Genomic DNA, 72089 nt, shown 5'->3' on the forward strand with positions numbered 1-72089 from the left:
CATGGATATTATGACCTTTTGACAACTCAATAGTAGTTGTAGAATCTATTCTAGCAGCTTTAGAGATTGGACTTATATCTAATTCACATGGTAAAAGTTGATGGAGAATATTTGGCTCCTTGAGTGGAGAACAAGTCTCATTACATTCCTCATATGTGGTTAATTCTAACACAGAGCTCTCAAATACATCTTTTTTTACCACACAAGTATTATTAAGAATACTCTAAATTACTGAATCCTCTTCTTGCAGCTTTAGAAAAGATTGTCTATGTAACATCATAAGTTGTGCTATAGAGTTTAACTCTTCTTCTCCATCCCCTAAATCTGGCCATACAAATGTATTTAAATCTAGTTGTGGTTGTGTTGGAGGATATAGATCAAATTTCTTTGTTGCTTGACCATTAGATATGGTCATATTCCCTGACCTACAACTTATTTTTGCATCAGTTGTAGCTAACCATGGTCATCCTAAAATGACAGGGTAACCAGATAAGTTGACTTTTGGGGATAGAATCATGAAATCTATAGGGTACTCTAGAGAGTCTAGGGTTACTATTATGTCTTCTATCATCCCATCAAGAGTGACAGTAGAACTATCTGCAAGTTGCAAAATTGTTGGGGTAGCCCTTAATCCTTCTATATTCAACTTTTTCATAGTATCCTTAGTCATGACATTTATAGTAGCACCAAGATTAATTAAAGCATTTTTAACAGGCTTACCATTTATAATCACATTCACAACTGGACTTCCTGGATTAGAATATTTAGGAATGATCAATTTTCCTAACATAATGTTAGTCAATTTCCCTACAACATAAACTGTTGTTGGGTATTTTTTCTTCCTCCCAAGATTTTTTAGACAAGCTTCCCTGATGGCTTTGCCATAGATAGGAACATCTTTAATAGCTTGGAATAGGGGTATTTGGACTTGCATGCTCTTTAACTAATCAATAAAATCAAAAGCTTGTTTCTCTATTTGTGTAGGTTTAGTTTGTATGAGCTTCTCTGGAAAAGGAGGTTCAACTATCAGTTGAGCTTGAGTTGAGCTGGCGGCATTAGTTGGGTCAACCTCTTCAAAAATTATAGGTTTTGATGCTACATGAGTATCTGGTATTTCAGTTATAAGAGATGGTTTAGGCGCTAGTAGTGTTGTACTAGATCTCAAATGTATGTTTGCAACATTTAGAGCATAAGTAGGGTATTATTGAGCATCAACATAATACATTGGTTGTTGTGACTGCTTTGTGCAGGTAACTGAGTCTTCTTTTGAGGTCTAGGACTTGCAGGTGGTGGCATTAGTGTAGGTTGTTGGACTGGAGGTGGTAATTGTGGATTACCAGTATTTTGGTTAGGCCATTGTTGAGGTCCTCTACATTGATTTGTAGACTACCAATTCCCTTGAAGTGTTTGCCATTGGTTCTGCTAATTCTACCATTGATAATTATGTTGGTTTAGTAAGGAAGATTGGGGATTTTGAAGCCATTGAGGTTGTTGTGGATTATTTTTCCAAGCATTATTCCAATTAGGTTGACTATATTGTAAAGACCTTGGGTATTATAGTTTTTCCATTGATTACCATATATATTTGAATTTTGCAAATGGTCTTAAGGCATACCTTGACATTGGGCCCATGGCCGGTGTTGAGTAATAAATAATACTTTCTCATCCTCTCCATCTATTTTGATATACTTAGTTGGAAGATGCTGGTTTTCCATGCTAGTGACCAATTGCATTGACAATCTTTCTTCTGCTTCTGGCAGTGTGAGCTGTACTCAGCTAATTGTACCTCATCTTCTGCATGCTTCTTCTTTGCAGTCATTGTATCAAGATGTGTAGTGACATCATTTATGATGTCCTACTTGAAATCTGAAAGCATATTAGATATCTTGAGCTTTGAAATACCCTGACTGATTCCTTTAGTAGCTGTAGTCTGATGTCCTTTTCCTTTCTTCATTATTGACCTTGAGTAGTTAAGACATATTTTCTTAAGGTCATCCCAATAAGATTGATATACATCTCCACCATCCATCAAGTCTAATGCTTCTAGACAATTATCATTTACGCCTCTCAAGAAGATTAGCTTTTGTGAATCCTTGGACAACACATGCTGAGGGTTCTTCTGCAGTGTATACAAGAAACGTGAAACATAATCGTCCAATTATTCTTCCTCCTTTTGTGATATTCTAAAGATATCATCTCCTCTTGAATCATTTTCTTTGCAATACTCTTTGTATTTGTCTAGAAACGGAGTTTGCATTTCATCCCAAGTACCTGTTGCATTAGCTCCTAAGCCCATGAACTATCGTAAAGCTGACTCTTTTAGTGTTGTTGGAAACAACTTGAGCTTATGGGCATCAATTTTGTAGTCAAAGCTACGAAAGAGTGTGTCAAACTCAAAAAAGAAAGTATCAGGATTTTTAGTTGCAAGGGCATAAAACTTTGGAAGAACGTTTGGAGGTATATTTTTAAGATTAGCATTCGTTATTGGGCTTGGGAGAGGAAATGGAAAAGTAGGTTGTGCCATTATCAGAGGTATTTGATAGTAAGGTTGCTGCTGAAAAGGAACATTGGGTACTGGATTGTTAACAATTGGTGGATTTGGAGTAGTACTATCAAGGAAACTAGCTAAAATTTCAGCAAAAGGTTGACCACTTGTATCTAGAGGTTTTGCTCTTGAGGATGATTTTGTAAGAAAAACAGGGCTTGCATCCTTGAAAGGCAACTTGACTTCTTTTTCAATTTCATGGTTTAGATTCATAGACTCCCATGGAAGAAATCTCCCATAATCATCTCATTGTCTTCCTCTTCAATGCATGCAATTGAATTGGTGACTTGTTAATCAAGTGCACAATCTTGTGGTTTCTAACTAACACACTAATCTAAAAATAGAGGACTCATGAAGGTTCCTAGTTTGACACCATCCTTAGCAACGATGCCAAAAATGCAGAGCTTCCATAACAATCACACTGTTATTCCTCTCGAGGATACTATGTCTATTTTGAGAATTATCTCTTCCATCATGAACTAAACTTGAATTGTCAACCCAGGGATGTAGAACTTGAAATGGGTTAGCACAATATGTGCACTAAGTTCCTTTAAGTCTTACCATCTATGCTGCAAGAAAGTAAAATGCATGAAAAGAATCTATATTACTAATACATAACAATAAACATGCTTGGAATAACAACAAATAACTGTAGAAAACTTCAAAAAAGGAATTCTAAGCTAGTTAACAGCTCAAACATCCACTATGATCATTTTTCACAAGTGCTACAGGAACTTTCATAGTAGCTATGTTGCAGGACTAATAGACTAAATCTATCTTAAAATAGGAAACTGCAAGAAATGAGTCTACCCTACCTAAATCTATTCCACCTCCCAAGTTGGCCCCCTTGGTTGGCTTCAACTAACTAAAAACACAAGTATTCCAAAATCACTTTCTCATTAGAATTCTTCTTTTGCTACATGACTGAATAATTTGTAGAGAACAGAAAAGAGCAACTTTAGAATCCCACTGATTAACTAACTTCCCCCCTCCTTTCTTATATATAGAGGATTGGAATTTATTGCATAACATAAAACCATGAGCAAACATTGTCAGAAGAAAAAGGTGGAATGTCAACCATGACTTTAAAACATTGATTGAACAACAGAATAATAGTATGCAAATAATGTAACAAGTCAGGTCTCCTGGAAATAACTCTTCTCACAGCCTCGGCTTAACACTTAGAACTAACCTGCGCTTCTCATGCTACGATCGGTCTTCATTACTCCTTTAATATGGTGTTCATCACTCTTTGCACCACTTCTCCATTTCCTGAAAATTAGAAGCATTCAAACTCATATGCACAACGACATTTCTACTCTTATTCAAATATTAGAACATAGCTTAAAATATTTATATGAAATACTGCACTTTATATATAATATTAAGCAAGGTTTGTCATATCCATTATCCATAAGTTTAATAAGTTCTAGCTGCATTCAACATAAGACAAATATATTGGAAATGTTTTTCACAAGGCTCAAAGAGTAAGTTAAAACTATATTAAAACTATATCAAATTTGAGAGATTAATATGCTTCATCACACACTTCTAATGTGGGTTCGACATAGGGTCCACAAGCACTCCTAGCTCAACGACAGTCTGAGAGATGAACATCATTAATACCGTTTGACATGACCACATCTCCTTTCACGTGCACCAATCCATCAATATTAACAATGTCCTTATCTCCATAAGTACGACAACCTAGGTGGGCCCAACCAACATTATTACTCCAAGCGAGGATTCAAAACTTAGTTACACCAATAACAGTGAAACCACAACACCACTACACCACAAGGTAATCCCCTTTGAAAACCAAGAGTAAGAAAAGCTAGAAAATTTTGGTGGGAAATAATTTTATATTGACATGACAATTTTTTTAATAAGCATTGGCTGCCTATTTTCTGCCTCTAACATTTTTCAAACTTATTTCATTTTGCTCAACATAAAAAGAAAAAGATTCTCTATTATCCTTTTTTACGATTTTAATTTCCAATAAGAACAAGTAGTTACTTAAGTTTAATAAAAAACACTAAGGTATAAAATAGGAAAAAATTGACTATACTCCATATATGACTTTGAGAAAATAAATACCTATCAATATTTAATTCTTAACAAAGAAATATGACCTTAGAAAATAAAAATTAAAAACCCTCCATTTAAAAAAAATTAAATTAATTAAAAGTATTTTATAATATTTCAAAGGACTTTTAATTCCATACGCGATCGGAGAAAAAGAGTAAAATGCCCGAATTCATGTGGTTGTGAATTTTAACCCACTCCAACCGACTTTTTGGCATTTTGTTCAACCATTCGCACACTTCTTTCAATGTGATACGCCACCGTGTAAAGTGGAAATGGTAAATAAGAGTTTTGAGGCTAACAAGAAGAATATGAGGCTGACAATTATTGTGAAACTCAACAGTACATATCTTAGATTCAGGGAATCTATACACCTCCTCAAACTCATACTATTCAGATTCAACGTGCAACTTGTGATACGGAATTTTTTACACGCTTGAAATTTTTTTCTTCCTCACTCCATTGCGATTCTCCTGACCAAGGTAAGAGTAAGTAAGTTCCCATACTCGTGGATTTGAATGGATTCATTTTCTCTGTTAGTTTGTTGACCAAGAATGCGAGAATTTTGCTTTCTTTGGGTTTGTACTAAGCTTCCCAAAAAATTTGAATAACTACTTCATTGGATTCATCTTGTACTTTTGTGGTGTATTGTATTTGTGGAGTGCTGAAAGCATCTCCAAAATTGTGAATATTATACTTCACTAATTTTCTGTGTGTGTCTCTCTCTCGCTCTGCTGTATTGGGGAAGAAAACGAGAATTTTGCATTTGGGTTGCATTGTGTTCATGTTAACCGCTAGCCCGCCTTTGAGGATGACTGGAGCTTTGTCAGTGTTGAGTGCAATTGGAGATCGTCATGAAGTATACAGGAGTAGTATTATCACTGAGGCTAGATTGTACTCACATGGGTTTGGAAGAAAACAGCAGAATAAAGGGAAATCACAAAGAGTGCTTTTTGGGAGCTGGAATGTGAATGGGAGGGTGTTTAGAGGCACATGCTCATGGAGGCATCAAAAGCGCCACTCTCTGGTGGTGGTAGATGAATTTGCAGGGCAGTATGAAGAAAATTTTGCAGATGTTGGGAAGGTAAGCATTCAATTTTGTACTCTTAAAACTTAATCTAGTGAGCGATGATGAAACTCAGTACAAGTTACTTGGCTTGGGAATAGGCATTTTGGTATTTTGTTGAATGTTATGTGTTAGCATATAGACTCATACAAAAATTCACGTCTTTGGGTTTGATATACAGGTGTTTCTTCCACTGTTCTTGAATTCATTACAAATTTTTTAAGTGCTGTTTTTTCTCCAGTTTCCAAAATGTTGAGTGAGGTTATTGCATCCCTGTAAATATGAGTGAAATCAAATGTGCCCTGTAATAGTAGATTATGATTTCACCACATTTATAAATTCATAAACATGGTTCAGGCTCTAATATACCCCATGGCAAACTCGCCACAAATCTGATGAAGTAATGGTCCACTTTTGCTATGAAGGACTGAACGTGGTTGACATGCTTAGGAATGCCCCTGCCACCATTGCATCATAACCCCTGAGAAATTTTGTGTTTAGTTTTATTTCTATACTATATTATTTATGTACAACTGGAATCTTTCCATCCTAACCTTAACAAGTGTAGATATGCCTATCAGCAGATTCATTTTGTTGGGAAAACTGTTCTTGACAAGTGAAATTCCCTCCTCACCCGACCCTATTCTTACAATGCAGATATCCATCAGAACAATTTTTTTTTTCAAATCAGCTATAAGGCCTCTAAGAGATCAAAACATATGGTGGAAAGAAAATGGCCTTTTATAATAGAAGCTAATGTATCTAACTAAATTGGGGATATTGTTTGAGAAATATTTCTTTCAGATAAAAGAAAATGGTTCAAACATGTAGCCAACAAAAAATGATATTTTTTGGAATAGTGAATATCAGTTAGTTTTTGGCTTGGGTCAATCTGCTACTGGTAAAAGAGGCGGTCTTTTATTTTGAGAGAGTTGAGAAAATTAGAGGCACAAAGGCACCCTGCTCTGTGAGATGCCCAGTGCTAGGTGGCTGAGGACATGCCTTTTATGTCAGTGCTCTTAATGGAAGACTTTGTGGGTCCACATGATCCAGGACTTCCAAAAGCCTCTTATGAAACGCCTTCACGCTGGCCAGAAAACATACGTTAAGCATGAAGCATATATATGCATCATTATAAGGTCTATTAGTGTTGAATCAATTTAAAAAAAACTGTGAATTTGGACACAAGGCAACATAAATAAATTATCAGCTTTTCTTGTTGCATCCGCCAACATAAATTTCATTTTGCCTTCAACATCTTGCAAAATGCCTGCAAACATTGGATTTGTCATTCTCTTTGGAAGAATTCATGTTTGATGGATGACCTTCGATTTTGTTAGTAAGAGGGATATATTTTTGCTTGACGTGTTTCTCACCTAAGTTTAATTAGTTTTAGCTAAGCCACAGTTTTTCTCTTGCTTTTCTTTCTGATAGATAATAGGCTTGAACCTTCAATATTTTTATTATCATTCAAGGTGCAGGCACCAAGGGGAAAAGAATGGGGAAGAAAACCCCCGATATAGCCTAGGACGAAACATCCCACTACATGTGCCCCATTGTATTTAGCAAGGGAGAAAGCATTGTTAACCCCGAGGGTTGCTGTTGCATCAAAAGATCGACCTCTCAATGCCTGATACAACCACTTATCTTGTAGAAGACACAGGATGTTAAACCATTTTGCGAATCCAGCGAGGGACGTTGGCCCACTGCTAGCAATCCCCCTCCAAATGTTACTTGCTGGTGCCTGCAAGGATTTGAACTTCTGACCAAACTCTAATACCGCTTATTAACCTCTAGGGTTATCGTTGCACCAAAAGATCTACATATCAATGTCCGATACAACCACTTGACTTATAGAAGACACAAGAGGCTGTTAAACCACGTTGCAAATCCAGGAAGGGATGCTGGCCCACTGCCAACAGGAATACCTTCCATCACACCAATATATAAGTTATACAAAGATACAGAGAGGACTGTTATAATGACAACTGAACATAGCATATGCTTGGAATGAAGCTGGATACTCTACCATGACAGTCTCCATATCTGCAAAATTGCGTTACCATGTTTGCTTGTGTCTTATGTCAATAATCCATCTCCATAATGCTCAAGTCCCTGCATTTCTCAATCTTTTGTCTAGGATCACTTTATTGGTTCACATACTGAGTAAAATCTAAAGAGCTTAGCAAACAGGAATTCCATTTAGTTTGTGAATAGATATATATTGTCAGTTTCCTGTGTCTACTAACATGAATTTTGTAAGCAGAGATTTCCCCTTTTCATATCATTATGCTAATACCTTTATACAAGTGCTAGGTTGAATATCATTTTTCCAAAATACTTAATGTTAAATGTCATTTGCCTATGAAGAAAGATGTCTGCGAGAACCCACTTAGTGATGACATAATAATATTAACTGTAAAGAACTTAGAATCATGAAAGTCCTATATCTACCAAATTATAGTTGAAAAAGTTGAGAATCAGCCTGTCCATAATGTAATTGCCAGAAGAGTCAGAAATCTAATAATTAATTTTGGGCAGAACCTTTTAATGATATAAATCTCTGCAAATCATTAAAAATGAGATCAGCCTGCCACCACACAGACATATTTCTATTTCTTTGTGAGTATTTTAAAGAGAGGTCATGAAAACATTTATACGAAGCCTTACATCTGCTAATTAGGTGCCAGAAATCAAAACCATATACTGGATAACTGAACTCCTAAGAACTGAGATATAATCATAAACATCAGTAATCATACATAATTACTAAGAATAAATATAAACGACAGTAAACACCAAAACACCGTAATTGTTTACTTTTTTTTCTGTTTATTTCTTCTGGTATATATATTTGCATTAAGATATGAATACATACATACATACATACAACAGAAGAAAGAAAAGAGGAAAAGCAACAACAAAACAACACACTAGAAGCATAGAAGACAATGAGAGGAGTTCACAAAGGCAAGCTACCAGCCAAAAGGTCAGAAGGGACCATGAAGGGCAGGAGCCACTTGGAGGACAAGGAGCAACAACGACCAAAGCAGGAAACAAAAGGGAGGAAGCAAAGCCCACAAGAGGAAGATCGACATCACCGAGAGGAGAGGGAGGGAAAAGAAGAGGGATAGACCCAGAGAGCAGGGAAAGACGGAAACCTACACAAGGAAAGACAAAACAACAGAGCGCGGAGGAAAGAGAAAACACGATGCCGAACAAAGGGGGAACCAAAAGGACCGAGCTTGAGAGAGCCAAAGCCAAAGAGGACACCCAGTCAATGGAAAACCCAAAAGAGAGGGAACCAAAGACAGAAGGAAATAAACAACACAAACAAAATGATAAAGCTTTCATATATTATAAAGACTGAGTCCAGAGTCATATAGAAGCATAATAGACCAAACCACCATCACTACCATAATTGGAGTATAAAACTACATATATGCCAAAACTATCATAATAATTCAAACTACCTAAATCTAACCAAAGGTGAAGAATTACTGCCATTTAAACCACCATCAAGACCCAATACTGGTGGAAAATACTAGATGTAAACTAGATTTATGCCTATTCTATCTACACGAGTCAAAAAGCCTAGTCCCAATCAAGATGAGGTGGTTAAGTCCAACCTAGGTCTCCTTCTCAAAGTCTTCGTTGCTGCGGTCTACTTTGTCAACTTTCAGAAACCATTCTAGTCCTTTCCATTTTGGGCGAGTCTGAACATGCATAATACCTAGCAAGAAGTGCCAATTCCTTCTTACAGAGGGAAGTTGCTTTGCAAACCTTTGGAGATTGGGAATCACCAGAATAGGAAACACCTCTACCGCATGGTCTCTTATGCCATACTTGCTTTTGTTGGGAATGCATAGATTTTCATCTATGTTGTCAAGGACCGAATCTAACTCAGCCAAAAGTTGGTTTTCGAACAGACTCTGACATAATTCGGAAATTGCAGCTTTGCCTGTCCAAATGCAAAATGGTGGCTGCAAAAACTGCTATAATGTCCGTGTTGGTCTTAGGCCTGTCTGCTAACAGAGAGAATTCCTTTACCAACGATTTTCATGACATCTCTGATGATTAAACTATGTTTCACATTCATAATCAATTTCTGCCCTGGCTCTGAAATTTCACCCCAAAATGACATCTCCCTTGTCCCTGGTTTAATTTGAACAGGCATACCCATTGGGAGAAAGCGCTCACCACTATAGTATAAGGATAGTATGGGGAAGGATAAATAGAGATCAATATACACCCATAATCCATGTGGGATGCAAAAATAATAATGCATGCGGTTGTTTGAGTCTGAAATGGCTCAAGGTACAATCCACAACAGCTGTCATGTCATGATTACTGGGCATACAGAATGTTAACTTCTAATAAGTTTTAAAATGATTGACAGAAGTGGTGCCATCAAGAAGTGTCCTAACCTAGAGAACAGTAGAAGATCCTTGAAAACGAAAGGCAGACTTAAATAATAAAAGTTAAATGAGACAAAACAAGAAAATCCCAAGATGGAACAAAGATAAAAAAAGAGAAAGGAAGAGGGCTCATCCAGCTACATTGCTAATACCTATCAACAACTATAAATATGGGTATAAAAGATTTTATTTTCCTCTATACCCATATATATAATAATCAATAGATATAAGAAACATAACTTGCTGACAAAGAGAAGGAAAACAGGAGAACTGGAGGGAAACGAAAGTGACATAGAAGGTTAGAGAGACGGAGGACAAGAAGACAGGAAAGAGCCAGATAGGAAAACAACAATCAGGAATAACTAAGAGAGGCTAGAGATCTATAGAAGGATCAGCTTTGAAGAAGATATAATTACATGCCCAAATTGGCCAGACAATCGACACCTATTACTTTAGTCTACATCATTTGATTAGTATGTGGGTGTCATAATGTATCACATAGCACATTTCATAAGGTCACCTGGATACTTTTTTAATGCAGAGTTAGTTCTGATTGCTTGATAATACACTTGTTTATGCCATCGACCCCCTTGTTTGCTAGCTCATCGGCCTTTTTGTTACCTTCTCCAAGGATATGATTAAAGGTAGAGCAGGTAAATAAGGTGACATGGTTGCTGGAATGCGAGTGCGAGGGTGTTGAGAGGCACATGCTCATGCAGGCATAAAAAATGCTACTCTCTGGTGGTGGTAGATGAATTTGCAGGGCAGTATGAAGAAAAATTTGCAGATGTTGGGAAGGCAAGCCTTCAATTTTGTACCCTTAAATGTAAAACGTGATCTAGTGAGTGATGATGAAAATCAGTACAAGTTACTTCGCTTGGGAATAGGTATTTCGGTATTTTGTTGAACGCTGTGTGTTTACACAGATTCAAACAAAAATTCAGATCATGGTCTGATATACAGGTGTTGCTTCCTGTGCTCTTGGATTCATTACAAATCTTTTAACTGCTGTCTCTTCTCCAGTTTCCAAAATGTCGAGTGAGGTTATTGCATCCCTATAAATGAGTGAAATCAAATGTGCCCTGTAATGGTAGATTATGGTTTCACAAATCTATAGATTTGTAAACATGGTTCAGGCTCAAATATATACCATGGCAAACTCACCTCAATTCCGATGAAGTAATGTGCCAGTTTTGCTATGAAGGATTGAAGGTGGTTGACACTCTTAGGAATGCCCCTGCCACCATAAAGTTTATTTATATAATATATGATTCAAGTATGAAGTTTACTTTTATAATATATGATTCAGGTATGTACAACTGGAATCTTCCCGTCCTGACCAAGTGCAGATATACCTATCAGCAGATTCAGTTTGTTGGCAAAACTGTTCTTGACAAGTGAAATTCCCTCCTCACCCAACCATGTTCTTATAATGCAGATATCTATCAGAACAAATAACTTTTTCAAATCAGCTATGAGGCCTCTAAGGGATCAAAACATGCGCCAGAAAGAAAATGGCCTTTTTTTACATAAGTATCTAACTAAATTGGGGATATATCATATTGTTTGAGAAATTTTTCTTTCAGTTAAAAGCAAATGGTTCAAAAATGTAAGCCACCAAAAATTGATCTTTTTTGGAATAGTGAATATTAATTAGTTTTTGGCTTGGGTCAATCTGCTATTGGTAAAACAGGTGGTATTTTATTTTGGAGTTGAGGAAATTAGGGGCATAAAGACACCCTGCTCTTGTGAGATGCCCAACGCTAGGTGGCTGAGGCCATGCCCTTTATGTCAGTTGTCTAAATGGAAGACCTTGAGGGTCCTCATGATCGCTGACTTCCTCAAATCATTAAGTGGCAAAAGCTTCTTATGAAATACCTTCACTACGTGAAGCATATATATGCATCATTATAAAGTCCATATATGCATTGAGTCAATTGGAAAGTTGTGTATGTGAATACAAGGCAACATAAATAAAAATCTCTTCATTTCTCATTGCATTCGCCAACATAAATTTCAATTTCCCTTCAATGTCTTGCAGAATACCTGCAAACATGGAACTTGTCATTCTCTTTGGAAGGATTAATGTTTGATGGATGTGTTGGGAGGTCAGTGCCTCCATCCCTTCTAGGTTGGTGCCTCTTTCCAGCATAGACTGACAGATTTGTGACATATGCTTAACCGCCTCCTGTGGATCCTTGTCTCTGGCTGTTGTAATGTTTATTGACAGCTCGAGCTGTTGGTGTAATGGCAGCAGTGATTCCAACAAGTGGTATTAGAGCGTTGGGTTACGGGTTCAAATCCCTAGGGTTATGCTAAGGGGGTATTGTTGGGAGGTCGATGCCTCCATCCCCTCTAGGTTGGTGCCTCTTTCCAGCATAGACCGACGGATTTGTGACATATGCTTAATTGCCTCCCGAGGATCCTTGTCTCTGGCTGTTGTAATGTTTATTGACAGCTCGAGCTTTTGGTATAACTGCAGCAGTGATTCCAACAAAAGGCTTGGGCACTTGAATTTTGACAACTTGGTAAAAGTTAATAAGCATCAGAAAGTAAGAGGTATGCCATGTATAAGTAAGCCAAAGAATGTTATTTGTGAAGGGTGTCAACATAGTAAACAAACAAAGGCATCGTTTTCTTCAAAAAAATATTTTGCTTCTAAACCATTGCAATTAGTACATACTAATTTATGTGGTCCTTAGTACATACCAATTTATGTGGTCCTACAAAGACAATGTCGTTGAATAGTGAAAAGTATTTCATGCTTTTTATAGATGATTATACAAGAATGACATGGGTAACCTTCTTAAAGCATAAATCAAAGGCATTTAACAAGTTTAAGATTTTTTAGGAAAATAGTTGAAAATGAGTCAGAAATAAAGATTAAGTGCTTACGATCAGATGGCGGTGAGTTTACTTCAGATGAATTTGTTAATTATTGTCAAAAACATGGCATCAAAAGACAATATACAGCATCCAGGACACCTCAACAAAATGGAGTTGTTGAGAGAAAGAACCGAACAATGAAAGAAATGGCAAGGACTATGTTAGATGAATCTAAAGTACCAAATTGGTATTGGAAAGAAGCAGTTCACACATTAGTATACATTTTAAACAGGGCACAATTAAGGGTAAAAACTAAGTACACTCCTTATGAGTTATGGTATGGACATCCTGCTTTTGTTGAACATTTTAAATTTTTTGAAAGTAGATGTTTCATTGAGAATTCTGATGATAAAATAGGAAGCTTTGATTCAAGATGTGATGAGGGAATCTTTTTAGGATATTCTTCTCAAAGTAAAGCTTACAAATGTTTTAATAAAAGGTTGAGAAAGCTTGTTGAAAGTGTACATGTGAAAGTGGATGAAGTTGTGCAGGATAAAAAGGAAATAAGAATGGATAATGGTTTCCTACAAGACAATGATAAAGACTTGAAAGAAGCAAATGATAAAGTTGATGAATGTGATGAAGGTGAAGAAGAGATAAAAGATCAAATAGAAACACCAGAACCCACAGGTACAAAGGCTATAGGAACAAGATTGAAGAAGTATCATCTTCAAGAACAGATTATAGGGGATAAACATGTAGGTATTCAAACAAGAACAAGAAATACATCTAGTGAATGTGCTAATCTTTGTTTGTTATCTCAAATTGAACCTAAATCATATAAAGAAGCTAGTATGGATGAGTTTTGGGTTAATGCTATGAAAGAGGAACTAAGTCAAATTGTAAAGAATAAAACTTGGGAATTAGTGCCTAGACCTGAAGATAAAAATGTAATAGGTGCTAAATGGGTCTTTAGAAATAAACTTGATGAAAATGTAAAGATATCAAGGAAAAAGGCTAGATTGGTTTGTAAGGGTTATGCACAAATAGAAGGTGTGGACTTTGATGAAACTTTCGCACCAATTGCTACAATTGAAGCAATTAGAATCTTTCTTGCATATTCATCTTTCAAGGGCTTTAAAATGTACCAAATGGATGTTAAAACAACATTTTTTAATGGTTATCTTGATGAAGAGGTTTATATGGATCAACCCGAAGGATTTGAAAACAAAGACTATCCTAATCATGTTTATAGGCTGGAAAAGGCTCTTTATGGTTTGAAACAAGCTCCGAGGGCTTGGTATTCTAGGTTGGATCAGTATCTTATAAAAAATGGCTTCAAAAGAGGTGGTGTTGATAGTAACTTGTATATATATGGTACATGTGATGATGTTCTCATTGTTTTTGTTTATGTTGATGATATGGTATTTGGATCTAATGATGATGCTTGTAACATACCAATTTTCCTAATCGTGTTCAATCTAGAAATAAAATGATTTCCTATTTCACATGACTAAGATTTTCAACAACAATTTTAAATTGAAATAAAATCTAATGCTGATTTACCAAAATAATGAAACATTAACAATAGCTAACTAAATTTGCTGAAGTAATTATTAGACGTATTCATTTAACTACTTCTAGTTATTCATCTGAAAATAAATAGCATATATTGTTGAAAGGAAATACAATTTGAGATATTTGAAATCAATATGGTTATTTTTGACATACAGAGGCTAAAGAACCTAAGACATACTGATATTTGACTAAAGAGGCTGCAGAGGCTAAAGAGGCTAAAGAACCATTTGACATACAGAGGCTAAAGAACATATAGATTATTTTGTGAAGCTTCATTTATAGGTTGTCCAAGCCCTGGCTTTGGTGAGAGGAGAAGCATTGACATAGGCCTAACCTCCCAACCGCGGACCATTATTTATCCCCACATGTTCTAATTTAATAGAATGACCCTCTCTACCTCGAGGTCGGGCTTGGGATGTTCATTAATCCAACCATCACAGTATCCAGGTGGGTTGAGGTCCCAACAGTCATTCGACAAAATAACTGAAGCATCTGGACAACAACATAGATCACTTGTTCCGGAAAATATGCCTAATTCCACCCTAGCCAAGGATTTCAAATGTGGGTTTACAACTCGATCTCCACCACTCAGCTTGACAACTTACTACATGAGTGGAACACACGAGCTAATGCATTATTTACTCTTCTTTATTATTTAGTTCTGATATCATTTTTGTTTTGCAGATATCTCTACACCTCCTCACCATTTTCAGGCCATCAAGCCGGTGATTCCTTGGTGCCTTCAGATAAACTTCACTTAGATTCTTTACACCTTCTTCACCATATTTTGGCATTATGCCTGGTGAATTCCTTGGTGTTCGAGTTCAAATTAGTATATCAAATTGTAATTGATTTTATTAGAGATGATGGCTTTTAAAGGAAAAAGTTTAGAGAAATTACATATTTGGATATCTAAAAGAATACATCAGACTTGTGTACAATTCATTACAGTGTTAACACATAAGGCGGTTGGCAGAACAAATCTTTGAATGGGAAACGTCAGACTTTTATCACTATTATATACCACAATAAATATCTCTAAGAATACGGTAGGCTTCAATCATATATCATTGTCTTATATCACCAAAGGAGAACGATACATTTTGGCAATGAAAATAAAAATGGTAGACTGAGTACAGTTCGGGTCTTACGGCCAGCTTAAGATTGAACTCTGCAATCAATAATATCAAATGGAAACTTTTAAGACTACACAAGTTTAATTAGAATTCCTTACATGACTCTCTGTCACCAATATCAAAGAAGAGCCTTTACTTGATTAATTCTGCCTATCTTGCGTAGAGACCCGCGATGGAAGATAATGGTTTGATTCACGGCAAAAATATTACTAGAATAGGGTTCATTCACCACAATATAAGCTAACAGGGAACTCATATGTTCAGGGATAAAAGATGCCGATTGAGAGTGCATGAAGAATGCCAATAGTCTATAGAAGAATCCATAATATAGGAATGAGCTAGACCTTACGCCTACCTTCAGTTACAAGATTATATTTGAAAGTTATTCAAATCGGCTTAAAAGAAAAGAAAGAAAGGCGGGAAAAATGAGAAGTAAAAGAAGATGAAAGGTTTTAAATAATTAATATTATTTTATTAATGTTTCATTTTTTCAACTATGCTTATATGTACGTAATGGTAAGGTGGCATCGTTGGATTAATATTTTTAATGTAATGGTGTCACTTTATTATTATTTACATATGATCATATTTGAGAATATAAAATAATATTAAAATGATATTAATATTTGATAATTCTTAAAGGTAAGAACTTATGTTTATTTTACATTGTTTTATTATAGCGTTTCACTTTAAAGCTCATGCGGTTCCACCATGAAATATGTTGTCAAGTCCTAGTAACCTTGACAAGATGGTTTTAGGTCAAACTTGTCAATTCTGATGACTGAGCTTATTCGACCATCCCCTTCTAATGACCTCGTTTCGCAATGCTTCCCCTCTCTCTTCAGTCTTCATCTTGTAAACATTCAAAACAACATTCTCGCCAAGACATCAATTCAAGATTTATAAATTGCTAATTCAAAATCATCAAGTAACCGTTAGGGTTTTTATCAATGTCAAAATAACTAACTTTACATGCTCATCATAAATGTTCAACGGCTATAATTGATTGACTCAATTTCACATGATCCCGAATAGATCGATACAACGGCTATAATTAACTAACTCACTTTCACATGAACATGAAAGAATGAACAACGACTATAATTAACTAACTCACTTTCACATGTTATAGCAACGACTGTAATTAACTAACTCACTTTCACGTGTTATAGCAATGACTATAATTAACTAATTCAATTTTACATGAACATGAAGAAATAATTTGGTTTAACTGCTATAATCAGTTTAAAATTTTAGGGCAAAATTTGGGATGTAACTTATCCATCCCCTTAGATTTTTCATCATCCACGATGAAAGTAATATCAAATTGTACTTAATCAGTTAAAATAAAAGAAATAAAATATTCAGTTTTCAACTTCTGAGAAAAGGTAGGGATATCTCTAAAAAATATAATGATAATCTTCCTAGGTGGCATTATCTTCTGTATACTGGTCCCACTAGACCTTGCATTGTGTCACTTCTCAATTTCGTAAGCGTAGCTTACGTACCTTGAGTATTCTGAGCGGTTTTACCTCTACCACTCCTAGCTCTCACACCTGCAACAATTTCCAATCAATCATATGCTCATGGTGACTAACAAACTTTTTAAGGTAAGACACATGGAAGACGTTATGCATCCTAGCAAGGGCTAGTGATAAAGCAATCCTGTAAGCCACTGGGTTGACAACCTCCAAAACCTCATAAGGTCCTACATATCTGGGGGCTAATTTTGCATTCTTGCCAAACTTGATAGTACTCTTCTGAGGCTTAACTCTTAATAACACCTTGTCCCCTACTATGAATTCTCAATGTGTTCTTTTAGCATCAGCATAACTTTTTTGTCTGTCGTTTGCTTCCTTCAATCTCTGATGGATCTGAAGTACTTGCTCTTCATCTCCTGAAGCATTTCAGGCCCGACAATGACCCTGTCTTCTAATCGATTCCAACTTACTGGAGTTTTGCACTTATGGCCATACAAGGCCTCAAATGGAGCCATTTTAATTGAGGACTGGTATGAATTATTATATGCAAATTTGACCAATGGTAAGTATGTTTCCATTGATACTGTCGATCCATGCAATATACTCTTAGGAGATCCTCTAATACTTGATTTACTCGCTTGGTTTGACCATTTGTCTCAGGATGATAGGCTGAACTTATATTCAATTTGGTGCCTAAAGCAGTAAATAATGTTTGCCAAAATCTGGAAGTTATCATAGCATCCCTATCTAAAATAATTTTCTCTGGTACCCCGTGTAACCTGAAAATTTCTTTTATGAACTTATGAGCTATCCCAGGTGCTCCATCGGATAAATTCTTTGGTATGAAATGTGCAACCTTAGTCAATCTGTCAACTATGACTAAAATAGTGTTGTGCCAATTTCTAGTCATAGGTAACCCTTGTACAAAATCCATGGATATTACCTGCTACTTCCACTCAGGTACCTCATTTGGATGTAACAAACCTGCTGGATACCGATCTTCTGCCTTCACTCTCTGACATTCTAAACAACTTGCCACAAACTCGATTATTTCCCTTTTCATTCCCTTCCAGAAATATAAAGGTTTTATATCAGATAACATCTTTGTTACCCCTAGATGTCCTAAGTATGGGGCAAGTTATATTCACCTAAAATTAGTCTTCGTAGTTTAGGATGATTTGGCACATAGATTCTATGGCGATATCTCAACAATCCATCTTCTTCTAGACTAAACTCTAAATACTTGGGATCTTGCGGATCTCTAATAAGTGTCATGCTGATTTTTGTATAAAACTCATTATGCTCTAAATGTTGTAAAATTTGGTATCTTAATCTGAATTTTACCATAGTCATTGCCGAGATGTGTCTTCTCTAGCTTAGGGCATCAACCACCTTGTTTTCCTTTCCTTTAATGTAGCTTATGTCGAACTCATAATTTGCTAAAAACTCCAACCATCTCCTTTTTCTAGCATTAAGATTTTGCTGGGTAAAAATATATTTTAAACTCTGATGGTCAGATCTAAGTTCAAATGGTTTTCCAATTAAATAATGTCTCCACATTTTTAAAGCATGTACTATGGCTGCTAATTCAAGGTCATGAGGTGCATAATTTTGTTTGTAATTTTTCAGCTTCCTAGACTCATAAGCAATGCCTTGTTCTTCCTGCATTAATACACCCCCTAAACCTTCACCTAAAGCATCAATGATTACCACAAACTGTTTCTGCGGATCGAGTACCCTTAAGATAGGTGCAATAGTCAGTTTTTCTTTTAGAAACTCAAAAGCTGATTGACATTTTTCTGTCTAAACAAATTTCTTTCCTTTCCTCTGGAGTGAAGTGATTGGATAGGCTATCCTTGAGAAGTTTCTGACAAATTTTCTGTAGAATCCAGCTAATCCCATGAAGCTTCTGACTTCAGATACGTTTCTAGGTATGGGCCACTCTTTAATTGCTTTAATCTTAGATGGATCTATTGCTATACCTTGTGCTGAAATAATATGCCCTAGGTACTGAGTTTCCTTTTGGTAAAAGACACACTTTGATAATTTCCCATATAACTTGTTCTCTAAGTCTTTGTAAAACTATCTCTAAGTGTCTTCGGTGCTCCTCTTCATTCTTGGAGTATATTAAAATGTCGTCTATGAAGACCAATACAAATTTGTCCAAACAATCCTGAAATATACTATTCATTAAGTTCATGAAGGTTGTGGGGGCATTAGTTAATCCAAACAGCAATACTGTAAACTCATAATGTCCATATCTAGTTCTGAAAGCAGTTTTATGTATATCCTCATCCTTAATTCGCAATTGATGGTATCCTGATCTTAGATCAATTTTTGAAAATACAGTTGCGCCCTTCATTTGGTCAAAAAGGTCATCTATCCTTGGCAATGGGTACCGATTTTTGATGGTGACTTTATTAAGCATCCTATAATCTATACATAATGTCATGGTTCCATCCTTCTTTCTTACAAATAACACTAGGGCTCCCCATGGTGAGACACTAGGTCAAATCATCTTCTTATCCAACATATCCTACAGTTGAATCTGCAACTCCATTAATTATGTGGTTGTTATTCTATATGGGGCCCTGGATATGGGCTCCGCTCCTGGTATCAAGTCTATGGTAAAATCAAATGCTCGAGAAGGAGGTAATCCAAGAAGCTCCTTAGGAAACACATCTTGATAATTCTTCAAATAGGGATATTTTTCTTCAAAAGATTCTTTTAATTTTTGTTTGATTTCTCCATCTTCATAAATATAATCATCCCCATATGCGGTTTCCCTCATATTTTCAACTCTAACTACGAATATTTCACAACCTTTCCTTCCATATCTCTTAAGTTACATCGCAGAAATTTGTTGTGCTCTAATTTCATGTTTGATCCTTGAAATACTTGTGGGTCTACCTTGATCATCCACATAGTTGACAGTTTTGGCAAGACAATCTACGTTAGCCTTATGTTCACTAAGCCAATTAATTCCAATGATAATATCATAAGACCCTAGCGGAGCTACATATAAATTCAATTCTGTGGAGAAATTCGGAAAATCAACTTGAGCTTCAAACAGACATTGCTTTACCTTGGCCCTTGATTGGTTTGCATACTCGACTGTCCATGGTTTTTCCATGAAACTAGATCTTTTCAGAAATCTACTTAGCAGCCTAGGTGATATAAAACATTCAATTGCTCCAATATCAATTAATATAGACACAGGGTTTCTGTAGATCTGACTCAGTGTTTCAATGGGGCCTATCTACTGTTTCGCTTGCCTATTATCCAAGGTTGCATGAATTCTTTGCTGAAAAACTTGCTGCTACTATGGCACAGGTGGGCGTTGTGACTGGTATTCCTTGCTGCTTGCTGCTCCTGTGGAAAAGGTGGGCGCTGTGACTGGTTGTGGTTAGCGTACTGCTTCTTAAAGTGATTTTCTCCGCAGATAAAACACCCTCCCGATGGTCCTCTTTTCTCATTATTTCTGTCATTTTTGTTCACATGAAAATTTTCTTTGATGTCTCTTGTTCCATTGCCTTTATTCTCAGGTTTGCTATTCTTATAATCCTTAAATTGTTTTCTCGATGGTCCGAATTCATTGCCTTCTGACTTCCATGTAGTCTTTCTCTTATTGTCCCGAATGGAATCATCCTTCCTAGTCTTATGTTCTTGTCGAACAGCCTTTTCCAAAGCCTCTTCCATAGTTTGAGGTGCAAGGACATCTACAGCTCCCCCTATCTTGTTATTCAATCCCATGATAAACTTTCTTACCTACAGGTTGGTGTCTTACTGGTATGGCGGTACGTATTTAAGTAACTGAGTAAACTTCTCCCAATATTTATGTACTGACAAATCCCCTTGTTTTAAGTTCTGGAAGTCCAAGAGTTTCTGATCATAGAAAGTTTGGGGCAGCCAACGTGTCCTAAATATGTCTACGAACTTTTCCCAGGTGATGTTAGTAGATCTAATGTTTTGTTCTACCTTGGTGTTTCCCCACCAAGTTGCAGCTTCTCTGGTGAAATGATATATACCCCATACTTCCTTTGAGGTATCTAAGAAGTTTCTAATTTCAAAGTATTGTTCCATTTCAGTCAGCCATGCTTTAGGTTCATCTCCGGACTCAGAACCAGAGAACTTAGGTGGTTTAATTTTCTTTATATTTGCTGATAAATCAACTACTATTTCCTTCTTCTTTTGCTTATCTGATTTTTTAGGAGAGGGGGTTTTATTATGTTTAGAGACTTTTGTCTCGACCTTGAGTGTGGTATGCACCTCTTCATGATGTTGCCCCATCTGGGCTGCCATTTCACTCATTCTCCTTTCCATGATTTCTAGTTTTAATTGCGTCTCTTGCAAAATTTGGAGTAACAATTTGTTGGAGGATTGGGGGTTCTCACGAACTATCTCTTGGTTTTCTACATTTCTAATGTTATTCATTTTTGTGTTTCAGGTCTCTCACTTGTTAGTTTACAATTCTGTTAATGTGCGAAAAGAAAAATCTACAAGCACATAATTCTCAGCTAAGAATTCTATTTTACACAATTTAGTTTCATTGCTCGACTAAGCAAAATTTTATTTCCATTGTTCAAAATTTCACTTTCATTGTTCAACTAAACAATCTCATTTACAGAATTCATTTCCATTGCTCGACTAAGCAATCTTTATTTACAAAATTCTTTTCCATTGCTCGACTAAGCAATTTTTATTTACAAGATTCATTTCCATTGCTCAACTAAGCAATATTTATTTACAAAATTCATTCCCATTGCTCGACTAAGCAATCTTTATTTACAAAATTATTTTCCATTGTTTGACTAAGCAATCTTTAATTACAAAATTTTCCTCTATTGAGGAAGTCTACATTCACACAGTATCTTTATTTTTTCTTTGCAGCATCTAGTTCAGACTGGTACATGTCTCATACCATCCAAGATCTATGAAAATGGAAAAGGGGACTGCTCTGTTGAGTGTTCCAGTTCTGTATCAGTTTGTTCCTATATGCAACCTTCTTGGCAGGAGTCCATCTGACTCTCTCCTTCTTCATTCGTTGAATTGCTTGGCTTAGGGTTTCAATAGCTTGAGGTTCAGAACAACAGGAGTAATCAAACTTAGTCATGTTCTTAATAAGATAAGGAAAAATAGGATGCCAAGTTTTCTTGCGAGGTGTTTGACGTACTAACATCCTGTAGTCATTTCAGATTTCTATTAAGTTTTTAAGAAGGTGATGTGCCCTAGGCTCAGTGTTGAACCCAGTGCTCTAATACCATATGTAAAATACCAATTTTCGTAATCGTATTCAATCTAGAAATACACTGATTTCCTATTTCACATGACTGAGATTTTCAACAACAGTTTTAAACTGAAATAAAATATAATGCTGATTTACCAAAATAATGAAATGTTAACAACAGCTAACTAAATCTGCTGAAGTAATTATCAGACGTATTCATTTAACTACTTCTAGTTATTCACCCGAAAATAAATAGCAGATATTCTTGAAAGGAAATACAATTTGAGATATTTGAAATCAATTAACTTCTTTAATGAAATAACTAATTATAAAGTAAAATGACTTTCATCCATAAAAGAAATAGCTAACATACAGAGGCTAAAGAACATACAGATTATTTTGTGAAGCTTCATTTATAGGTTGTTCAAGCCTTGGCTTTGGTGAGAGGAGAAGCATTGACACAGGCTTAACCTCCCAATTGCGGACCATTACTTATCCCCACATGCTCTAATTTAATAGAACAACCCTCCCTACCCCGAGGTCGGGCTTGGGATGTTCATTAATCTAGCTATCAGAGTATCCAGGTGGGTTGAGGTCCCAATAGTTATTCAACAAAATACCTGAAGCGTCTGGACAACAACATAGATCACTTGTTTTGACAAATCTACCTAATTCCACCCTGGCCAAGGATTTCAAATGTGGGTTTACAACCCGATCTCCACCACTCGGCTTGACAACTTTCTACATGAGTGGAACACACATGAGCTAATGCATTATTTATTCTTCTTTATTATTTAGTTCTGATATCATTCTTGTTTTGCAGATATCTCTACACCTCCTCACCGTTTTCAGGCCATCAAGCCGGTGATTCCTTGGTGCCTTCAGATAAACTTCACTTAGATTCTTTACACCTTCTTCACCATATTCTGGCATTACGCCTGGTGAATTCCCTGGTGTTCGGGTTCAAATTATTATATTAGATTGGAATTGATTTTATCTGAGATGATGTCTTTTAAAGGAAAAAGTTTAGAGAAATTACATATTTATATATCTAAAAGAATACATTAGACTTCTGTACAATTCATTACAGTGTTAACACATAAGGCAGTCGGTAGAACAAATCTTTGAATGGGAAATGTCAGAATTTTATCACTATTATATACCACAACAGATATCTCTAAGAATGCGATAAGCTTCAAGCATATATCGTTGTCTTATATCACCAAAGGAGAATGATACATTTTGGCAATGAAAATAAAAACAGTAGACTGAGTACAGTTCAGGTCTTACGGCCAGCTTAAGATTGAACTCTGCAATCAATAATATCAAATGGAAACTTTTAAGACTACACAAGTTTAATTAGAATTCCTTACATGACTCTCTGTCACCAATATCGAAGAAGAGCCTTTACTTGATTAATTCCGTCTATCTTGTGCAGAGACCCACGATGGAAGATAATGGTTTGCTTCATGACAAAAATATTACTAGAATAGGGTTCATTCACCACAATATAAGCTAATAGGGAACTCATTTGTTCAGGGATGAAAGACGCCGATTGAGAGTGCATGAAGAATGACGATAGTCTATAGAAGAATCCATAATATAGGAATGAGCCAGACCTTACGGCTACCTTCAGTTACAAGATTATATTTGAAAGTTATTCAAATCAGCTTAAAAGAAAAGAAAGAAAGGTGGGAAAAATGAGAAGGAAAAGAAGATGAAAGGTTTTAAATAATTAATATTATTTTATTATTGTTTTATTTTCTCAACTATGCTTATATGTACGTAATGGTAAGGTGGCATTGTTGGATTAATATTTTTAATGTAATGGTGTCACTTTATTATTATTTACATATGATCATATCTGAGAATATAAAATAATATTAAAATGATATTAATATTTGATAATTCTTAAAGGTAAGAACTTATGTTTATTTTATATTGTTTTATTATAGCATTTCACTTTAAAGCTCATGTGGTTCCACCATAAAATATGTTGCCAAGTCCTAGTAACCTTGCCAAGATGGTTTTATGTCAAACCTGTCGATTCTGATGATTGAGCTTATTCGACCATCCCCTTCTGATGACCCCGTTTTGCAATGCTTCCCCTCTCTCTTTAGTCTTCATCCTGTAAACATTCAAAACAACATTCTTGCCAAGACATCAATTCAAGATTTATAAATTGCTAATTCAAAATCATCAAGTAACTGTTAGAGTTTTCATTAATGTCAAAATAACTAACTTTACATGCTCATCATAAATGTTCAACGGCTATAATTAACTGACTCAATTTCACATGATCCTGAATAGATCAATACAATGGTTATAATTAACTCACTTTCACATGTTATAACAACGACTATAATTAACTAATTTAATTTCACATGAACATGAAGAAATAATTTGGTTCAACAGATATAATTAGTTTAAAATTTTAGGGCAAAATTTGGCATGTAACAATGTTTTAAGTCAAGGTTTTTCAAAGTTTACTCAATCTGAATTTGAAATGTCCATACTTGGTGAACTATCCTATTTTATTGGGTTGCGAATTTCTTAGTTGGAAAATGGTATATTCTTATCCCAAACTAAGTATGCAAAAGAAATGTTAAAGAAATTTTATATGGAAGATTGTAAGCCTATGGGAACACCAATGATAACAGGATGTAAACTTACTAAAATGATGATTCTCCTGATCTTGATCAAACTACTTATAGATCTATGATTGGTAGTTTACTACATCTCATAGCTTCAAGGCCTGATATCATGCATGTTGTATGTTTGGTTGCAAGATTTCAATCTTCACCTAAAGAATCTCATGTTATGGAAGTTAAAAGAATTTTTAGATATATTCAAGGTACTTTGGATTATGGGATTTGGTATCCTAAACATGATGATTTCAGATTTGTTGCTTATACTGACTCAGATTGGGCAGGTTGTCTAGATGAAAGCAAAAGTACTTCAGGAGCAGCATTTTTCTTGGGTAACAGGCTAGTGTGTTGGCATAGTAAGAAGCAAGAATCTACTATACTTCCTACTGCAGAGGCTGAATATATAGCTACATGTTCTTGTTGTCAACAGGTTCTTTGGATGGTTCAAACTTTATCGGATATGAAAGTAATAGAGTCTAAACTAGTTCCTATCTATTGTGATAATTAGAGTGCAATCAATATTTCTAAGAATCTAGTTATGCATTCATGCACCAAGCACATTGATGTTCATTATCATTTCATAAGGGAACATGTCTTGAATGGTAATGTTGAATTAGAATTTGTTCCTTCTTCAGATCAGTTGGTTGACATATTTACGAAACCTCTCTCAAGAGCCATATTTGAAGGGTTAAGAATAAGATTGGGGGTTTTATCCCTTTCTTCTCTTGCATAAGTTCATAAATGAGTGATAGGTTTTAGGGGGAGTATACTTTGCTTATCCTTTTGTTACACTGAAACCTTGGTATATCTCCTTTGTCATTGATGTCAAAGGGGCAAAAAAGTGAAGATGAAGATGTCCACATGATGGATATATAGGTGCAAGTACACATGCATATATAGGTATAGATATAGGATATATAGGTACACATGGATATACAGGTGGAAGTTTGCATTGACATCAATGCTAAAGAGGGAATATGTTGAACCCTTGGTATTTGGTCTTTGATTGTTGTCATTGATGTCAATAATGCAATTATAATGAGCATATTGTATAGTTAACATCATGTAATTATCTTATTTGATGTCCTTCAATATTGTTCAAAACATAGTCAAGACAAACACTTAAGTGTTATATAATTAACACTTAATGTTCACATTGGTTAAGAAAACGATTATAAAAAAACAGTTTTGGTCTATTAGAAAGTCGATAGGCTTTTGTATCCGTTAGACCCCAACTACCATACCTTTTTGGAAAGATATTTGAGTTAGCTAAAATGGGTCTTTGTTATCTTTTGCATAACACATGTATGGAAAGAGAAAAAGTCTATTTAGTAGAAGCAGTTACCATATTGTTATGACAATTTTAGCAGTTTTGAGCAGTTTTGGTCTAATTGAAGTTTCGGGTATGCAACCGCCTCCAAAATTTCAACTTTCTTGGTTTATAAGTAGAGGATACATTCCTCTAAAACATTCAACAAGTGGTATCAGAGCGTTGGGTTACAGGTTCAAATCCCTTGGGTCATGCTAAGGGGGATTTTTGGGAGGTTGGTGCCTCCATCCCCTCTAGGTTGGTGCCTCTTTCCAGCATAGACTGATGGATTTGTGACATATGCTTAACCGCCTCCTCTGGAACCTTATCTCTGGTTGTTGTAACGTTTATTGACAACTCGAGCTTTTAGTGTAACAACAATAGTGATTCCAACAAGATGACCTTAACTTTTGTTAGTAACAGGGATATATTTTTGCTTGAGGTTTTTCTCACCTGATTTCGATTAGTTTTAGCCAAGCCATCGTTTTTCTTTTGCTTTCTTATTTTACATCATACATTTCATTTTGACGTAAATACTCTCCTGATCTTCATACTATTCTAGAATCTAATGTGTTGTACCATTCAGTAACTTTGACGAATAGATCCTAGAATGGGTCATTTTAATAAAGGGAAATGGAATTTGACAATTGCACATGAACTTCTAGTGGTCAGTCACACAACTATTGTAGGAAAACAATGTCTCTCATCTTTTAATCCTGAATTTTTGACAAATGCATGGGTAAAATCAGTTTTGAGATGCTCTTTATTCACTTATAAAATGGTGAAGAACTGTAAATTCAAATGCTGGCTTGTGTTATTGGGCACCTCGTAAACCCAGGTTGTACCCATCTAGTGTACACAGCTTGGGTATTTCTAGGGTCCAACTTGATGACAAGTTTTGGCTGTACCTGCACCTGATTGAAAAAAAGAAAGATAGAAGAATCATCTTTTTTAATGAAAATACAAAGATTGAAAAAGAAAAACTTAAAAGAAAATTAGAACAAAAAGGTATCCCATCTAAATGCTTCCTTCACCTGCCCTTACAATCAACCACCTAAAAATTATTTGCTCATTTAGGACATGCTGTAACTACAAATATTAGGGAGAAGTAATGACTGTTGTTAGAATGGATCGGCCTCCCCCATGCTAGTGCAATTTTAACAAATAAAATTTTGAATAAATAGAAGCCACTTTAAGTCATTTAAATGAAGGGCATGGCCCCATCGAATATGAAGTGACTTTTTAACTCTATAAATAATTACTAATAATTTAATAAAGTAATCACTTCATTAATAATTACAATAACTTCACAAATAATCATTATATCTCAATTCTGTTTGCACCTAGGAGTAGACCACTATGTCCACTATGCACCCAATTGCCTTACTATAATAGTAAGGGTCCATCTCTATTAACCAGTGGCTTACTATGAATAGTAAATCCCTCATAGTCTCATCAAACTAACTGTGCATTGCAATCATAGTCTGCTTAGGTGGCCCACTATAAATAGTAACCCTGATTTTCCTGAAATAATCATTTACTATAAATACTAAGTGAGCCAAACTGAGTCTAACGAAGGCCAAACCTGAACATATACTTAGCTCTAATGGAGAATAAACTTTGATCTCTGCCCAAACAGGACCCTCTATCCAACTGCCTTAGTTTGCGAGGGGCAATGATAGGCTAATCCAACAAACTCGAGTGCTTGCAAAAATGGGGACATTACATTCAACTAGTGCTCTTCTTACTTCTTGACCTTAGTAATAAAATGCATTGTTTTCCTTCCTTTTCTTTTAATCATATCTAGAAAATATTTAAGATCTTTGGAAATCACATCTTTAAAACAAATAATTCTGTGTCATAACCTCTTACATTCTCATGATAACCAACAAAGATGCATTTCGCGTTTTTGGATCCAACTTAGATGAACCTCATAGACAAATATCCTCAAGTTTGAAACAAAATGTTTCTTACTTGTCAACACTTCATAAGGTTTCTTATCTATAAGATCTGAATGTACAGATCTATTAGTCAAGTAGTAACCACAAAGATGCATTTCGTGTTTTTGGATCCAACTTAGATGAACCTTGTAGACAAATATCCTTAAATTTGAAACAAAAGGTTTCTTACTTGTCCATACTTCATAAGGTTTCTTATCTACAAGATCTAAACATACAGATCTATTAGTCAAGTAACAACCAATACTCACAAACTCTATTAAAAGGCATTGATATAATTGTGCGCCACTCATCGTTCTTCTGGTTCTTTACAATTAATGTTTGGTTCCATGGTCTTTGCAAGCCCATCTAGCTAAGGTGTTTGAAAGAGTAGTCTTTTGTTGAACAAGAACTACATGTATACAAAACCAATAAATTACAGAGCAATATTTGTTAAAGTTAGAGAAAGCTTTACAATGAGAACATAGAAAATAAATCCAGATGTATGTAGAGTAATCATCATTGAAATTAACATAGATACATTCAAATCAGTAACTTTTAACTATATTTGTAATCTATTACTTCCAACAAGAAATGAAACTATAGCTGTTTACAAACACTCAATGCATAGAAATAAAAATGTAACAGTTTCAGACAAATTTATTTTCCAAAATTTTGTAATTTTCACCACTTCCAGTGTAAGCACTTCAACAAACAATTTGTGTGCGTTTGGTTTGCCGATAAAGAAACCATTTCTTTTGATTTGGAACAAGGTTCAACTATGTATATTCATTTACTGGAAGGCAGTTGTTTTGGACAACTATCCCATACATCAGTGCCTTCCAAAATGAAGTATTACAAGTGTTACAAACTTAGTTACCGGATTCATGCCAAGGAGGCCGGATTCGGATCCGGATCCGATCTAGATCTGGACTCGTACCAAGATTCGTTTGGATTTGGGCAGGATCCTTGTTTTGGACAGTGGATCCACTGTCCAAAACAAGGATCCTGCCCGAATCTAGATGAATCCACATGGATCCTCACGAATCTATCACAAATCCACACAAATCCGTCACGAATCCCCAAAGACCCACAGGTCAAACTTAGAATAAATATATATATTTTATTTTTTTATATAATGCATATATCTATATTTATAAATTATAAATATATATACATATACACATATACATATACATACATATATATACATACATATATATATACATACATATATATATACATGTACACATATACATATACATATACATACACATATACATTCGTTTGGATTCAGGCTGGATCCTTGTTTTGGAGTGTGGATCCATTGTCCAAAACAAGAATCCTGCCCGAATCTAGATGAATCCACGTGGATTCTCATGAATCTATCACAAATCCACACAAATCCGTCATGAATCCCCAAGGACCCATAGGTCAAACTTAGAATAAATATATATATAATTTTTTTTAATATAATGCATATATCTATATTTATAAATTATAAATATATATACATACATATATATACATATACATACATATATATATATACATACATATACATATATATATATACATATACACATATACATATACATTCGTTTGGATTCGGGCTGGATCCTTGTTTTGGACTGTGGATTTGTCTGGATCTGTGGACTGTGAATCTGGACGAATCCACTATCCAAAACAAGGATAATGCCTGAATCCAGATGAATCCACGTGGATCCTCACGAATCTATCACAAATCCACACAAATCTGTCACGAATCCCCAAGGACCCACAAGTCAAACTTAGAATAAATATATATAATATTTTTTTATATAATGCATATATATCTATATTTATAAATTATAAATATATATACATACATATACATATACATATACATATAATAATATGTATATGTATATGTATATGTATGTATATATATGTATATATATGTATATACATATACATACATACATACATATATATATATATACATATGTATATATATATATACATATGTATATATATATATATATGCATATATATATATATATATATATATACACATACTCATGAATCTTTATGGGAAAAATAAAAATTCACGAATCCACGAATCCAATTCACGTGTCTGATTCAGTAACTAAGGTACAAACTATTATTAGTAAACTGAACACAGAAATAAGTGAGACTATTTTCTGACTTTTAAACCAAGGGCATAGTAAATGATTGCTAGTTGTTAATGCATATAGTTGTCATTGCATCCAATGCTGGCCCAAGAATTATAGAGTAATAGCGGCAAGTTATGCTCCCCAATGCCTCAAAACTGCTCATGTTTCTTTCAAACACAAAAATGTGAATTCCACTCCCTGTCAAGGCCAGAAACCCACGATTTATTTAATTGAATTGGCCCTCTCTTGACTTTTGTGTTGCATCCAATGTTTGCTAGCTATCAAAGTGGAATTTGTTAATATGCTGTGTCAGTCCTTAATTGTTGCAAATGGATGTGGGAGACATCAAAATGCTACAAGTTTTGACCAAAGCTTTGACCACCTTAGCAATGGGTTCGACAAGCTTGGAAACACTTAGGTTCGATGCCACATTGGACAAAAGGCTCAAAAGCCTTCAATATAAATGTTTTAGACCACCTGTCTCAAGTTTGAGTGGGTATGACCTCCTCTAAAGCTATGTGAGTGGTATGGCTGTTCGGCCACTACTAAAAATCCAACTCTCATAACACAAACATCATAGAACTTACTAATATCATACTTTTTGCACACACCCAGATAATAAATTATTTATTTTGAAGGTGAAACTTTTGAACATACAAGCTTACCAAATTTGGAAAGACGAAATAGATAAATCTTTGCATCCAAATCCTGCTCAATACGCATGTGAAATTTGAACGAACCCTAAATAAATTAGGGTAGGTGTCATGTCCCCTTTCTAGAGTGGACATCAGAGACGATAGAGTTGGACTATCATTAGAGTCTCGTAGGCTGGCAGTGGTGTTTAGGAACTTAGTTAGGGTATACAGTGTTCAGATCTGGAGTTTCAGACAGTAGGAGAGCAGTTGAGAGTAGTTCCTTAATTGTAGGAGAAGTTTCCTACATTTTAGGAGGTGGAGATGAGTTACATTCTTGAGTCTCTACGAGATCATTCTATGGTTTTAGTTTCGGGAGATTCAAAGACATTCCTATTTTTTAGGAGTATCCCTATTTTTGAGGGATGAGACTATTAGTTATTTCAGATTATCCAACATCAGTCACAGGAGGTGACGAGATCACTTTCACCTTGTAGAAGTGTTTTGGGCTATCAGTTCGCTATTTGGGAAATATTTTAAATATATTTAAATATTCTCCTAAGTTAGCATTTTAATAATTTAAATAAGGCTAAGTTATAGCCATTTTGGAGTAATAAGGGGTTTTCTGGCCTCATCTAGATGAGTATCCCTTGGTGTAATAGCTCGTTAGAAAGGTCTTGAACTTTTCTAAATATTTCACTTTTGACTTGGAGCATTTCGGTGAATGGATTTCTTTCTATTGGGAAAAAAGGTCAATTTCTGGATACTTGACCACTTTAAAAATGAAAAATATATTATTTTATAACCCAACACCACATGGAGACATTTTTAGGGTTCAAGCTAAGTATGGTGGCTTATAAGGAGGTAAACAGAAAGTTCTAATTCATTATTGACATATTACATTTTAAATTTGGGTTTTGGGCTCTGATTGAGCTTGCAGCATTTGGGATGTCAAACCCTCTCGCTTTGCCTATTTGGAACGTAGCCCCCAAAACAGTGGTTTGGATTTGTTGCAGTCAGAGGCCTCTTGGAGATTGTGCATTGTTTCTTCTTGGGACTGCAATATTGAATCAGAGTTTCAGCTGGGATTTGGGCATTCTATCCATGTGTGGGCACTTTGCAGCTATACGGCAACACTTGGTAGCCATATTCTTTCCCACGTGCAGCATTGGAGAGCTAGAATCTGGTCGTATCTTCTTTCTGGGTTCATATTTCTTCTTCACGCCTTCAGATCTGGATATTATTGTAAATCTTCATCCGGTTACAAGCTAGGTTTTATATTTAAAAATTTGCTTGAAGTGAAATTACTTTGGCTGTATTTGAAATATATTTTCAGAACTGGTTCAGGTTATTGTACTTTTATTATTACTCATTGCAAAATCATCAAAAACATAAAACACTCAAACCCTTCCGCAACTTCTGTCTAGCTTTGCAAGAAAATATTATTAAACAGAGAAAACAAATTTAAAAATAATAAAATTACAGTAGATCAGCATAAGAGATCCATCAGGGATCTTTCAGTGGTATCAGAGCTTACATCCTGCCAGCCTGTAGGGTTTGTGAGAAATTGTCACAATAGATTTCAACAAAAGTCTTGATAATTCGTTTCAGCATCTGGGTATTGGCTAAAAAGTTTTGATAATTCATTTTGGCATCTAGATATTGGATAAAAAGTTTTGATAATTCATTTCAGCATCTGAGTACTGGCTAAAAAGTTTTGATAATTCATTTTGGCATTTGGGTATTGGATAAAAAGTTTTGATAATTCATTTTGACATTTGGGTGTTGGCGAACCTACCATGGCTAGAAACAAAAATGAGTGCTCTAAGGTTTCATCTTCATTAACAAGCACAAGTAAGATGCCTCTTGCCAAGACATTCAATGTTGCAGTTATGAGCAGCTACCATCAGTATTGTTCTCTTCCTAAGGAGATACGCAACCGCCTTTCCTTTACAAAATTTATGGGTGTACATGAAGCAAATGATAATTGGGTATCTACAAGCTCCTTTCAGCAACAAAAAGAGAAAGAAATATTAAATGATAATAAAGAAGCCATTGGTCACAAATTGGAAGAGATTACAATCAGGGGACAAACCATTAGAGATGTTGGAAATGTGACACCAAGGTGTGAGGCCTATTCTGAAATTTGCAACAACAGTGACACAACTTCATTACCTCAAGATGTGGCATCCTTTGGTCAAGAAGAGAACAATGATTTGTATTCTATATTTGAGGGTACACATGGTGCAAGCATGGGACATGATGATGGGAATGGTACAAGTCATCATAAGCCTGATTTTGTGTACTTTGGGGTAGATGATATAAAACATTGTCAAAGGTTGAATAAATATTGGTTAGATAGAGCTATGCAAGCAAAGATACTTGCTGCCCAAATAAGACAACGTCTCCAAAGAGTCAAAGAATGCCATAATCAAATAGTTGACGCAAGGAAACAAAGGGAATCATTCATTAGATCTTTATTTCTTCCAATGGAAGAAGAGGCCAGCATTGATTTGGATGGAACAACAAGTAATAGAAAGGGTCGGAATTATTTTGGTGAGTTTTCACAAGAGAGTAATCCGGACATAGGTATTTCAGAGGCATTGGGTGATGAGACTTCATGTCATGATGAGTCTGATTTCTTAGAGCATACTCTAGAAATTAGAGTAGTGTGTACTCATAGTGACGCTGAATACCAAGATCGTGATTTGGTTGTATGTGCAGACACATGGGGAGCTAATGAGAGTGATCATAGTGTGGTGACAGCAGTTTCATCATTGACAGAGGAGGTGGTCTCAGAGGTACAAAGTTGCAGTACTATAAATGAGGATACATGCATTAATGAATGCATACTGGATATTCCTTACAGCGATGTACATGACTCAGACACAATATCCTACCATAGCGCAGATTCAGAGGTAGTACACATGCCTGAGAACTATCATTTTCAGACTCCTCATCGCTTGATTAGACAACTCAAGGTTGATGACAGGAGGGTAGATATAGTGGTTGAGCACTTTGATGTCACTCGACAGATGTTATCTACACTCAGTTGGAGTGCTCTTATGATTGATGAGTAGGATAGTGGAGGATTTTCCATAGCAGATTTCCATGCTCTTCATAAGGCTATGGGGATATTGAAGCAGGACTTATACTATCCGTGTTGCAATAGTGCGCTCCCATCTTCAGAGGATAGATTTATTGACTATAGGCACCTAACTTAGCAGTTTGGTAGGATTGGTTGGTGGGACGAGAACACGATCCAGCATTATGTCAAGCAGTTTCCGACATGGGCTATCACATCTATATTATAGAGACTTCATCCAGGATCATGGTTACAGAATGATGTGGGTATTAGCAGACATGATGCTTTGGACCATTATTACTTTCATGGTGGTATCACAATGGTTGCAGAGAGATATGGCATGATAGAGGTTTCCAGTTATCCCTGTTTAGACCTGATGGATGAGTGTTGGTTTAGATGGTGTTGGAATCAGGGTGTTGTTTTGTTTGACGTCTTGTCTCATAGGGATTCTAGTATGTTACCACCTTGGTTGTGGGAACACTCTCATCTAGTGTGGGATCTTGGTATTATCCTATGTAGTGCATTTGATTGGGCGATCCTTGATGTGTTGCTTCATTTCACACAGCCAGGAGTGTATATTAGAGTGGCGCAATAGGAGTTTGTTCATTGCTTGTGGACAAGCAATCTTCGGGAGGAAGGATTTTCATGTCCCCTTTCTAGAGTGGACATCAGAGACAATAGAGTTGGCCTATCATTAGAGTCTTGTAGGCTGGCAGTGGTGTTTAGAGACTCAGTCAAGGTACACAGTGTTCGGATCTGGAGTTTCAGACAGTAGGAGAGCAATTGAGAGCAGTTCCTTAATTGTAGGAGGAGTTTCCTACATTTTAGGAGGTGGAGATGGGTTACATTCTTGAGTCTCTACGAGATCATTCTATGGTTTCAGTTTCAGGAGATTTAGAGACATTCCCATTTTTTAGGATTATCCCTATTTTTGAGGGATGAGACTATTAGTTATTTCAGATTATCTAGCATTAGTCATAGGAGGTGATGAGATTAGTTTCACCTTGTAGAGGTGTTTTGGGCTATCAGTTCACTATTTGGGAAATATTTTAATATATTTAAATATTCTCCTAAGTTAGCATTTTAATAATTTAAATAAGGCTAAGTTATAGCCATTTTGGAGTAATAAGAGGTTTTTTGGCCTCATTTGGATGAGAATCCCTTGGTGTAATAGCTCGTTGGAAAGCTCTTGAACTTTTCTAAATATTTCTCTTTTGACTCAGAGCATTTCGGTGAATGGAATTTTTTCTATTGGGAAAAAGGTCAATTTCTAGATACTTGACCACTTTAAAAATGAGAAATATATTATTTTATAACCCGACGCCACATGGAGACATTTTTAGGGTTCGAGCTAAGTATGGTGGGTTATAAGGAGGTAAAGAGAAAGTTCTAATCCATTATTGACATATTACATTTTGGATTTGGGTTTTGGGCTTTGATTGAGCTTTCAACATTTGGGACGCCAAACCCTCTTGCTTTGCCTGTTTGGGACTTAGCCCCCAAAATAGTGGTTTGGATTTGTTGCAGTCAGAGGCGTCTTGGAGATTGTGCATTGTTTCTTCTTGGGACCGTAGTATTGAATTAGAGTTTTAGCTGAGATTTGGGCATTCTATCCACGGGTGGGCACTTTGCAGCTGTACAACAACACCTGGCAGCCATATTCTTTCCTAGAGTTGGAATCTAGCCATATCTTCTTTCTGGGTTCATATTTCTTCTTCATGCCTTCAAGTTGGGTTTATCCTTGGTTGTAATCATCTAGATATTATTGTAAATCTTCATCCGGTTACAAACTAGGTTTTATATTTAAAAATCTGCTTGAAGCGAAGTTACTTTGGTTGTATTTGAAATATATTTTCAGAACTGGTTCAGGTTATTGTACTTTTGTTATTACTCATTGCAAAATCATCAAAAACATAAAACACTCAAACCCTTCTGCAACTTCTGTCTAGCTTTGCAAGAAAATATTATTAAACAGGGAAAACAAATTTAAAAATAATAAAATTACAACAGATCAGCAGAAGATATCCATCAGGGATCTTTCAGTATGTCTTTCCCCACCAAAACTTATTTTTTTGGCTTTCGTCCTAGGACTAAACAACAACTCAAACACCCATAAAGGTTTTATCAAATTAATAATCTGGAATGAATGACCCTTTTATAAGTTTTGGGGAATTTTTTTGAAAATTTAATATAAAATCACTTTAAAATTAAATGAACTTTATTACAATTTACTTTGTAAAAGTAATTCAATAAGCCCTTTCAGAGCTTTCATAATTTACTAGAAGATGTTTTGTAAAAACATAATTTAGAATCACTTTGAATTTAAATAAACTTTATTGCTTTGTAAAGGTGGTTTTGTCATTTTTAACTTTTTGGATATATTAGTCCATTTAAATAATTAAATCGAGTTGTCACCTAGCAACTAGTTATTTAAACATTAAAAATAGGCACTTATCAAAAATCAAATTCGAACAGTACTCTAGAAATAATGTCCTAGAAAGAATCAATAGATTCAACATGATCCTTGAACATGAAGTCAATGACTGAACTTCCAATGTGATAAAGAGGTCGTTCTCTAAGAAAGGTGGAGCTAACATAGATGCTGAATGATTGAAAAAGGGACATTACAAAAAAATAAAAAATGTTTCAGAGTACATAAAGGAATCATCGAATGTTTTTTTAACTAATGGTGGTCTGAAGATATTTTCACTAATGTGGCCCGAATGGTGATGCCACAATAAATGCATTTTCCTAAAACATTCAAGAAACCAGACAGAACAGATTTTGAAAGAGTGGTGTGTATACAGTTTTGCAAATATTTACTGGTTCGTAAGTGATATGTACTTGGATGGCATTCTTGTTTTCAGCAAGACATCAGAGGAAGATATTCAATGAATATCAAAAACTGAAAAGGAGAAAAAGCAATTTCTTACTTTGAAGAAATGCAAATTTGAATGACAATCTTTGGGATATCAGAGATACATGGTGGAGAACTGTTTGTAGATGTGAAGATGAAGTTGAAGAAGTTAAAGATCCCAACATAAAGGTTATGTTCAACTTTCTGGTTGGTGTCTATTGCCCATCTTTTATTTTGTGTTAGGATTCAGCATGGCTGCCTGAGCAAGCATACCCCTGCTCACTTGAATGCAGTTACCATACTCATTTGAAGTGTTCAATGCACTCATTTTGTTTGGTTTCTTCTATTGTCCATTTTTATTGTGTCATGATGAGAGCTTCTCTTGAGTGAGGTCAATGCTGAGTATTGTTTAGCTTTAGTTCTACCACATTTATTGTATAATGACCCTAAATTTGTTTGCCTTTCCATATGTTTGGATAGGAATATGTGCTATAGCAAAGGTCCAGTGTTTGATTCTAACATGATTCTAGATTAGATGACATTACTAGAGAACCTCCAATCAGAATACCCTACCTCTCACTTTCATTATCTCCTTGTAACTTATTTTGACATTTAGAGAACTACAATCACAATAGCTTGCCTCCAATCTTCATCATCTTATTGTAACTTATTGCAAAGTGAAAGAGGCCATTTATAAAATGCAAACTAGTAAAATAGAAGGCATTGTTAAATTGCAAATTGAATTCTAGAAGTATCCAACTTTCATTGATGAATTATTTTAATATAGTAATCATTGGATTCATGTCATCTTGGTCTTCTCACTTGATTCATGCTATCTACAAGCCTGGAGACCCCCTTGACCATAAAAACTACAAGACTATCATGATTGGACAACCACTTTCCAAGCTTTCTACCATTATTCTAGATTTACTACTTTGTGGATAATTTCAAGCTTCATGCTCATGGCCAAGCTAATTTCTGTTTTGATCATCATTTTCACTTTGCAAGCCATCATTGAGGAATTTTATTGTAAAGTTGAACCAGTTTATCAACTTTTTGTAGGTATCATCTCTTTGAAAGGTCGTGTGCTTGGGTCCAATGGACAATTTTGAGACTCCATGATATAGTCAAAGGTCATTTTCATACAATATGTGGCCGTTCTTTGTTTATCTACAGGACTATTGGAGTTAAGCAAGGTGGTTCATTCTTGTCCACTCTTTTCACTTTGCAAGCTATCATTTTTACTTTGCAAGCCATCACTGAGAAAGCTTATCATTAAGTTGAACCAGGTTTTTTTTTTTACTTTCACAAAACTTTTGACAATTCCGACCATGATATAGGTTTGTTGCAGTAAGATGGTACCCTCATGAAATTTCCAATATTCACCATATCTTCCATAAAGGACCCAAATCAACCCAAAACCAACCCAACACTAATGTATTGCCATGAAATGACATAAAAATGCATGTACCAAGTTTGTAATGAACTTTTAAAACTTTCCCAACATCTTCCAAACAATATGCTATATGATTCTGAGCATGTAGCATGACTGTAACAACATTCTTACTTTCATGATTCGTAATGTAATGTTGTCAAATACTAATTAGAGGACCCCAAATATAGTAGGGATTAGTTACCAAATAGTAATAAGCATGCTTGGGTGAATTTGGAAGGAGAGGTCCACTTCAAAATTAAAATTAGAAAGAGTTTTATAAAAGAAAAATGTATTTTTTAAGTGCTGATGTTGCCTATCTCATTAGGGATGCCCATCTGTCTCAAGGACTTCCAAGGTACCCTAAGGCATCCCCAACCATCCTTGAGACATACTGGCATCCCCAAATTTTTTTTCTAAAAGTCTCCAAGTTTCCGAGATGTTCCATATGAATTTTCAAAAAAAGGGGACACAGTTAGGACATACCCTAGCCATTCCCAAGACCCAAAAATGTTTTTGGTATAGGGATGTGGGTTTTTAGGTTGAGGATGCATCCCTAGGTAACATTGGTGTCAAGTGCCCTGCAACATGTAATTCCCCATTCTCCTTGGGGTTAAGTTTAGGAGAGAAGTAAAGAATTGGGACCAAGGTTGCATGGAGATGGGGGTACTTGGGTACTCAAGGTACGGGAATGGGTATGGGTACGGTCATTTTTCAAAGTAGGGGGCGGGGGTACTTGGGTACACCAATTTATAATATTTACAAAAAATCTGAAAATATGAGTCATAACAACGGTTTTTCAAAACAACATCAATGATAAAGTTTGCAGATGTAATGTATTCTTTTCAGCTTCAGATTTGCAATATGTTTGTAATAGTAACATATGCTAAATGTTTAGCTGCATAACAAAGAAGACAGACTTTAAACATGAACAAGAAGATCATAAATCATATAACAATGACATATTGCAAAAGATAAACTTCTGACTTGAACAGTGATAAAGTTTACTGTTAATCAGTATTGTACCAAATTTCAAACTGATTATGTATTGAATTAAGCTTGATAAACAACCAGCTGACACTCAAACAAAAAACCGAAACAAAAATCAGAAATCTTAATCAATGTCCTTTGCTATAATTCTCTACACCGAGTGCCTAGTACTTGGGTACATGTACCTAGTATAGGGATATGTGGGTACGTGTCCTAGGGGTGTGGGTACGTGCACCCATGCAACCTTGATTGGGACTAAAGCATGTTGATTGTCAAATGTATTATGAATTATTCATTTTTTCTTAATTCCGCCTAATTTAAATGCATAATGATGTTTCTAATCATTGGAGATTGACAACCTCCTAGCAATAGGTATTACAAGTGGTATTAAAGCTTTGATCTTGCCATCTTGCAAAGTAAAGATCAAAAACAAGTCTAACAATGTGTGTATTGTCTTTATGCTTTGTGTCTTCATAAATTCATTTGTATCCTTTTATTTTAAGGTGTATGTTCCATGCGTGGTTCTACTTTGGTTGATCTAGAATAAGAGTATAACTAGATTGAACCCACTTATATGAATTTATTGGCAAAATTTGGCCATTTCTAAAATTAATTTTGATTTCATTACAAAGATGACCTTAATCCTTGTCTCTAGAAGATGAGAGAAAATTTGTCTTAAAACTGCAAACCTTGTAAATTCTCAATGTATTGGTTAATATCGAAATTGCATAGCAGAAGCTACTCATATTGAAATATTTGTATAGAAAATGTCATTGCTTGATGACAAGCAATTTTGAGAAGGGAAAATTGTAATGTCCCCTTTCTGAAATAGGATTTGATCTTTAAATATTAATAATAAAATAAAAATAATAAAATATAATATATTATAAATTATCTAAGATTAATGAGAGGTCAAGAGACATGTAACAAAGAGTTGTGACTCTAGCAAAATAAGATATAAAAGAGATATGGATGAGGGTAGACGAGGAGAGCATAGGAGTTAAAGAAGCATTAATGGAAGAAGAAAGGAATATGAAGAAAATTAGGAACTAAATAACTCTTTTAAAAAGGAAGCAACGGTGAAAGATTGTAACTCTTTCAAAGGGTTGTAATTATGAGGGGTTGTGATTCTTGAGGGGGTAAAGTTAGGAAGGGTTGCAACTCTTGCCTAAAGGATGACATGATGAAGTGGTTTGACCTCTCCCTCATATAGGAAGATACAAAAGGGGAAAGGATTCATTTGAAATGGGGATCAAGAAAGGATAGAGGAAATAAATGTTTGTTTTATAATAAAAATAGAGGAATTAGAACAAATCTTATTTAAATAAGAAGTGTAGATCTGATTGTGAAAGGTTGTATCCCTTTCAAAGGGCATAAATAATAAAGGTTGTACTCCTTCAAGGGTGTTAATGGTGAAGGTTGTGTCTTGTGACAAAGTGTATTTATGATGAAGAGATTTGACCTTTTACTCACATTGAGAGATATAAAGGAAAGAAGGTTCATTTGAAAAAGAGGACGGAGGGGATTAAATAAGAAATGAAATACATAGAAGATTCATACCAAAATTTTGGTCTTGGAATATATGCATAGTAGTGGAATCTAGATTTATATAACAATCATGCTTTAATTTAAAAGATGTATAATACATGAAAAACAAATATAATTAATGGCCTAGTCCTTAGTGTTCCGCTAATGCCTTCATAAGTATAGGAAGTTTGTGTAAGGAGACGCAGAGTAAAGCCTCGCAAGGTAGGTGAATCCCAAGATGGGATATTGACAAGCTCCAAAAGCCTTACTCTTTTGCTAATGCTTTCATAACGATAGGAGGTTTATCTAGGGAGAGGTAGAGTAAATCCTCACAAGGTAGGTGAACCCCAAGATGTTATATGGACAAGTTCCATAAGCCTTGAGGGAGCCCACTTGTAGATTGGTTTGCATGTACCCTAGCACAGTATTCCCACCATTTTCTATAAGGTTAGGAAAGTAGTCTAATAAATATATACATGCTGTAGCATTTATATCTATTAATAATAGTAAAATCAGAATTATCTGGTATGTTTTATTTATAATACATGAGATAATAGTATACTCATAGCTTATCCTTAATCACTCATTGTAGCTCCTTAAGAGGATAGGTTGGTATTGTGTAGGGAGAGACAAAATAAATCTCACAAGATAGGTAAATCCCAAGATAGGATATGGATGAGTCCTAAAGCCTTGAGGTAGCCTAATTGTAGATTGGTGTCAAGCACCCTACGACAAGTAAATCCCCATTCGACTTAGGGTTGAGTTTAGGAGAGAAGTAAGGAATTAGGCTTAAAGTATGTTAATTGTCAAATGTATTATAAAATTACCATTGTTTCTTAATTCAATCCAAATTAATTGCATAGTGATTTATTTCAATCATTTGGAACTGGCAGCCTCCTAGCAGGGGGCATTACATCCCCCAACTAGGTTGTTAGTTTAACAGAACAACTCACAACAACAATGGGTTCATGCATTATTTGTTCCGATCACCCAATAGAAGACACAATGCTGCTCCAATGAGGTCAACTACCACTCTAATCTGCCCAGACAACTTCCAACTGCTGATATAGATGTCCGTAAGTAACCTTAAGGAAGCATGATGGAGATAGTTGACTTTGCATGCATCATATCGATGTTAAAGACGATCACAAACCTCGTTTGAACCGTTCTTCACATCATTGACTTCTTGTTCAACATTTTATAATACATATATTACCTTTATGGTTACTTACAGTATATTATTAATAGCATGACAATCTCTAGATGACTTATAATAGTTGGTTGCATACCTGTATTATAAGTCATCTAGAGATTGTCATACAAAAAAAAAAAACTCATCTTTATAGCAGTCCATGCTTCCTCTGACAGAAGAAGGGTGCCAACCCCCTAGTACTATTTGAGAATACCACAATTCAAAGGAGTAGAGGGACCTCTATTGATCAAATATACAACAACATTAACAACCTTCACCCACATACTTAAGGGAAGCCCAAAATGCAACCTCATGCTCCTTGCATGCTTCTAGACACCCGTATCAACTTTCCATAATTGTGCTTCACTGGGAACCTTCTAGACTTGAATTGTAACATGCTAAAAGTTTCTACGAGAAAACAACGACTAGTTTGTTTTTTTAAAGCAGGGAAAAGTTGAAGTAAACTAGATTCAGAACTTAACTAAACTAAATATCATAACTGTGCTTGCATATGTAAACATTTAGAACAACTAAAGAAAACAACCACATAGAAGAGTAATTTGACAAGTTTTCTAGATTAAGGAAATAAATTTAATCATTTGGAAAACTTACGTATCTACATAATAATTATGCTGAAGCAATTGATAAACGGAAAGAGAACGTACAGTGCACTACGAAGTAGAGAGAAGAGGCTGCCTTGAATGCCTTGTCTTTAACTTGGGTGTAGAGAATGTACAGTGCACTACGAAGTAGAGAGAAGAGGCTGCCTCGAATGCCTTGTCTTTAACTTGGGTGGGGGAAAAGTATCATCAGGGTGTTTATCCATCCAACCATGGATCACTATTGATCCTCCCTTGCACACTTCTTTTTGAAGTGGGTCTGGCCCTTCACAGGGATAAATAAATGGTAAGGTTCAAGTCGTCTGGAACTGGTGTACCCTACAAGCTTAATTGGTTACGCCCTATAGCTGCTGCTAACTTGGCGTAATTACTGAAGTTGTATCTGGGAATCAGAGATTGACAAGCATCACTGATTCTGATGCACCTTGGCCAAGGATTCATATTCATCGAAGTCATGAAGTTAATCTACACCCTATCCAACTTGCACCATCTAAGCTCATCACTGGGTAGTCCCGGTTATGCATCTATGAGGACATCAGGTTATGAGGACAGATTTCTTTAGTCATCCACTCATAAGAATTTCCAACGAGGCTTATCATAACATTTGATAATATAGAGCAAGCTGGACTATACCAATCCTCTATTCTTAGCATATAATTCCTAATCAATTTTAAGGGTATTAAATTTCAGTCTCCTAGTCTATGAATTCCGGTTATTGAAATAGACCATTATCCTTTGTTCATTGATACTCTGAAAACACAGTGATGTGGTAAGGGTTTTGTTCCATGGAGACAACCATGGAACATAGTGTGTATTAAGAACTTGAATCTTTCGATCCTAATTCATCCAAGGGAAAAGAAGGTGGAAGCAACTCAAACTCTACTTGATTGTCCGTGTGAGAAGACCCTATCCTGCAATATAGGACAGCAGTAGATAAGTATCTAATAGCTTCAACAAAAGTAGTTAACTAGTGTATTGCCATTGAAAGAATAGTAGTAATAGGAACGACTTACTCATAAATCAACAAGAATGTCATTGTTCTCGTTGTTAATATTTTTAGTCCAGAAATTGGATAAACAACAAAAGAAGAGCAGAAATAAAACACAAAAGATACAATACATTTATCCTAGGAGAACCCTTCCACTTGAAGGGAAAAACACAGCCACAACAGTAAAATGTCTCTTTATTGATGATAAAAGTTCAAGTACAAAGCTTTCACTTCATGCCATTACAATACACCAGTAATCATAGAAATAGATTATGTTTTGACTCTCCATCTTACACACGAAGGTCTCTTCAAAATCCAAGACTCCTCATATTTCCAAATATACAACATTAAATATTTTTCATATGTGTGCCTGTTTGCATGATGTATGATATGTCTTTTTATATAATATCTCACAAATGTCTCTTTCAGCTTGAAGTGACCATAACGGTGATAACAAACACATTTCCATTTTATATGAACAGAGAAAAAGATCTCTATCGCAGCTACAAATTTCAACACTTATGAACATGTTACGTGTACAGTCTTTCTTTAAATTTGATCTTGGTGTCTGTTGGGTATCACTAAGAGATACATGATTATTGTTTTCCTTTTGTTTTGTTTTGCCAAATGTAATTTCAAGATTACTTACTAAGTTTCTCCTTAACGCTTGAGACATACTGTTATAAATTAATATTATTGATCTATGACTCAGTCGTCCATTCCAGAAATGCAATGCTATCCTACCACTTTCAGAATTAACACATGATACAGAAAGTTCTTGCAGCTAGGATAACATGTATAATGCGCTTATTTTCTTGTCAAAGACAAGAATGAACATTTACAACAAGGATTTTCTATTCATTAACCTTTGCTAGAGCAATTATCTTCAGCTTTATACATGTGATTTAAATTGTTAGTTCATTAAGCTATGGTGGAGAAGTTTCTAACAAACTTCTTTTCACATCTGCAAATGGAGAAATAAGTATGTTACGTGCATGAGCAAACAGCTACTAGAAGGCACTATCCAGAACTTTATGGATGGAAAGATTCAGAGCTAAGTTCGATAGTTGTTTTAAAGTCCTTTTCGATTGATGTTAATTGCTTCTAACAAATTTCAATCAACCACTCATAAGTAAGGAAGAAGAGTTACACATTATCATTCTCACATTACTATACTAATAGTAATGTAAGAAATAGAGAAAACAACAATAAAAGAGCATAAACAAACCACAAATCACTCAATACATTTATCTTGGGAAAACCCTTCCACTGGAAGGGAAAAACCCAGCCACACCAGCAAAAATGTCTTTTATTGATCATAAAAATATTCAAGTATATAGCTTTTTACTTGATTGATTTACAATACACCAATCAATCATATAAATAGATTGCATGAAACTCTTCATTTTTCACACGAAGGTCTCTTTGATTCCCAAAAATAAGACCCGTCACATTCTCATATATTCAATACTTCACATTTACATATGCATGCCTCTTCGTATGACGTATGACACATTTTTTTGGCATAATATTAACTTAAATATAATCATAAATATCTCTTTCAGTTGAAGATGACCATAACCATCATAACAAACATATTTTTATCTCATAAAATCAGATATAATGATCTTTATCGCAGTTACAATTTTCAACAGTATCTAACTAATTTTAGTTGCGAATTTTTTTGTTTCAAAAAAAAAAAATAGAGGATAATTCTATTTTTACGAGATATGCAAAAGATTCTGGTGCCTCCTTAGTGACTTGAGGTTGTCTCTAGTGTTGATATGTGGTGACTAATCACGAAAGGATTTTTGAGTTGACTCATCAAGGATTTTTTCTGTTAACTTGTCAAAATTATCTAACTTTCTTAAGTGGCAAAAGCTTCTATAAAATGGCTCAAGGTTAGAGAATTTATAAGGGTATGGTAAGATTGTAGCTTCTTGTGGTGGTATTGAGTTGTAAGGGTGATTGTAATCAGGTTGTAATCACTAGATAATAAAAATATTAGACTCGCTATTTGGTGGACGTGGCCTAGGATTGGGTGAACCACGTTAAATCTTTGTGTCGTGTTTTTTTCTATGTGCATTATTATTTTTTGATATTGGATATATTTACATATAATTGTTATTTTTGTCTCGTTAATGCTAACAAGCGGTATTAGAGAAAGGTTGTTTCCAGTAATCCTTAGGAAGATCTCACGGTTGAGTGGGAGTGATGGCAGATGAGGGAAAGTTGAAGGTTGAAAAGTTTAATGGGCTGAACTTTTAGTTATGGAAAATGCAAATGGAGGACTATCTTTATTAGAAGGATTCAAAAGGTTCCTTAGTAGTAGCAAAAATTGTGAAAGTAGGCACATTATATCTTTGTACAGGTCATATTGTTCCTTCTACTTTAATTGTTTCAGAGAAAAATGAATGTTCAAGAACGATTGCTACAATTGAGCAGGAATAACAAACAATTGCTGTAAATTCTGAAATAGCACTATGGCACAATAGACTTGGGCACATGAGTGAGAAAGGTACGAAATTACTTCATTCAAAAAAAATTTACCAGGTCTAAAATGCATCAATAAATTGTGTGTATGAAAAAAAAAAGAGTTTTGTGAAGAGCGGGAAGGAAAAGAAAAATAAAAAATTAGAGCTTGTGCATACAGATGTATGGGGACCAACTTAGGTATCTTCCTTTAGTGGCTCTCACTATTATATTACATCATTGATGATGCAACTAGAGAAGTATGGTTTTATGTCCTTAGACAAAAATCTGATGTATTTTTAACTTTGAAGAAATGGAAATGCTTGGATGAGAATGAGACGGGTAAAAGATTAAAATGTCTCAGATTTGATAATGGTGGTGAGTATTGCAGCTATGAATTTGAAGATTATTGTTCCACTAATGGTATTCGTAGGAAAATACATGTTCCAGTGACTCCATAAGAAAGTAGAGTGGTTGAACGCATAAATAGGACAATAGTGGATCATGAGGTTGCATGTCGGGCTTCCCTTACGCATGTGGGTGAAGTTTGTTAATGTTGTTGTATATTTGATCAATAGAGGTCCCTCTACTCCTTTGGGTTGTGGTATTCTCAAATAGTACTAGGGGGTTGGCACCCTTCTTCTGTTAGAGGAAGCATGGATTGGTAAGAAGATGAGTTATTTTTTTTTTGGAAACTTCAGTTGTGAAGCACTTGCACTTATAGATTCTAAAAATAGAACCAAGTTGGAAGCTAAGTCAAAGAAATGTGTATTTGTTGAATATGGCATTGATGAATTTGGTTATAGATTCTGGGATTTTGAAAATCATAAAATTGTAAGAAGCGGGGATGTCATATTCAATGAGAAAGTATTGTTCAAAGATCTGTTACAGCAGCATGAGAAGAAAGAAAATGATTATGCAGTGTTAGATGATACTCAAAAGGATGATGCCAACAATCACTCATGCATTGCAACCACAACAACAAATAACATACACCCCAGTGAATGTTAGACAATCAACAAAACTACGTAGGCCTCCAGAAAGATTTTCTCCCTCATCATATTCCATTTTATTAACAGATGTTGGTGAACCTAAATATTATGATGAAGTTGTGTAGGTGGATATAAAGCTTCAGCGGGAGTTTGCAATGATAGATGAAATGGACTCCTTGCTAAAAAAATAGACTTGGGATTTATGTAAGTTGTCTGTAGGTAATAGGACTTTGTAGAATAAATGGGTTTATAGACTAAAAGAAGAGAATGAAGGTAAGAAAATATTTAAAGCCAAGTTATTTGTAAAATGATTTGCACAGAAAAAGGGTATTGATTTTTATGAGATATTCTCTCTTGTTAAAATGACTCCATTTTTCTTGTGTTGTTAAAATGACTTCTATTTGCACTGTTTTAAACTTTAAGTGTCGTGGCTACTGAAGATTTGCATCTGGAGCAACTTGATGTTAAAATAACTTTTCTTCATGGTGATTTGAATGAAAAGATAAATATAGCACCACCACAAGGATTTGAGGTCAAAGGTAAGGAGAATTTAGTGTGCAGGTTGAAGAAAAGTTTATATGGCTTGAAGCGAGCATTTTGACAATGGAATCGAAAATTTGACAGTTTTATGCATGAGCATGGATACATTAGAGTCATTCAGATCATTGTGTTTATTTTAAGAGGTTGGATGATGACCGCCACATTATTTTATGTTTATATGTTGATATGCTTGTAGCTGGGTCTAACATGGATCACATTAAGGGGTTAAGACAACAATTAGTACATTCATTTTCTATGAAGGATTTGGGGGCAGCAAAACAAATCCTTGGTATGAAAATTTGCAGAGATAGGAAGAATAGAAAGTTGACATTATCTTAGCTTGATTATATTGAGGTGTCGCAACTTTACTCTATGGAGAATGCCAAAGTTGTCAGCACACCTTTGTCTGGTCATTTGAAATTGACTAAGGAAATGTGTTCACAGACACAAAAGAGGAGGATAAGATGTCCAAGGTACCTTATGCTTCAATTGTAGGGAGTTTGATGTATGCCATGGTATGTACTAGGCCAAGTATTGCACATGCAGTGGGAGTTGTTAGCAGGTATATGAGTTATTCTAGGATTGAGCATTGAAATGTAGGCAAATGGATTCCCATATATTTGAGAGGAACATTTAATAAATCTTTACATTTTGGGGGTTGTACTTCTAATTTACTAGACAGAGTACTAAAGGATATGTATTTACTGTTGGTGGGAGAATAGTGAGCTGGGTTTCCCAGTTACAAAAAGTGAATGTTTTATCCACTACAGAGGTAGAGTATGTTGTTGCTACAGAGGCAGCCAAAGAGATGATATGGCTTCAATTCTTCATAGAAGAATTGGGACATCCACCGAGGGATAATTATTTGTATACAGATAGTTAGAGTGTCATTCATCTTGCCAAGAATTTTGCTCTACATTCAAAGACAAAACACATACAATTACGGTACCATTTCATTAGGTCAGTTTTGGATGATGGACAATTAAAGTTGGACAAGATACATATAGATGATAATCCAACATATCTGTTTACAAAGGTCGTGACGAGGGAGAAACTGAACTCCTCTTCAAATTTGGTTGGTCTTCTAGCCAGAACAAAATAAAGGAACAACTGAGTTCAGGGTGGCTCGATCCAGTGAGAGATTGTTGTCTAGTCTAGAGCCTGATCAGTCCCCAAGTGGAAGATTGTTGATATGTGGTGACTAATCAAGAAAGGATTTTTTAGTTGACTTGTCAACCATTTCCCATGGTTGACTCATCAAGGATTTTTTATATCAACTTGTCAAAACTATCTAGCCCTAATTTTGTAAGCGGCAAAAGCTTGTATAAAATGGCTTAGGGTTAGAGATTTTATAAAGGTATGATAAGATTGTAGCTTCTTGCGGTGGTATTTAGCTATAAGGGATTACAAATTGTAAACAAGATGTAATCACTGGATAATAAAAATATTGGACTCATTGTTTGGTGGATGTAGCACAGGGATTGGGTGAACCACATTAAATCTTTGTGTCTTGTATTTTTTTCTATGTGCATTATTATTTTCTGATATTGGATATATTTGCATGTAATTGATATTTTTGTCTCATTAATCCTAACATCTAGAAACTTGTTTCAGTGTCAAGAGTAGAGGTGCTTGCCAATATACATCAAAGAAGTTTGCATGTTTAGACGCATCAATTGATTAAGGACAAACAAAAGGATGCTTTAGCTAATATCAGAACTATGACCTCTTTCTTTCCAACCCTTAATGTGTGTATTAGACCTTGGGTCTTTATTTGATAACTTTCCATCATTTCAGAATAACTCATATAACCTATGGGAAGTGACTCAAGGCTAGCTCTTGAATATATTGTAAAATCATCTAGAAGCAGAGAAATTTCATCCCATCAGCTGTCCTTCCTCTCAAACACTTCAGATCCACCAATCATGGGTCATGCGCCCAAGGGAAACAACAATTTGCTGTCTCAAAATGATTAATAACTCAAGCACTGGTTATGTATATTTGAAATGTTTATTCATATGGGACAATGTATCAGCTGTAAGTGAGATTTTCGTTGATGAATACAAATGTACAGATGCAATGGGAGATCTTATTGGAAATCAAATTTGATAGGACTAGAGGAATCTTTCATATTAATCTTTGACAATGTTTATCGTGAAGCGTCCCAGTAGATTTAAAATTTTAAAGTAATGCAAATAACTTGCCTCTTTAATTTCTTTGTGAGTTTGTAAAGTTGGCAGGTTAGATTAGTTGTTCGGACACATTGCTCCTTGAATGTGCCCATAAATTTTTCGATAAATGTTATGGAGATAACAATGAGTTTCTTCCATTGAAAACATTCCATCGTTGTATCCAGTGCTATTAAATAATCACTGCTAAGTACAAATTGTTAGTATGCTCAAAGGCTTAATGTAATGTCTCTAATGGTTTTTAAATATACTTCTAGTAAAATAGTTGTAAACTTAAAATGGTTTTACAATTTTTTGCTTGTTTCTATTCAATGCACCATTCTTTACTGTAATCTTATTTTATAGGTTTAAGAATCGCTCACTTATTTTTATGGAGGTAGTTCTGAATGTATATTTCATATATAGACATTTTTTATCTATATGTGCATGCCTGCAGAATTTTAGGTCTTGTTTTGTATTTAATTTATTTTGTATCTTACAAAAATATCTTTTTTCATGTAGCATCTTCTTGATTGTTTCACCTATAAAGCAGTCAAGACTGTTCTTACACAACTGTATGAGATGAATCCGACCGAGTACAGGTGGTTCTACAAGTATGTATATAGCTTTGATCTATGGTTATTGTTTTCAAATTTATATTTAGTATGTATATAGCCTTGATCTATGGTTATTGTTTTCAAATTTATATTTATTAGCAGCTGAAGTCTGATTTATTTTGTTTAAGTTTTTATTCTGGCCATTCTTTCTTTCCTTCTATCCTTCTCTCTCATCCTGATGATGGATCACAGAGTGTGATCCGAAACATTGATGCTACAAAAACACACACAATCGAATCCAGAAACGAAATTACATTACAAATGGATTGCGGAAATCTGATATTGTTAATTGCTTAGGTTTGTTAGTATTCTTGAGCGACAACATCCAGATTCTAAAATGTACTGGTAGAATAACACATTGACTGGAAAATTAGAAGTTTAATGGAAATAGAGTCATATTGATTTGGCCAGTTCAATGTTGCTACTTTACATTGTTACTGAAGCTCATGATGCGTTAATACAGCTATCTGGCAAACAACAAACCCAATGATGGAAAACGTTTCCTTCGCCTTCTTGTACAGGTAATATATGAAATTATAACATGATTGGAATGATTTAAAAAGTTACAGCATAGTGTCTATTATTTATAGATGTCTGCAAGCAGATTTTGTGGCTAATTCTGCCTCAGGAGTCCACATAAAGCAAATTTTCTTTGTCATCTGTGCTAATTTTAAATGGGATTTCCCTTACTTAAATGAATGTAATTTATTTCCTTATCAGGAGAGGCAACAACTAGGAGAAAGGGTAATGGTAACCCGACTTCATCTGTTCAATAAATGGGCCAAGGTAGATTGTGTAAATTTTACATCAGCTCAGTTTTTGTATCCTTATTGATACCTAAAATCTTTCTTAGAAGCATCACCTTTCTTTAATTCAAGTCACCATACTAAGGGATATGAAAGAAAAACTATTTGTATTTAAGGCAAAGTGTCTCAGCCAACTATTGGCCCATGGTTATCAAATCTATCTAACTTCCCATGCTAGTTTTTCCATTTCTGGGCTGTCAACTTTTAACTTTCCTGATTAGAAACCTTTTATGTTTGATTTTGGCTTTCCAGCGATACAATCATGGGGACATGCACAAGGCAATCACTGACCAGAACTTGGAGCTGATGCGAGAACGACTAGTACAAACAATCAGATGGCCTTCGGACAGTGAGAGTGATTATGAAAATAATGGGTGACAGGTTTGCTTGATCAACTCTAGTGGAGTTGAACATTAAAAAATGGAGCAGTCGCTACATTCATTAAATATTAAGTTGAATTATCTATGTATAGAAGTTCCTCTGAGAAGAGGCACTATAAAAAAATTGTTAAAAGTATTTGCTAGGTACAGCTAATTCTGAGAAGCTTGATATAAAGCATCATGATATTCTTCTGCACTGCATCCATTGTTTTGGGTGGTGCACATGATCAATTCAAAATCATAATTATATGAAGGCCACTAAATATATCAAGGTAAAAATTTAATATCTATCAAGGCAGTTGGATTATTGGGTGCCTTCAAATATCATTTGTATTATCAAACATTTTAATTTTATATCAATTGTAGCATGTTCATCACCAGTTTTTCTTAAGGTACAACTTTAAGGCCACCACTTCTTAGTCTTATTATTGTTAGTTTTCAGACAATTCAGGTTAGCCAAATACCATATTTGAGCTGATTAAAGTCTATGAATCATCTGTCTAATCAAACAATGGGATGTTATACACATATTGGGCTTTTTAGGCTTTAGCCAATAAGTGATATTTTTGCTAACAAAAGGATAATGCCATTCCAGTAGAATCCTACATTTCTTCATATCTAAAAGAGCTTAACCAGCTAGATGTTTAAATAAATCGTGTAAATATTTACTTGGATGTTCTCAAGCATTGTATGAATGTCAGCCACTTTGTTGATTCACTGAAGCTTCTTTCTTTCTGATAGCTCAAAATTTGTATACTGCTTGATATTTCTCTTTATCAGCTTGCATTTCGACAAGAATTGCAGATGGATGATACACTGATTAGAGAACATCAAATGTTTGGTAGTGACCCTAGAGCATTTCTCATCCTTTTCCAAATTCTCTTTTGATATTGCACCAATCAAATATATCTCTTTTCAGTTCTTATTTTGTAGCTAGCCAATTCTTTTCCAATCATTGTAGTTGCATTTTACAGATTTAATCATTAAATGAACAACTAGAACAATAGATAAAATTACTTGTTTGGCAACACATCTTGATTGAAGACCTCAAAATTGATATAAGAGTTTCACAAGATCATATTCTAGCTTGCCATGTCAACTCATAGCAATTGGCTATTGATCAATGATATGACTTGTCAAATTTCTTAAGAGATATCCATCTGAGTTTCACAGTGATATTTGGAGATATATACGCTTATTTATTTTTCCAAAGGGGGGGTCCATGTTTATAACTGTATACGTTTGAAATTATAATTTTATTTTTGAGCAACCGAAGAACCTTCTACATCAACTACACACTTATAAACAAGGTTTGATTTGTTTGAGGAAGGACAATAGAGGGAGAAAAAAATAGATCTAAGGACCAAGAAATGCCTAGTATTTCAGATTACAATAGCAAAAGAAAGATTAATCTAATGAAGCTAGTGTTTATAGCTGCACTTCTGTAAATTGCTTGAATTGTATTGTAATCTAAGGTCTAGAGTGATGACAATCCTTAGTAACTAAAACTGTTGATATAATTTAACGTGTTGAATTATGTACACCAAAGTGATATATGAAAAGTGGGTCTTAAATAACCACTTTTTGCTGAAATCGGGTAGAAATCTGAACTTGAAGACGTAATTTGAAACTTAAAGCTTGAAGATTTCGAAAGAACAAGAATTGTATTATCCAAAATACTGGTTTTTTCAAAAATAGATAGGATGAAGAGGATCAAACATTTGTGCATAAAAAAACATTCTTGTTTTTTTAGCAAAATACGATTTAGTGTTTGGTGTGCTCCTCCCAAAAATTTTAGTTGCTTTAATTGATAGGAATATAGTCAAGAGTGAGCATTAGTTGTATATATTAATGTAATATGTTGTTAGAATATCTTTTTGATCATTTTTCAAAGCATCTACTTCCTAAAAATTAGATCACCAAATATGCATGTTGCATAACTTGGTCTAAAATAATTAAAAAAGCAAAAAAAATCTCAATATGCAATAAATGAAGCATAGAGTAGTATTATATAATTTATTTCAAAATTGAACAAGTAAGTCAACTTACCCAAAAAAATTATACATCTCTCATAGCTATGGAACCATTAGTAAAAGAAAAGAAAAGAAATGTATTAATGTAGTTCAAGTCTAAAAAAGTATGGTTAAAAGTTCAAAAGACATGAAATTATGGTTGTATTTTTTCTATAACTTGATAAGTAATGTGTAAACTTGATGAGAATATACGTGACTGTTGTTAGTTATTCTGGCATCTTAACTTGGGCTTGACCATGCTAATGATGGGATTGACTGTATCTGGTGTTATGCTTCTGTGCTTGACCAAGTTATTTCACCCGTTCCTTCAATGATGATAATAATTCTTGAATTGATGAATTCCACTGGGTCTGATGTCGGGTGTATATGGCTGCGGCATTCAATCTTCTTAATATCTTCGGATGTAACAAGATTCTCTTCTTCTTTGATTTTACTTAGTCGAATCCAATACCTCTACTTCCTGCCATGAAAACCAAGATATCTTCTTGTCCTCTTCGATAGGTATCGATTACCCATTTATATGCATGTATGGTTGCTTCGGTGAACACCTACGTCTTTAGCATGTGTTAGTTTGGCTTCTATGTTTGATAACTATATTGAGTCTAATTCGATTAAGTGTGATAGTTAAGTATTAAAATTAAATTCTTTTGATAATTACGTTAAACATTAGAAAAAATAAATTAAATTGATAATTACTCAGAGTTAATAGGTAAGAAAGAAAGATAAATGTTTTATTTATTTATAATAAACATCTATGTACATGTCTCTTATCTTATTTTGGGTTTATTAGAATCCTTTCGTCTCAATATTGCTTGTCCTCAAGCAATTTGAGGCCTTCTTCTTTTTCCCAAGTGGTATCTTCAATTGGCAATACCTTCCATTTGATTAAGAATTCTCTGATAATTCTATTTCTTAGTGTTTTCTCTCTAGTTTCCAGAATTACTTTTGGTTCCAAAAAGAGTTGTCCTTCATCATCAAGAGGAGGTAATTTTGCACAAGGGGCTATCTGTTGGCCTAGGATCTTTTTGAGTTTGGATACATGGAACACATTGTGGATCCAACTATTGCTAGGTAATTCTAACTCATAGGCTACCTCGCCAATCTTCTTGATTACTTTATATGGTCCATGAAATCGAGGTTTGAGTTTCTCCGTCCCACTCTTCTTGATAGATGATTGTTTATATGGTTGTAATCACAAGTATACTAGATCTCTTTTAGTGAATCAACATTCCACTCTATTTGTATCTGCATACAATTTTTGTTGATTCTATGCTATATGCAAATTATGTTTCAATTCTTTTATAATATCAATGCTTTGTTGGGCGAATTCTTGTGCCCTGGGAACCTTGCTTTCAGGAATGATGATGTCTCTGAATGTGGTGGCTTCATAACCATATAGTGCTTTAAAGGGGCTCATCCCTATGGACATGTGATGTGTTGGATTATAACAATACTCTTCTAGGTGTAACCACTTGATCCATGCAGTTTGATGTTTGGTGACATAATTTCTCAAGTACCCCTCTATCCATTTATTTACAATCTCAGTCTATCTGTTAGTTTGTGGATGATAGGTTGTGCTGGGTGTGAGTGAAGATCTTGCTAATTTAAACAATTCTTGCCAAAATTTGTTGTTTGTATCACTTACAATGTTCTAGGGTAATCCATGGAGATAGAAGATTTCTTTACAAAATATTTCTGCTATTTGGGGTGCCTTGAATTCAGTTGAAACTGGGAAGAAGTGTGCAAATTTTGTGAGTCCATCCACTACTACATAGATATTGTCTTTCCTTTTAACCTTGGGAAACCATGTTACAAAATCCATAGGCATACTTTCCCACTTTTGGTTTGGAATGGGTAATGGCTATAGTAATTGTGCAGGATGAGATTGTTCTGCCTTATTTTGTTGATAGGTTATACATTCTTGTACATACTTTTGGATGTCTCTTTTTAACCCTTTCCATGAGTATCTTTCTTTGATATGTTTATATGTTTTGTAATATCCAGGATATCTTACTAATGGGTTGTCATGGTATTCCTTCATAATTATCCCCTTCATCTTTGATTTTGGGGTCAAGTAGATTCTTCCTTTGTAGAAGATGATGTCATTCGAAACTTTGAAATCTCCATTAGGTGCCTTCCCTTCTAGTACTTCAGTCGCCAATTGATCCTTAGCGTAATCTACTATTATTTCATCCTTCCAATCTTTGGAGATGCAAGAGATAGTATTGATGTGGGGTCTTTTAAATAAGGCATCCATGACTCCGTTATTTACTCCTTTGACATACTCTATGTCAAAATCATAGGCTTGAATCTTGCTTACCCACTTTCGTTGCCAGTCATTTAGATCCTTTTGACTTAAGAAGCATAGGCTATTATGATCTATTTTGACTATGAATTTTCCACAAACTAAGTATTGACGGAATTTCACCAAAGCATGAATTATTGCCAGCATCTCTTTATCATAAATGGAATAATGTTTTTCAACTCCTATGAGATTGCGACTTTCAAAAGCTATAGGATGTTTTCTTTGCATCAACACTGCCCCTATCCCTTCTTCGGAGGCATCACATTGTAGTTTGAATGGCATGGAGAAATCTGGTATGGCTAATACAAGACATGGACTCATAGCAACCTTAAGTTGTTTGAAAGCTTGTTGTGCTCTTACGTCCCAAGTAAAGGCTCCTTTCTTAGTCAATCTATAAGAGGGGCTGCAATTTTTGAGAAACCTTTAACAAACCTTCGATAGTAACTGCATAGTCCCACAAATCCTTTGAGCTGTGTAAGACTTTTTGGTTTTGGCCACTCCTTGATAGCTTTAATCTTTCTTCTCCTCATCCATGCTTACTCCTGCTTGGTTGATTTTGTGCCCTAGGTAAAGTATTTCCTTGAGTCCAAATTCACATTTTGAGAGTTTAGCATATATAGACTCTCTCTCTAAAATACTCAAGACTTCTTTGATGTGTTCTAGGTGCTCTTCCCATGTCTTACTGTAGATAAGAATATCATCAAAAAATATGAGGAACTTTCGTAACTGTTGTCTGAAAGTATGATTCATATAAGATTGAAAAGTTGTCGGTGCATTTGTGATACCAAAGGGAAGCACCAGGAATTTGAAATGTCTGTAATGGCATCTAAATGTTGTTTTTGGCACATCGTCTTCTTTCATTCTGATTTGGTGGTATCCTGAACTCAAGTCAATTTTGGAAAAATAACAAGCCCCATAAAGTTCATTCATCAGCTCATCAATTCTAGGAATAAGGTATCTGTTTTTAATCATTTTTTTGTTTAATGCCTGATAATCGATGCACATTCTCATTGTACCATCTTTCTTTTTGACTAATACCACTAAGGATGCAAACGGGCTGCAACTGGGTTATATATGTCCCATTTCTAAGAGCTCTTTGATAGTTTTCTCTATTTCTTCTTTGTACTTGTGGGGGTGTCTATAAGGCACAGTGATTACAGGTTTTGCTCCTTCTTCCAATTCAATGGAATGTTCAAAACCTCTTCTAGGAGGAAGCCCGAGGGGTATATCCTCAAACACCCTTTTATATCTTTTAAGGATTGGTTGAATCTCTTTATGGAATGTTCTTTCTTTAGGGGGACTATTATCCAGGATCATACATTGGGCTATCATCTCTCCTTGGTCATGTTTTAATATTCTCTCCATTTTATTACAAGATACTACCTTCGTTGCTCCATCGAGCATTCCTCTCAAGCTTATGTCTTTCCCTTCATGTTTGAAGCATATTTCTAGATTGGGCCCATCCATGATGAAACATCCTAGGAAATTTTTCTATGACATTCCTAGGATGATATCATTTTGTATATTGGCTACATAAAAGTTCCTTTTAATTATGTGTCCTTTAGTGGTGATTTCTACTTGTGTGACCATCTTTTTACACCAATCTAGGGTGCCATCTGCCAACTTGACCCTAAAACCTTCAAAGTCTTGGGTTTTTAGCCTTCTTTTTGCTACTAAGTGTTCGCTGATAAAGTCGTGAGATACTCTGGTATCCACTAATGCAATTACCTTTTGTCCTCTAAGCAATCCCTTAATATGAAAGGGCCTATTTTCATCTTGGGATATGATTGCTCTTGCTTGTTTCTTCGATTTGATTTACTTGTGCTCGTTTGCATTGGTGACCTCACTCCCAGGGTTCCCTACATTTAAAACACATATTTTTTTTGGATTAACTCTTCTCTCTTGGGGCATTTCTGTCCAATACTCCATGGCTTGTTACATAAGTAACATGGTTTATCTAGGTTATCCCTTCGGGTGCCTTCTCTCCGAGGAAAAGTTTTGGAGGGAAAGTTTTGAGTTCTTTCCTTATTGCCTCTTCCAGATTTTGTGGTTTGAGGGGTTTTACCATAGCCTTGATGAAATCTTTAAGTCCTATAAACATACGTGTGAGTCTCTTTTGGGATATATCAGGAATCATGACTGAAATTTCTTGGAATTGTTTGACATATTCATGTAATGTCCTTATTTGCTTAAGGTAAGTTAATTCTTGGAAATACCATTTAGTATCTTTTTCATCAAATCAATTCATGAGTTTTTGGGAGAATTCCTCATAAGACTTCACATCTTTATGTCCCAATGAGATATGTCCTTGGGTCCACCAATCATGGGTTGCTCCCCCCAAAAGGATTATGGTAAATTGGAGGGCTTCTTCTTCCATCATGGGGTTAAGGATGAAGAATGTATTTAGTTTTTCTGGCATTGATGGGCTGACATCTCCCCCGATCCATTAAAAGTTGGGATTGTAACCTTTCTTACTTTGCATCTAAGTTCCTCATTCACATAACCTCTAGGCATTTCTCTTCTCTTATCAACACAAAATTCCCTAAAAGAAATTGCTTCTCTAATTTATGGTTCTAGGGCTGCATATGCTCTTGCAATCTCTTCCATGCTAGACAAGGGCTACTCTACCCCTTCCTCCTCTCTTCGGTTTACTCTTCTAGGTAAGAATGTAGGTTGGGGCGGACTCGAACTCGAATTTATATTATTATTTTCAAAATGGATTGAACTAGTTTCTCCCTATGTTTGGTTGACCCCTTAAATTATTGATAGAGTTTCCCATGTTTTGTAAGGCTTGAAGGAGGGCCTGATTGGATTTCTCCATTTGGTTTAGTATGGTTTGATTTGTTTGAGTAGTTTGCTCCATACAAGATCTCACTTCGTTTGCTAAGTCGTTCATTGTATTTTTTTCCTCCTCTTGTAAGTGTGCATAGGCCTTCACTCACAAGGTGGCAAGATTATGCTCAAATACCACTCTAATGTCCCCACTACTAGGGTAGATGTTGACTAGGTCTTTGTGTGATGTTTTACTTTGGTTGAGTATGAATGTTGTAACCTACAACTACTAGTTAGTGAAATATTGAAAATTAGATATATAGAAACATATACATAATATTGGATTGCCTAAAAAGTTAAGTTAAATTCTACCCCTACTACCCTTCCTAATCATTTAGAAGAGTCTCTTTCTCAAATCACCTAACCCTTTGATGAGAAGGTCATATCTCGATTAGGTGATCTTCATAGAAAGGAACATCTTCCTTAAGCCTCTTTTGTGATCTCTAGTATACTACTTGGTAGAGATCCCACCTCTAACCAAGTCTATTGTCTCTGACATATGCATATGTTTGACCACTACTATATATATATATATATATATATATATATATATAGAGAGAGAGAGAGAGAGAGAGAGAGAGAGAGAGAGAGAGAGTCCCTAAGGAATTCTCTATAAATTCCTTTCTAGAATCCATTTTGGATTCCTGACATTCAATTATGAATGTCCTCTTATCTCTACAATCCTCTATAGAATTAATAGATACCCTCTACCAAGGACCACTTGGCCTCTAGGAATGTGATCTCTAATTAAGAGATATATAGCATACCTTTGTCTGCAAGGCTTAACTTTGATCACTTGATATTAATCTTAAATGTTTGATTTTTTATTGACTGATGGTGGCTCCTCTTACATGTATGTTGTTATTCTGGACCTTACTTGTCTGCATGGCAGTCACTGAGTGTTCTTTCTAGAACCCATGTCAATCTTTATAATCTCACTATGATGTTGGTAACTACAAGTTTTTTACTTCTCTTCTAGTCGTACTTGCCTCTGTGGATATACGTGACTATTGTTAGTCATTCTGGCATCTTAACTCGAGCTTGACCATGCTAATGACGGGATTGACTGTATTTGGTGTTATGCTTCCATGCTTGACCAAATTATTTCACCCGTTCCTTCAATGATGATAATAATTCCTGAATCGATGAATTCCCCTGGGTTTGATGTCGGGTGTATATGGTTGTGATGTTCAATCTTCTTAATACTTTCATATGTAACAAGATTCTCTTCTTTGATTTTACTTAGTCAAATCCAATACCTCTGCTTCCTGTCGTGAAAAGCAAGATATCTTCTTGTCCTCTTCGATAGGCATTGATTACCCATTTATATGCACGTATGATTGCTTTGATGAATACCTACTTCTTTAGCATGTGTCGGTTTGGCTTCTATGTTTGATAACTATATTGAGTGTAATTCGATTAAGTGTGATAGTTAAGTATTAAAATTAAATTAATTTGATAATTACGTTAAACATTAGAAAAATAAAATAAAATAGATAATTACTTAGATTTAATAGGTAAGAAAGAAAGATAAATGTTTTATTTATTTATAATAAACATCTATGTACATGTCTCTTATCTTATTTTGGGTTTATTAGACAAGCCTAATCCCTCTATTCCATGGTATGATAAAGCAGCCTATCAATATTGCAGACTACACAACTCTTGCATGGTTTCACATAAAGAGAATTCTTGTCAAATATTTGCCACTACATCATTTAGAATTTTGTCTTCTACATGACAACACAAGCAAACCTAAAACTTATAGTTCAACTATTGACTAGGAGAAAAGTATAAGAACATCGCCATCAACAAGATCAATCCATAAACCATGTTGTTTGGATAGTCCAGACCTAATTCCTTCTGATTCCAAAAGTGCTTGCCTCAACTTCCTAGACATGTCTCTACTTGCTACTCTCCCTCTCTCTCTATCTCATTCTCTCCTCTTGTCCCAATATCTAAGCCTATCTCTCTCACCCTTCCCTTTGCTCTCTATCACCCCTCTCTCCTCTACCTACCTCACATACATTCCCTACTCTATATCGTACCCCTCTAACATTTCCCACCTCCCTCCCTCATTTCGTCTTTCTACTTACCTTCCCTCCCTCCCTCTATTTATCTACATCAATTTCTCTCTCTTCCTATCTCTCTCAACCCCTCCCTCCCCTCTCTAGTCCCCTCTATCTCACTCTCTTTGTCACCTCCGATCTTTATACCTCTCACTCCCCATCACTCTGTCTCTCTATCTCACAGTAAATATCGTTGTTTGATTAGGCAATTCAGTTTAGCTTCTCCAATGGGTTTTTTGGTCTGGTTACATAGAATTCAACAAAGGTGTTATGTAAACATTGATATTCTTCTTATGTATTACAGTGCATGGGCTCTGGCTCGCATTCCTTTTCATGGCGAAGTAGATGCGTTTTGAAAGTTTTAACAGCTTTCAGACAATGTGGAAGGAGTATCCTTTATACAATAACATTTCATCGGCTATTCAATCATAAGCCTGAAACATGATATGCGTACAAGTAGCCTTCAATAAGTGGAGTTGGGGGACTCTAGACACATTTTTTATGTGTTTCCCTTCGTAGTCATAGAATTGAAGGCATCGTGAACTTTTGAACCGCATACAAGCACAAGTTCAAGATTGTCCCTGACTTCCCTACAACAAAGCATCGGATTCAAAAATATCGTGACTTTTGGCAACAAATAAAATTTGTTATGTTTTTTTTGAAGTTCCTTCGACTGGGTGAAATCTATAGAGGCTTCAGATTCTTATAGGAGTTTTAAATCTCTGACTCCTCTCTCATGAAATGTACGAAGCTCTTACATATGCGACATGAATGGTAGAATAAGAAGCTATCACAGCATAATTAAACTTTGTGTTCTGTCGAATATGTATGCAGAATGTCAAATTACACACCAAACACAAAAATTGTTCAACATTCTCAAGCGGATAAAATTATTGGATGCAATGCTAAACTCCATAGTGCATGCAAACATTCTCCCAAATGACACCAAAAGTGAAAACTTTGCAACGTGATAAGGATAGTCACCCAAATGTTGCTGCCCTGGTCGCTGCGCATGCTAAGTCTGGAACCATAGACATTGCACGAGAAGTGTTCGACAAAATGCCGTGTTAAATAATGAGGAATCTTCGACGAAGCATGATATGTTCAATCATGTGTCTCAAAGGGGCGGGTTGGTACCACTTTAAGCAGTGGTTGCAGATTGTGCATCCACGGGATTGTTGAAAAGGGTTTAAAAGCTTTTAAATAAATGCAATTAATAGGTACAAAGCCGAATGAAACAAGTTTTACCTGTGCCTTTTCAAAGCTGGGGATCCTAAAAATTGGGATCTGTAGACGCGTAAAGTGTTTGGCAGTCACCTCAAGGAACAAAATGAAACAAGAACAAGATGTGCACAAAATGTATTTGGTAAGTGCAGAGGAGAAATTTAGATGAATATCACGTGCATCTGCAGATACATTGTTGAATGATTAGGGAGAGGACTCAATAGTTGAGCTGGGTCTAATAGTCGATTTCTCTATCCTGAACAGAGTTCAATTTTCCAACACATTTTTATTACTATATATTGTAATTAATCGATCCATTTGTAAATATAAAAAAATCTAAATTTTGATAAAAAATATACCAATACTTAGAACACATGAAAACTTATAGATGTTATAGAACAAATAAATATATGAAATCATTAATGAGGGAAATAAATAATTTTTTGTTTCAAATAAAATATCATAGATATTTCGTGTCACTCAAAACATAATATGCTCAATTAAATAAACATTGATATCTTAGTGTACAAATACTACTCTTATGTGTAAAACTATTGTGGTAGCAATATATGTAGAGAGAGAGAGAGAGAGAGAGAGAGAGAGAGAGAGAGAGAATCATATCAATAATATGTCTCCTCACAAATATAAACGGTGAATACTAATAAATGTCTCGTGTTTTCTTATGAAATGTGTGAGATTGTCAAAAACTTTTAGCGTTCAACTAATGCTCCCTTTGTGTTGGTTATAGGTTGTATTTTATATAATAATGTGTTATTTTATAACAACAAATTTTTTTTTTTTGTTGAAGTATTCATCCTTTTCTGTTATATATAACAAATATTTATGATTAATAATAATTATTTGGTCCATTTAAGTTACAGATATGTTACATTTCATATAGTTATACAATATTCTATTAACAACAAATAATGATTTGAAATTCAATTATTAGATATTTTTAGATTAAGCTTTGGTCAAATGTTAAAAAAATAATTTTAGGACACATCTCACTAGGTGCACTATTTTAACGAGTTGCGTGATGAGTGACAACTTCAAACCTTAGTCGTAGATAGTTCAATGTCCATTTTACATTTCTAAAAAAATGATCTTATGATATTCCATGTAGCGGCTACATGTTGACGAAGTTAGCCCTCACGACTATTGGTTCCTCTCCCCTATAGGCATTCAATATTTTGAGAAATGTCAAAGCTAAAAGGAGAGAAAAATTATGCTAGTAGCAGAGTCTCTGATATTCACTGAAATGGAAAGGAAAGGATGACAGTATTCATATGATTTTGGGTTTACATATGGTGATAGTGATATGGAACTACTTCAAACTCCTTCACGTTCCTTGTAGGAGGTACCTAACTGTGCCATAAAGTACATACCCTACTCTAGCGAGATGATAAATATGTTGACAAAAAAAGAAATTATGTAACACCAGTCCATGTACAAATGGAGGTAACAACAAAAATGGAAATAGATCATAGTTTCAATATTGGGACTTGGTACAATTGGTCTACAATTACAATAGCAAGGGAGGAAATAAGGTTTTAATATCTTGGAAACATTGGTATAATATGAACTTCTCTTCAACATTGCCATAGGGGCTATGAAAAATACATTATTGTTGATATCACAACCTTTGAAAAAAAGATTTCTTGTTCACTATTTCAACTAATTACAAAACTATAGAGAGTCATTCCTCTAGTGGCTTTAGAAGTCATTCTCAAGTACCATGGCTTGTTGATTAAAAAATTATCAAAATGGAGTACATTACATCTAGTTTGCCACTTGGCCATACCAATAAATTATTTCATCAGATGCACTATGGGGAATTCAAAGGTTTTCTTTTTTAGTATAATAGATAATTAAAGAATAAATTAAAAAAGGAGGGTAAGGGCATCGAGGAAAAACTTTTCATTTTTGATAGAAATTGGAAACAAAAAGTTATTTTCCATTAATTAACTCTCAAGAAACTAAAAAGGCCCACTGAAGAAGAAATTGATGGGGGTTTGAATTCTGACCCAATATGTATTGACAAATGTACAGAAGGAGACAATTTTATTGATAGTGTTCCAGGGGTAAATTGGAAAGGTCTTTCTATTTTCAAATATAACCATTATATAGGGACATTATGAATTTTGTGTCATTTTTTGTATTAAAAAACAAGAGGAGATGTATTTCAACACTTTGTGTTTGTTTGTATTCATTTCAATTACAAATTGGCCTAAGTTATTATAGTTGCTTATGATGCTTTCTTGTTCAATTTGGTTATCCACAGTTCTGAATCATCCATAAATTATGAGTGTCAATTTTGTGCCATTTGTCCTGATTTCTCTTTGTATTCGCATCTACAACACACCTATACACAAATGTTAATGTGTCTTTCATGCTTTTTGGTTAAAATCATGCCTGAGAAAAATTATATTATAAGAGAAAGTTGTACATCTAAAATTTAAAAGAAAGTTGTGGAGTCAATGACAAGTCCTCTAATTGTTAGTTTCTAGTTGTCTTTCACATCAGACACAGTGAATCATTTCTAAGGCTATTTTGGGAAGGAAAATCTCTCTCTCTCTCTCTCTCTCTCTCTGCCCTCTGTGTGTGTGTGTGTGTCCCTCCTTTCCTCCCTCTCTTATTCCCCATTCCTCCTTGCCTCATTCAAGTCTCCCCCTCACTCCTCATCTATGTACCTCTTCCTCCATGCCTTATAACCCATTTATCTCTCTCCCCGTGTATCTCTTTCACCTCTCCCTCTCTAAGTATCTCATATATCTAGCTCTATACCTTTGTCTCCCTCTATCAGTTATCTCATTTCTTTTATGTCTCTTTTCTCTCTTACTCTCATTTCTTGTATCTGTTTTCTCTCTTACTTCTTTATGTTTTCCAACGTCTTTGTCCATCTCTCTTTACCTATCTATTTCTCCATTCATGTTTCATTACACACATTTCTCTCATCTGCCTCTCATCGTCGATCTCACCTCTCATCCTCCTCTAATTCTTTCACCTCTCTACCTATCTTTCTTAATCTTTCTCTATCAATCTTCCCCTTCCCCTTTCACCCTCATTTCTCTCACCTCTCTATCTCTACCCTCTCCAACTATATCCCTTTTCTCTACTTATACCTACCTATCTCATTACACATTTCTTACTTCTCACTGTATCTTGCACCTCTCACTTTTCTACTCTCTCCCTCCTCTTTTCTCTATCAATAAGGGAGAGAGAGGAGGGGGGAAAGAGAGAGAGAGGGAGGGGGAGAGAGAGAGAGAGAGAGGAGTTATATAGATAAATAGATGTTAGAAATGCTTTAGAATAACTGAGGGGGGGGGGGGGGGGTTGTGGTGAATCAGTTATTCAAAGTCCAAATGCCCAATTCAAACTTTTCATCAAGTAAAGTGTGCTCATCAAACTATTTATTCATCCAAGCTTTAACTTTCCTATTCAACAAGTTATTGTAAATCAACATGCAAGCATAACACATGAAAAGATCAACACATAACATAGTGATTTACGTGGAAACCCAATTTGGGAAAAACCACTAGTAACATGCTACTCAATTCTCACTCTTCTAAAGTGATGCCCTATGAAAGACTTACCTTGTTAAATACTACAACACACTATTAAATGTGACTTAGTTAAAGGATTTAACCACCCTGTTAGAAGTGGGCCTAGTTAGAGGACTTTAGAACATTCACTTGGAATGTCACCCTTTTAAAGGATTTACAAATGGCTATTGAACCAACCTAAGTCCATGGGATTTTTACCCTAACTAATACAATTGCTAGAGAGTAACAATAAGGGGTTTTGACCTAATCATAGCATAAAACTTATTTTGCAAATTTTAGATCACTCTTCAACTCATAACATTGTCTAGCTTTCAATCTCTGCAACTCTGACAGCTTGCCCTCCTTTCAAACTTTGTCTCCTTGAGGTTCCATGCTCAATGTACTAGTGCAATCATCTCTCACTGACCACTTAACAAAGAAAATTTTCTATACTTTGTTCTTCCTTCTCCTTGACACCCTTCAACCACTTCGCAATTTGGCACACCATCAACTCTTGCTTCTTGGTCTGTGACTCCTTAAATAGAAGTTTGGAATTTCTTTTTTCGCTCGATTCTTCCCTTTTTTAATTTTAGTTTGAATGGATTAGGTAGGATTCATTAAATCTAACCCACATTTTGTTCCTTCTAGAAACATCATGAACAATCCTCTTGAATTCATTCAAAAATGGTTTACATAAAATTATGTGCCACCAACTCATCATCCTTATCCTTCAACTTGTGCACAAAATTCAAAGTAACAGCTTCGTCAGCTCAGATCTGGCAAATCTTTGACATTTCCAATAATGCAGCAACTTGGCACTATTAAAATTCTGATGCTCAGCCCATATTGTGTTACTCGACATCAACTACATTTTATTGATGCTCGGCACCTACTATGGATTAACTCAGCATCCACTAAGTTTTTTGTTTGCTAGGCTTTTCTATATCACTGGCACTTGAACTTCACTTGGCACCTGAAGTTTACTCGACACCTACTAGATTTTACATTTGCTTAGCTCCAACTAAAATTTTTCTCGGCTTAAACCAGCTTGCTCGACACTTACTAATGAACTTAGTTAAGCTTTGCAGTTAACCTTGTTACAACTTATTCCTTCAATGTTTCTAAGTGTAGCCAACCTCTATATCTTCAAGTATGTTATCAATGCATCATTTAACCATTGTCTTAACTAATCTTTGTATTTCATTACAAAACCATAACTCAACCTTTCCCTTAGGTGCTCTTGTTACATCTTGTTGATTAAATCCTTTTCATAAATCAACTAAGTGACAACACTTGGATCTTATAAGCAATTATCATTCCTACAAATAGCATGTTTGACATCAATGACAAAACAAGGATTAAAAACATTCTTTATCAACAATCTCCCTCTTTCAATCAATCTTCTTCACAATGATTTTTTCAATCAGATTTCCAACAATCTCCCTCTTTAGCATTGGTGGCAAACCAAACTGATCAACCATTAGACCAAACTATTCAACCATATTATGGTAACTAGGTTAGAACAACAAATCAAATGCCAAAAAGAAAAATGGATTACACAATTTCTTCCTCTCTTGATCTATTATCATGATTGCTTTACTTTTACTTCTCCCTCTTAGCTATTGTATCCTTTTTATTTTCCTTTTTGTCCTTCTTACATTTCATGTCCATAAATTTGATCAGCTTCTTCATATCTTCATTCTTCTTCATTCTCCCTTTACTTTTGATCAGTTTTGCTATTTCTCCCTCAATTTCTATTGAATAGTCTCTAGCGACTTCTCCCTCTTTGACAATAATGCCAAAGACATATTATCTTAGCATCTTAACATGCAAGTGTAGCATTTGCAGGTTCTCTCAATTTCTCCCTTTGTCACCTTGCTTGTAACTGATTTGAAACTTTAGCACTTTGATTACTTCAAGCAAAATCCTAAAGTAATTATCCTCTGCATCAATGTGTAATATTTCAATAATCAGCTCATTTGATACAGGATAGTCTTGCTTTTACTTCAAGTAGCCTTGACTAGGGGTATCACCCCTAACTTACCTCTAAGATACTCAAAAGCATCTTTAGGTAGAGCTTTTGTAAAGATGTTAGCAATCTATTCCTTTGAACTGACATATTCCATCTTTACTTGTTTGTCTTCCACCAATTCTCTTACATAGTGATACTTGATTGCAATATGCTTTGTTTTGGCATGCATTATAGGATTCTTTGATATGTTGATGGCACTTGTATTATCACAATAGAGTATTACAAGTTAAGTTACCTCTTCCTTCATACCTCGCAACAAATGTTTGATCCATACAATATTGGTGCAATTAATAGCAACAACATATTCAACTTTTGCTGTGGACTATGAGGTACAAATTTTCTTTTTGCTGGTCCAAGTAACCAATCTTTTCTCTAAGAAAAGTGCTCCTCCACTGGTGCTCTTTCTATCATCAATGTTACCTCCCCAATCTACATTAGTGTAGGCACTTCACTCAAACTTTTCACTCCTCTTGTAGTACAAACCAAAGTCATTAGTTCCTTTTAAGTACCTCAATATTCTCTTTACTACCATCAAATGATTTTCCCTTGGATTTGAAAAAAATCTTGCCACTATTCCAACAGCTAATGCAATGTCTGGTCTACTATATACAACATACTGGGACTTTTGAATCATTGATCTATACATTGTCTGATTCACTTCAGCTGACTCATTATTTTTGGATAACTTATGTCCTATTACCATTGGTGTACTAACTAATTTTGAGTCTTTTAATCCAAATGTCTTGAGTATCTCCTTGATAGATTTGGATTGAGTCACAAATATGTCATGCTTTAATTGATGTACTTGCAATCCAACAAAGAATTTGATTTCTCCAAATATTGACATTTCAAATTCATGTTTCATTTGATCAACAAAATCTTTGCATAGAATATCTTTTCCTCCAAATATTATATCATCAACAAAGATTTTAGATATCAAAATGTCTTTAGCTTTTTCTGCCTTGATATATAGATTGTTGTTGTCATATGTTCTCTCAAATCCAATCTTCACAAGATATTTGTGTAGTCTCTCATACCATGCTCTAGGTGCTTGCTTCAAACCATAGAGTGCCTTATGCAATTTGCAAACCATATCCTTGTTGTTGTCATCAACAAATCCCTCTGGTTGTTCTATGTAGACTTCCTCTTCCAATATACCATTCAGAAAAGTAGACTTTACATCCATTTGGTAGACTTTGAAACCTTTGTAAGTAGCATAAGCAAGCAATGTTTTTCCTCCTTCCATTCTTGCAATAGGGGAAAATGTTTCCCCATAGTCCAGTCCCTCTTCTTATGCATAACCTTTGCAGACTAATCTAGCCTTGTTTCTTGTTATCTCACCATTCTCATCAAGTTTATTCCTAAACACCCATTTGGAACCAATTACATTCTTTTTAGTTGGTCTAGGAACTAAGGTTCAAGTTTTGTTCTTCTCAATCTGATCTATCTCCTCTTTCATAGCTTTATACCAGTCATCATCTTGTAGTGCATCTTTTACTATTTTAGGCTCAACCTTGCTCAGCAGACATGATTCATTCCTTAGTCTATTTCTTGTCATTGGTCTAGCATCTTTGTCACCAATGATTTGATCTGTAGGGTGATGTCTTCTTACATACTTAGTTAGTCTTGGTTTTGTCCTTCTTTCCATATTCGATCCTTCAGCTTTAAAGTCATTTTGTTCTTCTCCTGGTATTTCATTATCTCTTTCATGTGTATTTTTTTCAGAGTTAGAATGCACATTTTTTTCATTTTGCAACTCGGCTTCTGAATGTAGCTCGACATTCACTGGTTGTGACTTGACTGATACTAAAGTTTGTTGTTGATTCCCAACTTGATTGATAGAATCATCTTCAATAGGCATTCCTTCATTGAAGTATACAAAAGATCTACAATCTTCTAACTTCTTGGATTCATCAGCTTGAATTTCTGCATTCTCGTCAAAATTTACATTTGCACTCTTCACAATCTTGTAAGTGTTAGCATTCAAACACTTATATGCCTTACTTCTGGTGGAGTATCCAAGGAATATGCCTTCATCACTTTTTGCATCAAACTTGCCATTTCTAGTATCTTTAAGAATGTAGCATTTACAACCAAATATTTTGAAATGTTTTATATTCCATAATTCAAAAGGTGTTACATTTGTATCTTTTTTTACTTGAACTCTATTCAGGGTGTAAACAAAAATGCTTACAGCTTCTCTCCAATACTTTAGAGCAACATTTTTCTCCATCATTAAGGTTCTAGCACAGTCTATTATTGATCTATTCCTTCTTTCAGTAATGCCATTCTGAGGTGGAGTTCTTGATGCTAATGTTTGCCTTTATATTCCTTTGTCATTGCAGAATATCTCAATTTTTTTTGATGTAAACTCTCCTCCTCTATCTGATCTTAGGCATTTAAAACTCTTTCTTATTTCTTTCTCAACTCTAGCTAAATACCACTTAAACATTTGAAATGCATTATACTTTTGCTTCAAAAACATGCTAGTCATCATCCTGGAATAGTCATCCACAAATAGCATTATGTATATGTCTCCTTGGTTGCTTTGTACTTATATTGGACCACATAAGTCTGTATGGACTAGTTCTAGTACTTCTTTGGAAGTGTATATTTTGCTTTTGAAACTAGATTTAGTCATCTTCCCTAGTTGACATTGTTTGCACATTGTGTTTTTCAGCTTCTTCAATTTTGGCAACCCCTTGACTTTCTTCTTTTTACTGATGCTAATCATATTGTCAAAGTTAACATGACATAGTCTTTTAATAACCACACATCATGAACTCTAACAACAAGACAAGTTGCATCTTCCATATCTAAGTAAAATACATTACTCCTAGTTTGTTCACCTTTTCCTATTAGATTTCCATCAATGTCATAGATTTTGGTATTTTTATTTGCAAATTCTACTTTGCAACCTGCATTTCCTAACTATGATACACTCAAAAAACTATAGTTCAATCCTTCAAAATAGTATGCATTATCACATGAGACTTTGTCTATAAGTTTAATCAAACCTTTTCCTTTGATTTGACATAGAGCATCATTTCCAAATCTAAAACTGTTTCCATCATATTGAGTAAAGGTAATAAACTTACTTTTATCTCCTATCATGTGATGCGAGCATCCATTATCTATGATCCACTTGTCATTCTTGTTCACATAGGTTACCAGTGCTATTGCTTCATCTTCATCTGATCCATCCTTCATGGCCATAGACTACTTCATCATCATTCTCATCAGAATCTTCTTCAATAATGTAGCATCTTTTTCTTTTGTCCTTGTAATCTCTGCTATCATCTTCTCTCTTGTTATTATACGTGTTTCCTTCTTTGTAGTTCTTCTTCTATGTACACCTTGCAACAATATGTCCTACTTCATTGTAATTAAAATAAACGATAGGTAGCTTACCTTTGAATTTACCTTTGCCTCTATGGAATCTTCAAGCCAAAAGTGCTTCCAATTGTTCTACATCTTCCTCATCTGTGCTGCTATCACTGGATGCATGTTTTCCTTTTCTACTCTTCTTCTTTGATTTCACTTCCTCAGTGTCTTTTAATGTCATATTGGCCTTGAAAGAAGATTCAAGGTTCTCAGGTCTATAGTTATCAAAGTTGGACAGTTCAAATGCAGTTAGTCTTCCCACTATACTTTCAAAGGTTAGTGTGTTTTCTTGCACACATCTTAGCTCTTGGATGGCTAAAACTCTAATAGCATAGATAGGGAGCAAGGTTCTCAAGTATTTTCTATTGACAGTCTCTTCTTCCAATTGACTACCTAGACTTCTTATTGCACTTACCACTTCTTTCATTCTGGAGCCATATTGAGTAGCATTCTCACCTTCCTCCATTTTCATGTCATCAAACTTTCCTCTGAGGCTTTCCCTTTTTTCTCTTTGAACATTCTAATCTCCTCCATAGATATTTGTTAGGGCTTTCCACATTTTGAGTGCAGTGTCACATCCTTTGATGTCATCAAATTTAGCATAACTAAGTACAGAGACAATCTCCAACATTTCCTGATTATGCTCCTTCCTTTTGTTCAAATCATCTACAGTAAGAGGTCTAGCAGGGTTACATGTTCTGCCGCAATTGAGGTTTTTTCATAATCACCTATTGATCCAAGTTGCAGTTTCATCAAACTCTGCCATGCAATGAAGTTGTCTCGGTTAAGATTGGGAACATCTCTCTTGGACATCTTGATCTTTCTGCTTCTAGTACCTTGAAACTATATTAGCAGATGGCTCTGATACCAATTGTTATAAATGCTTTAGAATAACTAAGAGGGAGGGTGAATTAGTTATTCAAGGTCCAAATGTCCAATTCAAACTTTTTATCAA

The 72089-nt window shown here is 35.0% G+C and overlaps 1 protein-coding gene and 1 long non-coding RNA gene across 3 annotated transcripts; one reads left to right on the forward strand and one right to left on the reverse strand.

Annotated features, from left to right (window-relative positions):
- Positions 1 to 3600: 3600 nt before the first annotated feature.
- LOC149562640 (uncharacterized) lies at positions 3601 to 43629 on the reverse strand. Its single transcript, XR_016363964.1, has 2 exons — positions 42793 to 43629; positions 3601 to 3817 (listed from the first exon to the last, which is right to left on the reverse strand). It is a non-coding gene; the product is annotated as an uncharacterized LOC149562640 (long non-coding RNA).
- Positions 5032 to 52090, forward strand: LOC149562641 (chaperonin-like RbcX protein 2, chloroplastic). 2 transcript variants are annotated; one of them, XM_089826107.1, is made up of 6 exons: positions 5032 to 5122; positions 5379 to 5714; positions 50430 to 50521; positions 50988 to 51045; positions 51245 to 51310; positions 51583 to 52090. In XM_089826107.1, the coding sequence occupies exons 2-6, from the start codon at positions 5415 to 5417 to the stop codon at positions 51706 to 51708; spliced, it is 642 nt and encodes a 213-aa protein (XP_089682233.1). In that variant the 5' UTR covers positions 5032 to 5122; positions 5379 to 5414; the 3' UTR covers positions 51709 to 52090. The 2 variants fall into 2 exon arrangements, with proteins under 2 accessions (XP_089682233.1, XP_089682232.1); XM_089826106.1 differs by having other exon boundaries at positions 5032 to 5112.
- The last annotated feature ends 19999 nt before the right edge of the window (positions 52091 to 72089 follow it).

Source organism: Cupressus sempervirens, chromosome 4 (genome assembly GCF_028749045.1).
Source record: "Cupressus sempervirens isolate cs-2001-9-10 chromosome 4, ASM2874904v1, whole genome shotgun sequence".
Taxonomy (NCBI): Eukaryota; Viridiplantae; Streptophyta; class Pinopsida; order Cupressales; family Cupressaceae; genus Cupressus; species Cupressus sempervirens.

Bases quoted from the DNA above. Each gene is read 5' to 3' on its own strand.
- LOC149562641 (XM_089826107.1), top strand. From the start codon at position 5,415: ATGTTAACCGCTAGCCCGCCTTTGAGGATGACTGGAGCTTTGTCAGTG. The intron at 5,715-50,429 runs GTAAGCATTCAA...TTTTTCATGTAG, and splicing joins ATTTTGCAGATGTTGGGAAG to CATCTTCTTGATTGTTTCAC. The intron at 51,311-51,582 runs GTAGATTGTGTA...TTGGCTTTCCAG, and splicing joins TGTTCAATAAATGGGCCAAG to CGATACAATCATGGGGACAT.